Genomic DNA, 72089 nt, shown 5'->3' with positions numbered 1-72089 from the left:
GTTATCTTTTCTAGATGTGCAAATTACCGTGGTCAAAAACGTTTTAATGACTGAGAATTTCAGAAAAAAGACTGCCACAAATAGTCTGCTTGAAGCTCACAGCCATCACCCAGTCCACCTTAAGAAGGGAATTCCCAAAGGACAATTCTTGCGTCTGCGCAGAAACTGTTCATCATTAACGAAGTATGATGAACATGCTGCACTGATGGAAGAAAGATTTAAAATAAGAGGTTACTCTAAGAGAGCACTTTCTCATATAAGGAAATCTGTTAAGAAATTAGACAGGAATCAACTTTTATTTCCTAAAGATAAAAAGAAAGATGGAAAAATAAGATTAATAACAAAGTTTAACTGTCATTGGGGGAGTGTCAGGAATATACTTCAGAAGAATTGGAGTATCCTGTTAAATTATGACAATGTTGCAAAAGAAGTAGGTGATTTCCCAAGCCTTACGGCTAGAAGGGCACCTAATCTGAAAGACAAGCTTGTTAAAAGTAAATTTGTTTCACCACAGAAGAATTGGCTAACTAGTCAAAAAATAGTTGGTAATTTTCCATGTAAGAGGTGTGTTGCATGCAGATTCATGCATCAGACAAAAGTGTTTTCAGTAAGCCCAGATAAAATCTTCAAAATGAGATATTTCTTTAATTGCAATACTGAAGGTGTTGTTTATTTACTGTCTTGTTCTTGCCCTTATTTTTATGTCGGTAAAACTAAAAGAGTTCTGAAAGAAAGAATATTAGAACATCGCGACGACATAAAAAATAAGGTCCAAAGCAGTAGCGTTGCTAAGCACTTTGAAATCTTTCACAACAGTATTCCAGACAGTATGAGAGTCATGGGTATAGACAAAGGCATCACCAGTGGAAGAGGGGGTAATAATGACAATACCCTGTTACAGAAAGAATGCAGGTGGATATTTGACCTATCTACCACTGGTCCAGGCGGAATGAATGAAAAATTGGATATGGCAAGCTATTTGCAATGATTTAATTGCGTAGAGCTTGTAGTGTCCAATACATATAAGTTCTGTTTCCTCCAATTATGGTGATTTTTAGAGTTGTCCCAAGAAAGTCCATCCTTTATTTGCAACAATTAAACTAACACAATTGCGAGTTAATTTGTGAATTTGTATATGATGTTTATAGTTTTAAACTTTCACCTTTACCTATGGGCGGTACTATTTGTGCTACCGTATAAAGTAAGTGCATTGCAAGTCCGTGAAACATGCCCTGAGGAAGCCCCGTCTATCTCTCTATGACGAGGGGGTGAAACGCGCGTCGGCTATTGGCTGACCGGACCCATGTGATCTACCATGCTGAAGGAGCTAGCGTCTGAGTAAGCTGTTTTCGATAAGCGGCAAGTTTGAAAGCTGAATGCCCAGCTGTGGATCAAAGGAGGCTCTATGCTCTGGGAAAACTATCCGTTATAAGACGGCAAGCAAGGAAGCCTGTGAGGCGCTCTTCAAGAAAAAAGGAGTAGAGAAAGAAATAAAAGATTTTTCTCATCCATCGAAAGTATGAAGATCCAGGCACAGATTGCTTGAAGAGATTGTCAATCTAACAGGAAAAGGTGCAGTCGACAGAGGGGTACAGTATATTAAACATAAGTATCCTCCTGTACCTTTTCCGCTACATAATTTGCTGTCTTTGCTTTCAAGTTAAATTTTGGCTACAATTCTCTTTGCTTCATTGACGGCCTAAGCCTCCCAGCTGTGTAGTGTCGATATCCCAACTTGGTTTGGTGAACTTTCCAACATATTGACACACCACCACGCTTGGCTTTAATTGCATGCATGCTTTTACACTGCAGTAACAACAGCTTTCCCAACCTGGTTTGGTGAATTTACTAACTTACTGATACAACTCTACGCTTGGCTCCTATATGCATGCACGATTTTACCTTGCAGTAACAACAGCTCTGAGCAAGGAATTTCAGCTTCAAACAAATAGAGCAATATTTAAGGATAAAAGCTGTCATTCCATTTTTAGCAGCTTTTTTTCTGATACTCTAATGCTAGCTCCTATTGCAATGTGAAACATAATAGTGGCTTTTCAGTTGTGTTGTACAATATTGGTCTATGTTAAACTATAATTGAATATATAGACATATGTTAGTGCAATATTATCATGTATGCACGTTATTAATTTGTACGTCTAAACTTTTTGCTGAATACCACGTTTAGCTAGAAAGGATATATATAAGTCTGGTTTCACTGACCTAAACTTAATAAGACTTGATGACTCATTTAAGTCTCAATATATTTAGCCTTTACTAACTATACAGGTTCACATTAGTAGAGGTGTGGTTGAAATTGGGACCGGTCCTGTTATGTTCTAGGAGTAATTCTAGAAGATATGGAATCAATTTTTATATTCACTGTACTGTATTTAGTGTGTTGATTATTATATTCTACAAGTCAAGTTCGTAGTCTTTTGGGTATATCTGACACGTAATAAACCCACAAGTTTGATACTATATCATGAGAGCGTTGCGTCATTTATTATTAAAAGAGTGCTGAAATCCCAGTCTTTGTTAAAGTGATATTATTTTATGTCACTTTGTCTTCTCATAAATTATAAGTGATATATATATATATATACACACAGTATATATTATATATATATTATATATTATATATTATATATTAGATATATATATATATATATTATATATATTATATATATATATATATATATATATATATATATATATATATATATATATATATATATATATATATATATTATATATATATTATATATATATTATATATATATATATATATATATATATATATATATATATATATATATATATATATATATATATATATATATATATATATATATATATATATATATATATATATATATATATATATATATAATATATATATATACACTTTTTTTTAAGCCCCCCCTTATCTGTCCGGTATTTTTGTTGCAAACATCTGGCAACCCTAAGAATATGTTAAACTTTTTTTTTAAAAATGACAGATAATAGAATGTGAATATAAAATTAAACTACACTGTCACTTTAATCTAACAAGTTCACCCTACACATTTCTTTAAAGTGACATAACCAAAGTTGTTATGTAGACTTTATACTGCATAGCCTCGTCATTAACATTTTATGATTTGAACATCTCTAAATCACACAACCAAAAATTAGATGGCTGTATCTAACTCCGCTTTAACTTTTGTAGGATACAAGACTTTAACACTCATTATCTGCTTGAGCTGTGTTGATATTTAAAAAAAAAAAAGTGCAACTGTATTATATTTAATATCAGGCATGTGCGTGTAAAATAGATACTTTAACAACCAGTCATGGACATATATATATGATGTATTTAAATAAATAAAATAATATATAGTATGTAAAGATATTTATAAAAAAAAAAATCTATCTATGCTCTAACATGTATTGTTTGTTTTGATATTAAAGCCAGGTTCAGACTGGATATCTATCTATCTATCTATCTATCTATCTAGATGTGTACAGTTCCTTCTCATTCTTAGGTATTGGCCAACAGGTATATTATTAATCCAATTGCTTTTGTGGGCACTTTTGGCATTAATAAAACAATTTTTTGCAGTGGGTTTTCTAAAATTAGTGACAGACACTTTATTGGAGCTGTCAACGTACAGGGTGAGGTCTAGAAAGTCTATTCTCTCCTTTGACCAACTTCCAGTAAACTTTAAATTAAAAGTGTTCAAATTAATATACTGGTCAAATTCCTGTATTAGCTCACAAGGACCTTTCCATAAAATAATAATGTCCTCAATGTATCGATAGTAATGAATTATATTCCCCATATATAGATGGTCATTCCATATATATGCTTTTTCAAAATTGTGCATATATAAATCAGCATAGGATGGGGCGAATGTCGTCCCCATCGCAGTGCCTTGGGTTTGAAGATAAAATGTATCCTCGAGTACAAAATAATTGTGTTTGAGTATGAATCTAATACTTTCACTTAAAAAATGTATATGTTCCTGTGGAATAGACCGTCCCTGCAATTCATTTTTAACAGACTCTACTCCAGCAATATGAGGAAAACTGGTGTAGAGTGCAGAGACATCGAAAGTGACCCACCAATAGTCATTTCCCCACTCTATCCTTTAAAAATGTTTGATTAAGTCAGAAGTATCTTTGAGATAGGATTTGGTCTTGGTTACTATGGGCTGTAAATAGAAATTGATGTATTGGGAAAGGTTATCACATAAGGACCCTATACCCGATACAATAGGTCTGCCTGGTGGGTTAATAGGGTCCTTATGGATTTTGAGGAGGTGGTAAAAAATAGAAATATTACGAATTTGTTTATATAGGAAGAAAAATTCATCCCTATTGAGTACCTCTTCATTCTTAATTTTAATGAGGAGTTGGTGCAGCTGTCTAGTAAAATTAAACGTTGGATCTCTATCTAAAATTTTATATGTATTAGAATCATTAAGTAAATTTGAGGCTTCTTTTGAATAGTCTGTCCTGTATTGTAAAATGATTCCACCGCGTTTATTGGCTGACCTGATGATTATATCTCTATTGTCAGATTTTTTTTAAGAGATAATCTTTCAGGTTTACTGAGGATATCATTATATTTGTTCAATGCACAGCTTTTGGCAGAAAATACTGAGTTCAGATCTTTTAATACAAGTTTGGAAAATATAGGGATATGTTCACCTTGTGATCCTACCGGATAAAAATTGGACTTTTTCATCAAGTGAGAATGAAAAATTTCGGGTTCAGTATCATAAGATGATAGGTCCATTAAATCAGATCCACATATCTCGATATTATTATGACTTATAGGGCTATTTTCCCTTAATAGATTTTTTAAAATTTTAAGTGTATCCAAATCATTATATTCAATGTGTTCTGGAATATACGGTTTTCTAAACTCAGAATTTTTAAGATAATATGGCTTTAATGTAAGTTTTCTGATATATTTATGGACATCCAGATAGGCTTCAAATTTATTAGATAATTTTTTGGGAGCATAATTCGTTCCTTTGCTCAATAACTTAATGTCAGAATTTTCCAAAGGGATACATGCCAAATTAAAAATATCAGTCTTGGCTTTTTCTAGATCCTTTCTCTTCTGTCTTGATGTCTGTACTCGTCTCCCTGCTCTTGTTCCTCTTCTATTTCTAGAGTTCTTTTTTGTTGTCTTTGCCTTGGTAGTTTTGGTGTTAAAGGCATGTTTTCTCTGAAATGTTCGTATGTGTGTGGGTGTTGATATGGTATGTTTCGATCCTGGCGAACCCTTAAAAAATCTCCATGTCTATTTCCTGATTCTTTAGGTTTTGCTCCCTGTGTCTCCCAATCATGATATTCTTGATTATCATTATTTAGAATATCAAATCTATTGTATGATGTGAAGTTTTCTTTTTTATTTCCATTAAAAATGTAGTTATCGTTGTTACAATGATGACTAACATTTCTGGGGGCCTCATTTTTATGTCTCCAGTTATTACTATTATTTCTATTGTTACTGTGATTCCAATGTTGAATATTTCCAGTTATCATGAGAATAATTGTTGGTGTGTTGAACAGGAATATGTTTATAATCCTGATTTATATTTTGGCGATTACTATTTTGGGGCATTGCTACTCTATTATGGGACCTAGGTGTTCTGGTTGGTGTGTTAATAAGTGATAAATTCTTAATAGTATGAGTACAGAAATGGTGAGGAGGTGCTCTATCTAAATTCTTACAGAAAAAATGTAAGTCCGTTTAACCTCTGATGTATGACTTTGTCAATTCTAATGTGCTTCAAAGTATCCCTTTATCTGCTATCTGTGGCATTTATCCCTTTTAGAAAATCTAAAATCTAATAATGTCTAAACTAAATAAATGTAAACTAATTGTATGCCATATGATGGATCATTGGGCAACCCCCCCCCCCCCCCCAGTCTCGGTCCATACATTGTATACACTCACCATGTGAACTTTTCTTTTTATGGTTTTCGAAGTCAGCACAGTTGAAAGACAATGCCAAAGACATGATCACATAGGTAGTCTTCTCTTTCAGTCTGGTATTCTTCAATTTCAGTCTATAGATTAAGTCAATCTCCCTAATGGAAAATAAAGTATAAATCAAATCTCTAATAAAATGATACATAGTTCTGCATCCCTCCCCTAACACTACCTATTTCCTAAAATGTTTATAACAATAGCTTACTAAGCATATGTAGCCTCTTGTGTTATGTTATAACAATACAATGTGAAGCAGAGTCACATACATTGTCCATACTTAACCTCTGATGTATGACTTTGTCAATTCTAATGTGCTTTAGAGCATCCCTTTATCTGCTATCTGTGGCATTTATCCCTTTCAGAATATCTAAAATCTAATAATGTCTAAACTAAATACTACATGTAAACTAATTGTATTGCATATCATTGGGCAAAATCCCCCCCATACAATGTGTATACCATCTGATGTTGTCTTTAAAAACCAGGTGACAAAGTCATTACAGGAGCCAATGCCAGAATTATATGATGTATAAATTAACTATGATAATAAAATATATTTTAGATTTTGCTATAATCATTTCTTGAACAATCCTAACATGTTCGCACAATTCTACTTCGCCATGCTCCTATATAACATATAGTATTTACCCTCTGAAGTGGCGGTTGATGATGTTGGCTCTGACATTGACCTCCTCATCCCGGAATGGCCCCTCTAGAACTGGGTCGTCCTCCTTATCTTGGAGGAGGTCTTGGGCGCCTGGATGGCCTGCAGCATCCCAGCCAGCAGGCTATACCGATCTTCCCACCTTACCAGGGCTGTATTGGAGGGCTCTTTCACACCTGTCTAGGCATCTCATACGCATTTTGAGATGTCCAAACATCCGCTCCTCTACAGCCCTAGTTCGCTTGTGCGCACGATTGTAGCGCACCTGGGCCTCGTCTGTGGGGTTATGCAATGGCGTAATGAGCCAAGGCCAGCTCATGTAACCCGAATCAACTATAAATAATGAACATTACAAAATGTCAATATTACAAATATCTTAAAAATTATTATATGAAAATACATTTAAATAAATAAAATGATACAATGCATTTGTGTATACAAAAATCGCCTAAACTAGACATTTGCTGAAAGAGACAAAAAATGGTTAAAGCCCATCCTATATCTGCACATTTAAGCTATGACCTGCTACATATCTGTTTGTTTCTAAAACTAGACATTTGCTGAAAGAGACAAATAAATGGTTAAAGCGCATCCTATATCTGCACATTTAAGCTTTGACCTGCTACATATCTGTTTGTTTCTAAAACTAGACATTTGCTGAAAGAGACAAATAAATGGTTAAAGCGCATCCTATATCTGCACATTAAGCTATGACCTGCTACATATGCATTTTTCGCTAAAACTAGACATTTGCTGAAAGAGACAAATAAATGGTTAAAGCGCATCCTATATCTGCATATTTAAGCTATGACCTGCTACATATCTGTTTTTCGCTCAAACTAGACATTTGCTGAAAGAGACAAATAAATGGTTAAATCGCCTCTTATATCTGCACATTTAAGCTATGACCTGCTACATATGCATTTTTCGCTAAAACTAGACATTTGCTGAAAGAGACAAATAAATGGTTAAAGCGTATCCTATAGCTGCACATTTTGCACATTACACAAACACAACTGTTTGCGAACATTACAGTGGCAATTGTCTAACTTCTTAACCATGCTGTGCACAAGTACTCACCAATAATCCACCCATGGGGAAACTGTTTGCCCTCAAACTGCCGACACAGTGACTACTGCCTGAGGATATGGGCATCATGTCTAGCCCCCACGAAATTCGCACACACCTGCATTATCCTCAACCGTGCGTCGACTTGCAAACAAACTGTACGTTCAAACTAAGTGTATGAGATTTCGGTAGGGGAAATCTTCTGCTGGAGCACGCAGTGCAATGTGGGTGCAATCTATTGCTCTGAAAACATTGGGCATTTCAGCTATTGCATAGAATTCACTCTTGAGTTGCCTCCAATCATCCTCATTTTGAGGGAATCCTATGAAACGCTTACAAACTCGTAGCATGGCGTTCAGAAACCTTTCAAAAACCACAGAAAAGGTACACTGGGACAACCCATGCATGTACCCCTCTCCCGATTGAAATCTTCCGGAGGCCAGGACATGTATGCAGCATAGCATCTTGGTCATGCCAGGGAATGCAGTCCGCATACGTTTGCGTGGCTCCAGGTAAGGTTTAAGTACATCGTAAAGGCTCATGAGCTGCTGTTGATTGAGCCTATACTTGTCAAAAACCTCAAAGTCGCTCATGTTCTCCAAGGTGAGCCTCACCATGTGAACATGAGGACCTCTAATCAGACGTTCCCCACGCCTCTCTTGGAGACGCCGAGCCTGCCTAATTCTGTTGTACAAAACTTGTCCAACAGCACCTACACACTCTAACTGGGGTTATACATATTTGCAAACCCAAGCAGCACAAAGCCAAACAGCAGAGCAAACGCACAAGGAGTAACAAGGTATGCAAACACACAGAAGCGATTTGATACAATGTTGATCACAAGGGACGTTTTGGCCATGTTGTTTGGGGGATTTATAGTGCAAAATGTCCAATGGTAGCCTGTTTGTAATGATTGCTGATTGTATACACTTGATTGTATCTGAGCGGCGTGAATGATTTCAAAGTGGGTGTTTTTTGTGTTTGATGAAATTTTGTTTTTCCCCAATAAATCCTAATGTGAAAGTGTAAAATTAACATATACAGTGCATCTTCGTAATGTTTGTTCATATGCGTAACAAATACTTAGTAAACGCGATGTGATAGTATAAACCACACGTCCATGCTAACATGATTGAAAGTGCATACTTGTGTATAAAGTGTGCATAGACATGGCATAGCATCAGACTGATCAATGTTGCTGTAATATTGTTGCAAAACGACAAAGTAACGGTTGACATTGATAATATTCTATTTATAAGTGATTGGTGAGATCTCAATATTTTACGTGTCCCTTTGAAATCACAATAATAATGAAGATCTTCCAACCTCTCGTCTACGTATATGTAATATTGTAATATTGAGTGAGAAACTGATGAAAGGGGCGGTACAGATGCTAGAATCTCTATGGTTGAAGCTTAGAATTATGTCATCATATTAGCAACATGAATGTCTAGTTTGCAAATCTTTGTTCTGTTGTTGTAGTTTGCAACATTCTTAGGCCTAGATTTAGAGTTCGGCGGTAGCCGTCAAAACCAGCGTTAGAGGCTCCTAACGCTGGTTTTGGCCGCCCGCTGGTATTTGGAGTCAGTGATTAAAGGGTCTAACGCTCACTTTACAGCCGCGACTTTTCCATACCGCAGATCCCCCTACGCCATTTGCGTAGCCTATCTTTTCAATGGGATCTTTCTAACGCTGGTATTTAGAGTCGTTTCTGCAGTGAGCGTTAGAGCTCTAACGACAAGATTCCAGCCGCCTGAAAATAGCAGGAGTTAAGAGCTTTCTGGCTAACGCCGGTTTATAAAGCTCTTAACTACTGTACCCTAAAGTACACTAACACCCATAAACTACCTATGTACCCCTAAACCGAGGTCCCCCCACATCGCCGCCACTCGATTAAAAATTTTAACCCCTAATCTTCCGACCGCCACCTACGTTATCCCTATGTACCCCTAATCTGCTACCCCTAACACCGCCGACCCCTATATTATATTTATTATCCCCTAATCTGCCCCCCTCAACGTCGCCGACACCTGCCTACACTTATTAACCCCTAATCTGCCGAGCGGACCGCACCGCTACTATAATAAAGTTATTAACCCCTAACCCGCCTCACTAACCCTATCATAAATAGTATTAACCCCTAATCTGCCCTCCCTAACATCGCCGACACCTAACTTCAATTATTAACCCCTAATCTTCCGATCGGAGCTCACCGCTATTCTAATAAATGTATTAACCCCTAAAGCTAAGTCTAACCCTAACACTAACACCCCCCTAACTTAAATATAATTTTAATCTAACGAAATAAATTAACTCTTATTAAATAAATTAATCCTATTTAAAGCTAAATACTTACCTGTAAAATAAATCCTAATATAGCTACAATATAAATTATAATTATATTATAGCTATTTTAGGATTAATATTTATTTTACAGGCAACTTGGTATTTATTTTAACTAGGTACAATAGCTATTAAATAGTTAAGAACTATTTAATAGTTACCTAGTTAAAATAATAACAAATTTACCTGTAAAATAAATCCTAACCTAAGATATAATTAAACCTAACACTACCCTATCAATAAAATAATTAAATAAACTACCTACAATTACCTACAATTAACCTAACACTACACTATCAATAAATTAAATAAACACAATTGCTACAAATAAATACAATTAAATAAACTAGCTAAAGTACAAAAAATAAAAAAGAACTAAGTTACAGAAAATAAAAAAATATTTACAAACATAAGAAAAATATTACAACAATTTTAAACTAATTACACCTACTCTAAGCCCCCTAATAAAATAACAAAGCCCCCCAAAATAATAAATTCCCTACCCTATTCTAAATTAAAAAAGTTACAAGCTCTTTTACCTTACCAGCCCTGAACAGGGCCCTTTGCGGGGCATGCCCCAAGAAGTTCAGCTCTTTTGCCTGTTAAAAAAAACATACAATACCCCCCCCCCAACATTACAACCCACCACCCACATACCCCTAATCTAACCCAAACCCCCCTTAAATAAACCTAACACTAATCCCCTGAAGATCTTCCTACCTTGTCTTCACCATCCAGGTATCACCGATCCGTCCTGGCTCCAAGATCTTCATCCAACCCAAGCGGGGGTTGGCGATCCATAATCCGGTGCTGAAGAGGTCCAGAAGAGGCTCCAAAGTCTTCATCCTATCCGGCAAGAAGAGGACATCCGGACCGGCAAACATCTTCTCCAAGCCGCATCTTCTATCTTCTTCCATCCGGTGCGGAGCGGGTCCATCTTGAAGCAGGCGACGCGGATCCATCCTCTTCTTCCGATGTCTCCCGACTAATGACGGTTCCTTTAAGGGACGTCATCCAAGATGGCGTCCCTCGAATTCCGATTGGCTGATAGGATTCTATCAGCCAATCGGAATTAAGGTAGGAATTTTCTGATTGGCTGATGGAATCAGCCAATCAGAATCTAGTTCAATCCGATTGGCCGATCCAATCAGCCAATCAGATTGAGCTCGCATTCTATTGGCTGATCGGAACAGCCAATAGAATGCGAGCTCAATCTGATTGGCTGATTGGATCAGCCAATCGGATTGAACTTGATTCTGATTGGCTGATTCCATCAGCCAATCAGAAAATTCCTACCTTAATTCCGATTGGCTGATAGAATCCTATCAGCCAATCGGAATTCGAGGGACGCCATCTTGGATGACGTCCCTTAAAGGAACCGTCATTCGTCGGGAGACATCGGAAGAAGAGGATGGATCCGCGTCGCCTGCTTCAAGATGGACCCGCTCCGCACCGGATGGAAGAAGATCGAAGATGCCGCTTGGAGAAGATGTTTGCCGGTCCGGATGTCCTCTTCTTGCCGGATAGGAGGAAGACTTTGGACCCTCTTCTGGACTTCTTCAGTGGATGTCTAGCCCCCGCTTGGGTTGGATGAAGATATCGGAGCCAGGACGGATCGGTGAACCTGGTATGGTGAAGACAAGGTAGGAAGATCTTCAGGGGCTTAGTGTTAGGTTTATTTAAGGGTGGTTTGGGTTAGATTAGGGGTATGTGGGTGGTGGGTTGTAATGTTGGGGGGGGGTATTGTATGTTTTCTTTTACAGGCAAAAGAGCTGAACTTCTTGGGGCATGCCCCGCAAAGGGCCCTGTTCAGGGCTGGTAAGGTAAAAGAGCTTGTAACTTTTTAAATTTAGAATAGGGTAGGGAATTATTTATTTTGGGGGGCTTTGTTATTTTATTAGGGGGCTTAGAGTAGGTGTAATTAGTTTAAAATTGTTGTAATATTTTTCTTATGTTTGTAAATATTTTTTTATTTTCTGTAACTTAGTTCTTTTTTATTTTTTGTACTTTAGCTAGTTTATTTAATTGTATTTATTTGTAGCAATTGTATTTAATTTATTTATTGATAGTGTAGTGTTAGGTTAATTGTAGGTAATTGTAGGTAGTTTATTTAATTATTTTATTGATAGGGTAGTGTTAGGTTTAATTATATCTTAGGTTAGGATTTATTTTACAGGTAATTTTGTATTTATTTTAACTAGGTAACTATTAAATAGGTATTAACTATTTAATAGCTATTGTACCTGGTTAAAATAAATACCAAGTTGCCTGTAAAATAAATATTAATCCTAAAATAGCTAAAATATAATTATAATTTATATTGTAGCTATATTAGGGTTTATTTTACAGGTAAGTATTTAGCTTTAAATAGGATTAATTTATTTAATAAGAGTTAATTTATTTCGTTATATGTAAATTATATTTAAGTTAGGGGGGTGTTAGTGTTAGGGTTAGACTTAGCTTTAGGGGTTAATACATTTATTAGAATAGCGGTGAGCTCCGATCGGAAGATTAGGGGTTAATAATTGAAGGTAGGTGTCGGCGATGTTAGGGAGGGCAGATTAGGGGTTAATACTATTTATGATAGGGTTAGTGAGACGGATTAGGGGTTAATAACTTTATTATAGTAGCGCTCAGGTCCGCTCGGCAGATTAGGGGTTAATAAGTGTAGGCAGGTGTCGGCAACGTTGTGGGGGGCAGATTAGGGGTTAATAAATATAACATAGGGGTCGGCGATGTTAGGGCAGCAGATTAGGGGTACATAGGGATAACGTAGGTTACGGCGGTTTACGGAGCGGAAGATTAGGGGTTAAAACTGTAATGCAGGGGTCAGCGATAGCGGGGGCGGCAGATTAGGGGTTAATAAGTGTAAGGTTAGGGGTGTTTAGACTTGGGGTTCATGTTAGGGTGTTAGGTGCAGACGTAGGAAGTGTTTCCCCATAGGAAACAATGGGGCTGCGTTAGGAGCTGAACGCTGCTTTTTTGCAGGTGTTAGGTTTTTTTTCAGCTCAAACAGTCCCATTGTTTCCTATGGGAGAATCGTGCACGAGCACGTTTTTGAGGCTGGCCGCGTCCGTAAGCAACTCTGGTATCGAGAGTTGCATTTGCGGTAAAAATGCCCTACGCTCCTTTTTTGGAGCCTAACGCAGCATTTGTTTGAACTCTCGATACCAGAGTTAAATTTATGGTGCGGCCAGAAAAAAGCCCGCGGAGCGTTAACAGCCCTTTTACCGCCGAACTCCAAATCTAGGCCTTATTGTGTGATGATTAAAAAGATAAATGTGTGTTTTGTTGTTGTGTGATGTGTGTTATGTACATATATGTTTGTATTGTGATTCTCTCCCACATCTGTTCATTTATTGTTGTTCCTTCCAAAAAAGCGACAACTATAATATTTTCAAAGATATCTTATTATTTTACGGAATTCCTTATGTTATATTATGAGTAAATTGTGATGTTAAAGGAAAACTAAAGCCATAATTTCTCTTTCATGATTCAGAGAGAGAATCCAATGTTAACCAACCTTCCAATGTACTTGTATGATGAAAATGTGTTCATTGTTTCTATATCGTTTGTTGAATAAATAGCAATGCACATGTGTGAGGCAATGACAAAAGGCATCTATGTGCAGCCATCAATCATCATCTGGTGAGCCTATCTAGATATGCTGTTCATCAAAGCACATGAAGAGAATAAATAAAAAGCTATAATAGACATAAATGAGACAAGTGTTTAAAATTGCCTACTGTTTCTGAATAATGAAATCTTAAAAAGTATTTTTTATGTCCGTTTAAATATGAGTTAATTCTTGAAACAGATTTTGTATTGGTGATGATAGAATTGATCGTGATTTATAGTTGATGCATGTAATGTAATTTCCCAAAAGATTTTGATATTGTAGTGATGTTCACGCAAGTAAAACACATAACTCCAGTGTCAAATAGTCTATTTCTTGATCTATTTGTCATTGCGGGACCAACGCAAGAATGAATAAATTAGCGCCACAGTTATAACGCTGCCATTACAAGTTTTCAAAGATAAAAATATCTCTTGCATTACGGAAAGAGGCCGGTCGCGTGCACAAGCATGTATTCCCCATAGAAGTCAATGGAGGCTAGAAATTGCATGAAAAAAAACTTCCAACACTTCTGTTGAGCGTAAAGGGAGTGGTGTCATGTCAATCTGAGAAAAAGTACAGAAATCTTAATAATTTCATATTTTAAAAATGTTTTTGTGTACGTAATGTGCTGTATATTGTTTGTATGTATCGATTTCTGTATGTATGTGATGATATTTGTACGTAGATGTAGCTAAATGAGAGTAAGTTCATGTATGTCTATTTAAGTCAATGTAAAATTATTTTTTGTGCATATTTTTTCTAACACCCGAGATCTCGTATCTTTTAGCCTTTATATTTTTTTTTCCAAAATTAAAAAAAAAAAATTGTAGAGTGTTTGTATGAGTGTAAGTGTACTTTGTATAATATTTTTGAAGTGATTTGTGAATGTTTTCGGTAACGATCTATGAATAACTACTGGTCTGGGAAAGCGTTATGGATTTGAGCGTAGATGGTGATTTTTGTGGCACTACAGAAACTTGTAATGACAGCATTAGGGGAAATGATGTGTTATGGCCCATAACGCTGCTATTTGAGTCATAACGCAAAACTCGGAATATAGGTGAATGTGTGCTCCTACTTTTTTGTTGCAGAAATTATTCAGATAGAGCATACAATTTTAAACAACTTTCCAATTTATTTCTATGATTTAATCTTTTGTTGAAGGAACAGCAATACTCTTTCTAAACATATGACAGTTTAGTTATGACTGTACTGTTCCTTGAAATGCCCCAATACATTATATTGTACATTGTATCAATTGGGAAATGCTTGTAACATTGATTGTAATGGAGCTGATTTTGCTTCTTGCAGCTGTGGAATGGGTACAAATCTTTAAGAATTCTGCAATTGTGATGTTGCGGAAAGTTTTTGTTCAGTAAGCTATTAGTTTCAGGAACCGGTTTAATTAAACCTAGGACAAGGTATTACCTTAGAATTTAATTTGATATATGGATAGAGGTCTCTCCCTGAGCTATTTTCCCAATTACTCAATTGCCTGTCTATAACCGTCTTGCAAAGATCCTGTTAAGAGAAGTTAACTGTACCTATAACAGGATAGGGCCGCCAGGCGCTGTGTGCCCATAGTGACTGCTCTCCTGCACACATGGTAATTACACCTATGACTCTGATGTTGGATATTTCAGTTTTTGGTCCCATACATTGTAGTGTGTTTCTGTCATCTGCAGGGGCATAACTAGACCTCACTGAGGACCCAGGGCAAAGGCAGTGACGGGGCCCCTCATTTCTATAGCGTCCTTTCTGGCTATTACCAGAGGCTGAACCTGCAGCCACATAGGAGAAGGGGGAGTTGCTTCTCCATGACAGTGAGTCCTTCTTCCCGATTTGTTAGTTTTCACTAGAGAATATGAACTTGTACAGCCTTCCTATGCAAACAAGGGGGCAGCATTTTCTGTACAACAATATTGTGACATCCATCTTGTAAACACATATGCTCGGAAGATGGGGAGGCACACAGGATGCCCATAATGAGGCAGGTGGAGCCCAGACCCTCCTGCCACAATGTCACTAATGTTTACAGAGCTTTATGGGTCCCCTAGATGCATGGGCCTAATCACAATTGAGACTTCTGAGACCCCTTTCACCAGTCTTTTATCTAATTCCATGTATTATGCTATAGTATTATATTGTATGGAAGTTATGTACCTAATTTTTTATTTTTACATGTAACTAGATTTTGAAACCACTGTGTTCATGTGTGTGTACAAATACAGTAATCCTGTAATATGGTGGAGATAAAAGCATAAGATTAAAATCGTCTGTGTCATAAAATTAAGAGCCATATAATTATTGCATAGAAAATAAGCAAATATAGGCAAGTATCCCTACTTACTTTCCCCCAAAAGTAATCTGTATACATTGTTATCAGTGCACCAGGGCATCTCCTTGGATTGCACAGGAAGTGTTAAACATTGTATATCTAATTTGCATATCTTACCCAGAGTTGGTAACAATGTATACAGAGCACATATGAGGAAAAGCAAGCAGGGATACTTGCCTAGAATTGCTAATTTTCTATACAGTAATTCTATGGCTTTTATATATACATTATAGATTGACTTAATGGTGGATCTTATCTCTTTGCTCAGGTTTTTCTATTTCCTCTGTCTCTCTCTCTTTTTTTTTTTTCTTTTTTTTTTAAAAAGCATCAGAAATCACAAAGGGCAGAAGAAATATGATACACTGCTAGAGTCTGACAAATAACAAATTATAACCCGGTGCAGCCTGACTAAACTCTGCACTGCTAGGCTATTCAAGACAAATGTCGATAGAATGAATTAGATATGAGATTATTTGCATTGCATTGTTTTATTTTTTATGTATTAATGATTGTTGCTTATTCAACACCTGCATAATATTGCATCAATATTCTGTCAATGACACACAAGCTAGATGCATTTACATACATACCTGTGTCCCTTATTCTGTGGACAGAATCTCTTTTTTCATTTGGCTCTATTCCAATATGTAAAAAAAAATATTATCCAGAAGAGAACACTATCTGCACTTCATGATGGATGAATCTAACAGTCTTTTTCTAAAGCCGTGGCTTGTTTCTTGTGGAATATCTTCTTTTAATCGTTTTACTCTTTGCACATTGTAAGTTCTTGCTTTGTTTTTATTGTATTCTTTGTTAAAAAGAATACCTAGGTAGGTAGCGTGAGCATGTCTAAAGCACTATAGGGAAGCAGTTTGTGAAAATTCTGCTGCCATATAGTGTTCTTGCAATGTAACATTCTTGCAAAACTGCTGCCATATAGTGCTCCAAACTTGCACACGCTCCAGTCTACCTGCTTTTCAGCAAACAATACAGAGAGAACAATGCAAATTTAATCATGAAAATAAATTGGATTTTTTCTTAATTTTAAGCTCTATTTGGATAACAAAAGAAACTAATTTGGCTTTCATGTCCCTTTAATGAAAAGTTACAGAATATTACTCATATCACATTTCAAGTATAAGAAGCATACACTCATCATAATGTCTATTATTGATTGCAAAAAAAAAAAAGGAAAATAATTTTTTTTTAATGTTAAAGGGACACTGAACCCAATTTTTTTCTTTTGTGATTCAGATAGAGCATGCAATTTTAAGCAACTTTCTAATTTACTTCTATTATCAATTTTTCTTTGTACTCTTGATATCTTTATTTGAAAAAGAAGGCATCTAAGCTTTTTTTTATTCAGAACTCTGGACAGCACTTTTTCATTGGTGGATGAATTTATCCACCAATCAGCAAGGACAACCCAGGTTGTTCACCAAAAATGGGCCGGCATCTAAACTTACATTCTTGCATTTCAAATAAAGATACCAAGAGAATGAAGAAAATTTAATAATAGGAGTGAATTAGAAAGTTGCTTAAAATGTCATGCTCTATCTGAATCCAGAAAGAAAAAATATGGGTTCAGTGTCCCTTTAATAAAGATAAAAACAAATAACATGAAATTGCTAATTACACACAAGTCATACATTAGTAGTAGGCTTGGCTATGGGGAAGTAGGCGGCCACTCATGGGCTCGGTACTGGATTGATTTTTGTGAAAGATCACAACACTAAGTTCTGTGCAAATCCTGATCTTAGTGTAGTGATCTTTTACAAGCATAAATACGGCACGGAAAATAGCCAAAGTCCATAGGGCATGAGCAATAGGCGGCATTACACAAGCAGTTGCTTATGCAATTATACATTATATTGCTGCCCTCTTTCAGCAATCCTGTGTGTACAGGTTCACAGAAGCGAACTCTGTCCATCCGGGCTTTGTTAAATGAGGCCCTATGTGCGCAACTCTGGTTGAGACATGTTATTGTTTCCGGGGGGTTTTTATTATTGTTTTTAATATTATTTATATCAAAAAAGTTTTTAAAAATAGTTCTGGTCAGCTTTTTTGAGACACATACTTATGGGTTAATTCAAACAGATATTTATTTTATTTTGTATATATTTAACTATTTTATTGATATGCTTTTTTTAAATCAAAAATACACATTTTGACAAGTCATAAAAAGCAAGTGAGATGACAGTTAATGGGTTCATGCAACAAAGCAGAAAATAGCACAAATGATTATATTTAAATTAATTTCATTTTAAAAAGGTGAGCTTCAATCGATTTGGTCTTGCTGAATAAGGGGCAGCGGATTTCATGAATAGTGAGCAGGGAGTTGAAATGATTGATGCTATGGGCGGCCTGTCTAGACTTTGACTAAACAAGCAGCTTATTATTTTGAAAGCAGACAAAGATAAAATATAACATAGAGATAAAACTAAAAGATAAATAAGCAGACACAATAATTTATTTAAAAAGTAATTCTTGGTTGAAATTTTATTTTTCTCAAATCTCACAATATCAAAAAAATAAATATATATTTAAGGGATCTCTACATTTTTCAGATATTCAACTTGTTTCTAGCTCTTACGCAAGTTAGCCTAAATCACCTGAATTAATTGCTTTGATCTTTTTTTTTATTCCATTCCACTGGTGGACTTATTTTATTTTCTAGTCTGCTATTAAACATTACACCTGCCTTGTCTAATATATTTCAATATTCTGCACAAATATAGCAGCCACATATTAAATGAGAAAACGTGTGGAGGTGGTGAGATTCTTATATATGTAGTTAAATGTGGAACATTCTCAGCAGATACTGTCTGGGTTACGTAGAACTAGATAACCAACATAAACTAACCAACAGGAAAACTAGAAAAAAATGCATTATTAAACTGCTTTCTGTACTTTTACATATTAATTAGAAACACGTGTTTAATTGAATATGGTATATTTTAAATTTATTATTATTTATTGGTATTGAGCCTTTTAAATTTGGGTTGCTACAATATTATAGAAATAGGAACCAGCATACTTCAGATTGTACAATTAATACATGACCCTTTAAGTGTATGCTGATAAAATAAATATTTATTCTACTTCAATTTATTCTCTGTTCATATTGCTGACAATTATCTTTTATTTCCAAGATGCAACAGAATGTAATTTCTAGAGCAGAACCCTTATTATGTCTATGTCACTATTTTAGAATCTTATATAATATGTGTGTTTTATAAATAATTGTTGCTCTCATGAGAGGCTATAAAATTATTAATGTTTTTTGCGGTTATTGAAATTCACTTAGTTTGACAAGTGTAAAGCTAGTCTTATTGAACCCTGTCTCAGTTAATGTACTTCTTGATTTGTGTTTTGAAAAGGATTATGGGGAAAAAATCAATTTGTTGGTCATCATCCTTAAATGCTAATCTGCAGCACATATGAATTATATATGAATTATATTAAATTTTTTAGTTGCTTCCCAATGAACAAAAAAGTTTCCTGGTAGGGGTCTATGTTGTAAAAGTCGATTATTGATCCAACTTTTTGCGTGATTGTGTCATAAGAACAGAGCTTGATATACTTCCTAATTAAACTCTAAATTAATTAGTTGCTTTTTGGTCCTTTTTAATGACTTGCAGCTTTTTTGCCTGCCTGATATGAACTCATAAGTCATGGATTTCAAGTCTTGTAGTTGTCATCACCTGGCTCTAGTTAAAACCTAATTAATAGCAAATCTAAGATTTAAATATACCTGAGACTTATTATAATTAGCTTTTCAAGCCCTATATATAGCAACCTGGCAGGTGGGGTGTATGCAATTTGAAATACCTGACAAGCTTCAAATTCAGCTGGATGTGACAAGTCAGTTATTACTGGATAACTGATTTCCTATACCTCTATCACATCAGGGTTTTTTTAGACCATAAAACATACTTTCTTTCCTAAGATATGGTGAGTCCACGGCTTGAGTAATTACTGTTGGGAATATCACTCCTGGCCAGCAGGAGGCGGCAAAGAGCACCACAGTTAAACTGCTAAGTATCACACCCTTACCCACAACCCCCAGTCATTCTCTTTGCCTTCGGTGCATGGAGGAGGTGAAGTTTAGGTGTCTGAAGAAAAATTTTGATTTAATCGACAAGCAAGTGTTGGGGTAAAGCCATATTCCCCTTGCAGTCGGGTAGTGGTGGCTTTAACTCTTTGAGTGCTAATGACGGCTCAGAGCCATTGCAAATTTTCTCAGTCAGGTGCTGATGACGGTTTAGAGCCGTTGCTAGTACTCACCCACCTTGAGGGCAATCTGGGGGCTCCCATCAACTCCCACCGCAGCGATCAGGCCTGTATAGTGACAGGCATCACCAGGGCTTCACTTTTTGTGCAGTGACATCACGTCACCGCATAACTTTATTGAAAAATTACAATGGACAGTATAGGGAAATGGGGGCATGCTGCTTAGAAGTCTGTATCTCAGGCATATAAGCGGCTACAGACGCCCAAGACCACCATTGGAAAGGTAATCGCCTAACCTTTCCAATGTTATAAGTCTTGGGATCTGGAAAGAAAAACAAGTTAAAAAAATATATATTTTAAAAAAAAAATCCTCAAATCCAGCTTAGCACCCAGGTGGAAAATTGCTTAGCACTTAAAAGGTTAAAGCAGTTAGATACTTGTAAAGAGGTACTTACTGCATTTTCCTAACAATTGCTGCCCTAGTTTAGAAAGCCAGAGTTGGCTACTCTGTTCTTTGTTTTTTTCAAAGGTCTCTGTGAGGAACTGTGTCTTCTCATACCTTGTAACCGTCTATGTCTACATGTCGGACAGTGGAGCAGATAAGTGTTTTTCTTCCAGTTGGGGAGACTATGCACTTAAGAAAATTAAAAGATGCTGCTTTTATATTGGGACATAGATAATCCTGTTGTATGGGTTACACTGGGTCATGAAGCAGGCACTGTAGCATGTGTAAGACTAAGATTTAAACTCTTAAAAAAAAGAAAGGGTAAAATGTTTTTAATAGGCTTTATCTTCTGACACATATTTACTTGATAAAACAATACAAGTTTAAACTGAAAGTAAGGCTGAATTTTCTATTTCAGCATCTTTTTCATTTCTCCTTTGCTTTAAAATAAAACCATGCAACATTTTAAACTGTCCGGTTTGAAAAAATGGATATTTCTGGTACTCAGTATACCAGGAAGCTATTTTTAGTGCCCCTCTGTGTCGCAGCAGTAATTTGAGCTCGGCAGTTGCGGTCACATGACCGGCTTTACTTCATAACGTTTCTGAGGGAAAAGTTGTTTTTCGCCATTTCTGGGTGATCCGGTCTTAATTGGTAGCGGTAAGGAACCTCAGTAATTGAGGTGAGGGGTTGCCTGAGGGGTATTTTGGTTTATTTGATGCTTATTAATTTTTTTTTTTTTCTTTACTTTTCTCACATAATTTTAGCTGGGCATCGATCCTAATTTTGGATAAAATTTAAAGTGTATTTTTTCCTTGGCTTATTTTAATTGAATATTAAAATCTTTGAAACTTATCTGTACAAGTTTATTTACTGTTACACAACATGGCTGATATGGAGCAAGAGCCTGCTCTCATGAATTCATGCTTATTATGTTTAGATGCACAAATTGCAGCTCCTATGCAATTTTGTTCTTCATGTGTCAAGAAAACCTTGCAAAATAAAGGTACCATTTTAGAGCCTATTGTCTCTCAGGATGATGCTGTTAAAATAATACCTGAGCTTTCTCCTGCTACGTCCCAAGCCTCAATGGCATCACATGAAGTGCCCTGCGTTTCCTCCATAACTCCTAGTAGAGTTTATTTAAAAGCAGAAATTGCTGCCCAGGTATCTTCAGCGGTATCTGCGACATTAGCGGCCATTCCCAGATTACAGGGAAAATGCAAGAGGAAATCTAGAAATTCAGAAAGTAAGGTGCCTGTCCTCAGTTCTGCTTCCCAAGTTACCCTTTCTCATAAGTTTGATGAGGAAAATACATCAGGACTTTCTGAGGGTGAAATCTCAGATTCGGACAGTATAATTCCTTCTTCTGAGACTGAGGTGATATCCTTCAGATTTAAGCTTGAATAATTGTAAAAGGAGGTTTTAGCTACTTTAGATTACTCCAATACCCCTGTCATTGTCACACCTAAGAAATCTAGTAAACTTAATAGTTTCTTTGATGAACCTTCCACTGTGCCGGACTGTGCTAGGGAGATTATCTCACAGGAATGGGAGAAACCAGGGGTGTCTTTTTCCCCATCTCCCATTTTTTTTTTCAAAAATACTTTTTATTGAGGTAAAGTCACATATAAAACAGTATATTTACATAAGAGAATCATGGCAACATGCCCATATGACATACATCGAAAAAGCAAACATAAATGACCAGTATAACAGACATGTCTTTAGAATTATGTAGATTCCTTGAGTTCCATCCAAAGAGGATGTTGCTTAGCCATGAGTTATACCTCTTTTTACATAACTTCATGTTCAACAGACAGCGAGTAATACATGCATCAGAGCTTCCTACTGTAAGCCCATAATCTAACAGTGGTGCTTAATACCTGAGGACTTATCCCTGTCAATGATCAATTCAGAGATCATAGTTTTAGCTAAAGTAACATAGACCAAAAGATATTAACTAAGAGTTTGCTTATGCCTTGCCTGGGACAGGACCCCTCCTCTAGCTTTGGCTAATACAGGGTGTAATGCTATAGGCTTATAGGTTGTCCAAACCCAGGCAAGTTATACCTTGTTCAACAGTCAAAGAGTAAACGTTCAGCCGGGCGACAGGGCGTCTAAGAGTAAAGAGAAGAATAAGGTAGTGAGGAAGGAAGAGAGAAAAAAAAAAAAAAAGGGGAAGAGGAGGGGGGAACCTGAGCCCCAGCCGCGGGTGACTATCTCCTGCTATGCTCCCTTTGGTCTCCGCTCTCGAGGGCTATTACATTCTAAATATCTTTCTATTTATTTTCCCCCAATTTCCCAAAGTGCCCAAATTTGTCCATGTAAGCCTACTTTGCCCACGGATCTCAAAGAGAATTCTTCCATAGAACGGATGTATTCAATGATATCTCGTATCATGTTAAGTGTGACCTGTGTTTTTCCCAACCAGCATCTTGCAATTGCTAATTTCGTGGCTAAAAGGATAACTACACACAGCATCTTCGCAGGCTGGGCCAGTTTCCCCAATCCCAAATGGAATAGGGCAGTGTCAGGTGTCAGTCTGCGCAGTAAACCTAAGTGATCTAACAGTGCCGCTACCTGGTCCCAGATTCCCCTGACTCCCGTACAGCTCCACCAAATATGGAAATGAGAACCTCTTTGGCCACACCCCCTCCAACATCTGTCTGAAGTCTGTAAGAACATCTTATTTAGGCTGACTGGTACTCTATGCCAGCGTAGGACCAATTTTATGTAAAGCTCATACAATGTGACGCAGTGAATTGCTGCTCTAGTACATTGAACTGCCTGCTGCCACTCCAACTCCTCATGCTCCCTCCTCATATCCCTCTCCCATTCCATGATGCGGAAAGTTTTTGTAAATCCTTCGGAATCCAATAGGAGTTGATAGTGTATTGTCAAAGCCTTACGGAGAGGCTTGCTCGTGAGCCACCTTTTTTCCCATTGGGTCAATTCTCTGGGTTTCCCCTTCTGGAACGTCCAGGATATCATCAATGACATAAGCCTGAAATATTCGAAGTGAAACTTTTTGGGGATATCTATGTCCGACAAGTCCAGAGCCTGGATCGCCAAACCCCGAGGCGTATAGAGATCCCTAACATGCTTGATACCCCAACCAGACCACATCTGCTCGTGTGACTCCGGCAGACAGGATAGCAGAGCCCTAATTGAATGCACTGGGGATGGGTGAGGTGCAACTCCAGTCAAACCGCGAAGTTCCCTCCAAATTTTAACGCCTGCTTTAATGATAGGATTCTCAACCCCCACAAGTGCATCTGTATGTTGAGGGACCCATATAAGGTCTTCTAGCAACAGGCCCGAGGGGAGCACAGCCTGCTCAAGCTGTCCCCACCTGGTATCCTCAGACGGGGCCCCCCACGCCATCACGTGGGAAAGCATGGCCGCCTTATAGTATTTACCTATGTTGGGTGCCGCCAACCCCCCATGGAGAACAGGCCGTTGCAGTTGTTGCATGGCTATCCACGAAGGTTTGCCCTGCCAGAGAAACCTGTTTATAATTGCTTGGAAGCGACTGAGAATATATTGCGGGACTGCCAGCGGTATACACCTAAAGAGGTACGTGACCTTAGGTAGAAGTGACATCTTTACCGACTGTATTCTCCCAATCCATGATATCTCGTATCTAGCCCATTTTGCAGTAAGAGAATCAAATTCTTTTAGCAGAGGGTCGTAATTTGCCCCGAATTACTGTCTTCGGGTCTGGGGAGAGGATAACCCCTAGGTGTTTTAATTCGGTTGTAGACCAAGTAAATGGATAAGTCTCTTTGAGCCACAAAAGTTGCTCCGCAGGAAGGTTTATCACCAACGCCTCTGTCTTAGTATAGTTGAGTCTATAGTATGATATCTCACCAAATGTCCGTAAACATTCGAAAACTACCGGCAGTGAGGTCTCGGGTTCTGTGATGAACAGGGTGAGGTCATCTGCAAAAAGCGCGAGTTTCTGCATAGTATCATGAATCAACATTCCCTGTATTCCATTAGTCTGTTTAATCATGGCCGCCAGAGGCTCAATGGTCAGTACAAAGAGCAGTGGGGACAACGGGCACCCCTGCCTGGTCCCATTTCTGATCTCAAAGGGATCGGAGCAGAACCCCTTTCCTCTGATTCTGGCTGAAGGGCCCGAGTACAGCGCCATGATGGCACTAATTAGGCGAGCCGGGAGCCTAAAGGCCCTCAAAACTTCCTCCATATACTCCCACCGCACCCTGTCAAAGGCTTTTTCTGCATCCAGTGACAGGGCGACAAGTGGGAGCCCCAGAGACTTGGATTCAGCAAAGATGTCCAAGAGGTGGCGTGTGTTGTCTGAACCCTGATGACCCCGGACGAACCCCACCTGATCCAGATGGATCAAAGAGGGGAGTATTTTGGCTAGCCTATTGGCCAGGATTTTCGAGTAGAGTTTTATATCCACATTTATCAGGGATATAGGTCGGTAACTTTCACATCTGCTCGGGTCTTTACCTGGTTTTGGGATGGTCACAATTTCCGCCTCCAAGTACTCTCTGGAAAAACACCCAGCCTGGAAGGCTGCATTAAAGACAGACACCAGGATGGGACTAACTTCCACCGAAAGTTTCTTATAGAAGATATATGAAAAGCCATCCGGTCCCAGGGCCTTGTGCAGTTTTAACCCTTTTATGGCCTGGGTCACCTCAGAGATAGTAATAAGAGCTGATAAAGACTCCTCAGCTTCCTTCGGGACCTTGGGCAGGTTGAGGGTGTGTAGAAAGCTCACTATATCCTCCCTAGGGAGAGTTGGCCTCCACTCCGAAGAGGATATCTGATAAAGCCTGCTGTAATACTCCACAAAGGCTTCGCCTATGGCCCTAGGAGAATAACACCTCCCTTCCTCTGCCTGAATATAAGAGATTCTGTTCGCCATTGTTTTTTGGCGAAGCTTATTCGCGAGCATGCGGTCAGCCTTATTTCCACTATGGTAGAATTTCAGCTTCAAATACCTAAGAGTTCTTTGCGTTTGCTCTAGCTCCAATTTTTGGATTTGTGCCTTAATTTCTTGCCACTTAGTAACATCTAAGGGGGAGGCACTGGTCTCGGCTCTCTTCCTGAGTGCTCCCAGCTTGCAGTATAGCTGTGCCAGGGACTCATTTTTCTGTTTTCTCTGTTGCGATTCCTTTTTTATAAGGAGTCCCCTCATATAGGCTTTTAGTGCCAACCAGACTATGGGTACTGGAGTCTCCCCTGTGTTGTTGATCTTCAGAAATTCTTTGGTTTCTCTGGACCATTCGGGTATGGAAATATCTTGGAATAGGTGGTCAGGCATGCGCCATCTCCTCTCGGTCACCCCCCGCATCCAGGGTAACCACCACCGCATCATGGTCGGACCATGTGCATGGCATTATAACTGATCTTTGCACCCTCCTCAGTGCCCAAGGATCACAGAAGAAGTAGTCCAGCCTGGAGAAAGATGAGTGGGGAGCTGAGTAATAGGTGTGATCACAGGAGTCAGGATGGAGAGCCCTCCAGACATCATGGAGATCATTTTGAGCAGACAGTTCCCTAAATTTTTGAGAAGTATAATCTCTATTCCTATCCCCGGTCAGTTTGATGTTCCCCCTCCTGTCCTTCTCGGGGTCCCAGATCATATTAAAATCCCCAGCTAATAGTATGTGGCCCTGTTTCACTTTATCTACTTTCCGGAGGAGTTTCTTAAGGAAGCTAGCTTGATTGGTGTTGGGTACATATATAGCCACCAGCGTATACAGAATACAGTTGAGACGGCATACACAGATTACATACCTCCCTGCCACATCACATTCAGTGTATATAGGGTCATACGCCACTTGGTCCCCTATCAGTATCGTCACACCCCTTGCCTTCTTGTAGAATGTGGATGTAATACTAACTGGGTAGTGTATTGATTTAAATCTGGCGGCTATATCCTCCGTCCAGTGAGTCTCCTGGAGGAGAGCTATATCAATGTGGTGACTTTTCAGAAATTTAATTAGTAAGCTCCGTTTAGTCGGAGAGTTCAGGCCTCTGGTGTTTAAAGTGCATAGTTTCATGTCTCGCAGCTGTGAGGGGGACCCTGAAGCAGGGGGGAAAGAAAAAAAAAAAAAGGGGGGGGGAGATAGAGGGAAGAGAGAGGGATAAGAGTTATAGAAAAAGGGTTTTCGTAATAATGATCTAACCCGTTCAGATGCCCCGCCGCCCCGGAATGGCAGAGAGCTCTCTACTCCGCCAGGCGTATGCGGAGGGTCAAGTGTCCCCTATCCGCAAATGAATCCTAGGTTTCGTGGGTTGGGGAGCAGTGAGGTGAAATAGTATGGTATGTAGTGGAGTGAGAGCGGTGGGATGGAGGGGGCAGGGACAAGAATAGATGGGATGGGGTGATGATGGTAGGGCAGGGGGGTGGAAGACGGGATGGGATGGGACGTGGGATGGAAGGCGAAGAATGGGAGACGTAAGTCGGGAAACAAAGGGTGGACAGATGTAGGATGAGAGATGTGGGATGAAAGGAAACAAGAGGGAAGGGTACAAGGTAAGAGGAAAGGGGATGAGAAGTAAGGTGGGAGGTGTGAGATGGACGCCTTAGGATGAGAGGTGAAGGATGAGAAGTGGAAGGTGGAAGCTGAAAAAATGGAAGATGGAAGATGAAGGATGGAAGATGAAAGATGAGAGATGAGAGGTGAAAGATGAAAAGAGGGGGCGGAGCCAGCAACAGACCCACAGACCCCCCCAAACCTGTAATTAGATCATTAATAACAACAAGATAACATCAACAAGCGTTTAAATAAATGTATGGAAAACAGTTACCAAACATAGCCTCTATAGGCCTTAAAAAAATAGAATAAAAAGAAATAAATAGCAACTTTTGAATCCCTTTTGACAGAGTAAACATCATTATTTATGAACCAGTAAAGTATTCAGTGATGCTAATGACATTCAACTACTGTGCGTCTACTTGAAATCTTTGCATAAGCGAGACCTACTGTTGTGTCTCACATTGAACACAGAGTGATTAAGCATAAGCAGACCTTACATCAGGGCTTGAAAAGGTTGAAAAGAAAGTGAAAATGGTTTTAGGACCTAAGGTATATTCAAAAACTCCTAGACCCCTCTTGGGAGTGCAGGTAGTTTAATTGAGATAGGATTCCACCTGAGGAATGAAAAGTAAGTCAGGTCTAGATATGTAGAAAGTCATTCACAAGATTATAGGCTTCCCGGGTTCCATTCCTGGGCATTTACTCTCAGATCTGGGCTCCTTCTGCGTAGGCGTGCTGGTAGATTCTGATCTATAGGAGGCCTCCCCGGGGAGGCCGATGGAGACCTATCTTGCTGTGGCAACTGCCACGTCCGAATGAGCTCCTGCCCCTGTTGGGGAGTCAGGATGATATGCTGGGTTCCATCTTTAGTAACTATGAGCTTAGTTGGGAAGCCCCATCTATATCGGATTTGGTTACTCCTTAGGACTCTGGTGACCTCCGCAAAACTTCTCTGTTGAGCCAAGGTGTAGGAGGACAGATCAGGGAACAGAGAGACCTCTCTAAATTGCCCATTGAGCTGCGGGGAGCGCAACATTGCTCTCATCAATTTGTCCTTGTATGAGTAATAATGTAAACGGGCTATAGTGTCTCTAGGTTTACCAGGAGGCAGGTTTCTGGGTCTCGCCGTACGATGGATTCGGTCAATCCTGTTTATATCTCCAGCAGCGGGCCCAAGAATTGACTGAAAAAGGCAATGAGCATAGTCTTCCAAGTCTTGCGGGAGTACCGACTCCGGGATACCCCTGAGTCTCACATTATTTCGCCTGGATCTATCCTCCAGGTCTGCCACTTTCGCCTCCAAGGAGGACACTTGATCTGTCAGGCTTTGCGTTTGGCTCACCCAGTTAGCGTGGTCCACCATAAGATCTTCCTGTTTCCTTTCAAGGGTATCAGTTCTTTCACTGATGGATGAAATATCACGTCTCAGGTCCTCAAACGATCTCTCCAGCTTATCAAACCGTCTAGTGAGGGTCTGGTTCTGGTTTTCGAACATGCGCTGGATGGATTCCAGCGGCAAGATCGGGGCGTCCCCCTTGTATCTGCCTGGGGTGTTGGAGGTGGAGAGCCTGCTCTCAATGTGTTCATCTGGCATATCTGAAGCCCCATCTCCCATTTTTAAGAAAATGTTTACTGTCAAGGACTCCATTAAAGACCCTTGGTATACTGTACCCAAAGTTGAAGGGGCCATGTCCACTCTGGTTAAGAGAACCACTATTTCTATTGATGATAGCTGCTCTTTTAAGGATCCGATGGACAAGAAGATAGAGGCTTATTTGAAAAAGATTTATGTTCATCAAGGTCTCCAAAGGCAACCTGCGGTGTGTATTGCCACCATGATTAGTGCAGCATCTTATTGGTTCGATGCCTTGTCTGATTCTCTTCAAGTAGAGACTTCTTTGGATGAAATTCAAGATAGGATTAAAGCTCTTAAGTTGGCCAATTCCTTTATTGCAGATGCCATTTAACAGGTTGTTAGACTAGGAGCTAAAACTTCCAGTTTTGCTGTCCTAGCCCACAGGGCATTATGGTTGAAATCCTAGTCTGCGGACATTTCCTCTAAAGTCAAGCTTCTGACAAATCCTTATAAGGGCAAAACCTTGTTTGGATCAGGTTTGGCAGAAATTATCTCTGATATTACAGGTGGAAGATGGTATGTTCTACCTCAAGATAAGAAGAATAGGCCTAAAGAACATCAGAGTAATTTTCGTTCCTTTCATAACTTCAGAGGAAAGCCTTCCCCTTCTTCTTCCAAGCAGGAACAATCCAAGTCTTCTTGGAAACCCAATCAGTCTTGGAACAAGGGGAAACAATCAAAGAAACCTGCAGCTGATTCCAAATCAGCATGAAGGGTTTGCCCCTGATCCGAGATTAGATCAGGTGGGGGGCAGACTTTTTCAGTTCTCTCAAGCCTGGATATGAGATGTCCCAGATCCCTGGACTGTGGACATAGTATCCCAGGGTTACAATTTGGAATTCAAGACTTTTCCTCCCTGAGGCAGATTCCTTCTCTCAAGATTATCTTCAGACCAGATAAAGAGAGAGGCATTCTTGAAATGTATACAACATCTTTCCTCCCTAGGAGTGATAGTTCCAGTTCCAGTGCAGGAACAGGGTCTCGGGTTCTACTCCAACCTATTTGTGGTTCCCAACAAAAGGGGGACCTTTCCATCCCATTCTAGACTTGAAGTGTCTAAATAAGTTTCTCAAAGTTCCATCCTTCAAGATGGAGACTATGCACTCCATTCTTCCTTTAGTACAAGAGGGTCAGTTCATGACAACCATAGACCTAAAGGATGCGTATCTTCATGTTCCTATTCACAGGGACCATCACAGGTTCCTGAGATTTGCCTTTCTGGACAAACATTTCCAGTTCATGGCCCTCTCATTTTGTCTAGCCACAGCTCCCAGAATGTTTTCAAATGTTTTCAAAGGTTCTTTTGGCAGTGATCCATTCTCGTGGAATTGCTGTGGCACCCTACCTGGATGACATATTGGTTCAGGTGCCATCTTTTCAACAAACAAAATCTCACATTGAGATGTTGTTGTCTTTTCTTCTTTCCCACGGATGGAATGTGAATCTGGAAAAAAAGCTCCCTTTCCCCTGCTACAAGAGTAGGGAGCATAATAGATTCTCTATTGATACAGATTTTTTCTGACAGAGGTCAGGAAAAACAAAATCAATTCCTCTTGCCTCTCTCTTCCGGCTACTCGTCATCCTTCAAGGGCTCAATGTATGGAGGTAATCGATCTGATGGTGACTTCCATGGACATCATTCCTTTTGCTAGATTCCATTTGTGCATGCTCAGACAATGGAATGGTGACCATGCAGATCTATCTCAGATAAAAGAGTTATACCAGGCGTCAAGGGATTCTCTTCCGTGGTGGATTTCTCAGGAACATCTGTCTCAGGGCACATGCTTTCGGAGACCTTCCTGTGTGATTGTGACCACGGACGCCAGCCTGCTGGGCTGGGGAGCAGTCTTGAACTTGTTAAAATTTCAGGGCCTTTGGACTCGGGAGGAGTCTGCTCTTCCCATCAACATCTTGAAGTTGAAGGTGCTTTCCAATGCTCTATTGGCTTGGCCTCAGTTGTCCTCAGCCAAGTTTATCAGGTTCCAGTCAGACAACATAACCTCTGTGGCTTACATCAATCACCAGGGAGGAACTTGGAGTTCCTTAGCCATGAAGGAGGTTACTCGGATTCTTCAGTGGGCAGAGACCCACAATTGCTGTCTATCTGCCATCCACATTCCAGGAGTAGACAACTGGGAAGCGGATTTTCTGAGCAGACAGACTTTTCCTCCCGAGGAGTGGGAACTCCATCCGGAGGTGTTTTCCATCTTAGTCCTCAAATGGGGGGTGCCAGAGTTAGATCTGATGGCATCTCATCAGAACGCCAAGCTTCCAAGGTACGGTTCAAGGTCAAGAGATCTGCAGGCCATTCTGATAGATACTCTGAGGGTTCCCTGGGTTTTGAGGTTGGCATACCTGTTTCCTCCATTTGCTCTCCTTCCACGAGTCATTGCTTGTATCAAACAGGAGAGGGTGTCAGTGATTCTAATAGCCCCTGCGTGGCCTTGCAGGATCTGGTTTGCAGACCTAGTGGAGATGTCATCTCTCCCACCTTGGAGACTACCTCTGAGGAAGGACATCCTGATTTAGGGTCCCTTCCTTCATCCAAATCTTGTTTCTCTGAAGCTGACTGCTTGGAGATTGAACACTTAATTCTGTCTAAGAGTGGTTTTTCTAAGTCGGTCATTGAAACCATGATTCAAGCTTGCAAGCCTGTTACTAGAATGATTTACCATAAGATATGGCATAAATATCTATATTGGTGTGAATCCAAGGGCTTCTCTTGGAGTAGAATTAGAGTTCCTAGAATTTTATCTTTTTTTAGGAAGGCCTGGAGAAGAGATTGTCAGTCAGTACCCTGAATGGTCAGATTTCTGCTTTATCAGTTTTACTACATAAATGTTTGTTGGATGTGCCCGATATGCAATCATTTTGTCAGGCCTTGGTCAAAATCAGGCCTGTCTTTAAGTCTGTTGCTCCTCTTTGGAGCCTTAGCTTTGTTCTTAATGTTTTACAGCTGGCTCCATTTAAGCCGTTGCATTCCATAGACATTAAGTTGTTATCTTGGAAGGTTTTGTTTCTTGTTGCTATCTCTTCTGTTTGAAGAATCTCGGAACTCTCAGCTCTGCAGTGTGATTCCCCTTATCATATTTTTCATGCTGATAAGGCTTCCTTTCTAAGGTTGTTTCTAATAGAAATATCAATCAGGAAATTGTTCCCTTTCTGTGTCCTAATCCTTCTTCTTCCAAAGAATGTTTGTTACACAATTTGGATGTTGTACGTGCGCTTAAATTCTACTTACAGGCGACTAAGGATTTTTGCCAGTCCTCTGCCCTCTTTGTTTGTTTCTCTGGGAAACGTGAAGGTCAGAAAACTACTGCTACTACTCTTTCTTTTTGGTTTCGAAGTATAATTTGCTTGGCTTATGAGACTGCTGGACAGCAGCCTCCTGAGAGAATTACGGCTCATTCCACACGAGCTGTTTCCTCTTCTTGATCTTTCAAAAATGAAGCTTCTGTTGAACAAATTTGCAAGGCTGCAACTTGGTCTTCTCTTCATTCTTTTTCCAAAGGTTCTTCAAGCGGTGGTGCCTCCCTATTTATCCGTGTCCTGTAGCTTGGGTATTGGTTCCCAACAGTAATTACTCAAGCCATGAACTCACCATATCTTAGGAAAGAAAAACAAAATTTATGCTTACCTGATAAATTTATTTATTTTCGGATATGGTGAGTCCACTGCCCCACCCTTTATTTTAAGACAGTTGATCTTTTGACTATAACCTCAGGCACCGCTACACCTTGTGTTACTCCTTTTTCTCAATTTCCCAAAGTTAAAATAATTACAAAATTACCTGTAAAATAAATCCTAACCTAAGTTACAATTAAACCTAACACTACACTATCAATAAATTAATTAAATAAATTAACTACAATTACATACAATTAAATAAACTAATTTCCGATCAGCCAATTAAATGCGAGCTCAATTTGATTGGCTGATTGGATCAGCCAATCCGATTGAACTTGAATCTGATTGGCTGAGTCAATCAGCCAATCAGATTTTTCCTACCTTAATTCTGATTGGCTGATAGAATCCTATCAGCCAATCGGAATTCGAGGGACGCCATCTTGGATGACATCACTTAAAGGAACCTTCATTCGTCGGGTAGTCGTCATTGAAGAAGGATGTTCCGCGCCGGAGGTCTTGAAGATGGAGCCGCTCCTCGACGGATGGATGAAGATAGAAGATGCAGCTTGGATGAAGATGTCTGCCGGTCCGCATGTCTTCTTTTGGTCCATCGGTGCCCGGCTGGGTGAACACGGCTCAAGGTAGGGAGATCTTCAGGGGGGTAGTGTTAGGTTTATTTAAGGGGGGGTTGGGTTAGAGTAGGAGTATGTGGGTGGTGGGTTGGTTGTAATGTTGGGGGGTGGTATTGTGGTTTTTTTTACAGGCAAAAGAGCTGATTTCTTGGGGGCATGCCCCGCAAAAAAGCCCTTTAAAGGGCTGGTAAGGTAATAGAGCTGTTAACTCTTTTAATTTAGATTAGGGTAGGGAATTCTTTTTATTTTGGGGGGCTTTGTTATTTTATTAGGGGGCTTAGAGTAGGTGTAATTAGCTTAAAATTGTATTCTTTTTTTATTTTTTGTATTTAGTGTTTGTTTGTTTTTTGTAATTTAGTTTAGTTTATTTAATTGTATGTAATTGTAGTTAATTTATTTAATTAATTTATTGATAGTGTAGTGTTAGGTTTAATTGTAACTTAGGTTAGGATTTATTTTACAGGTAATTTGGTAATTATTTTAACTAGGTAGCTTTTAAATAGTTATTAACTATTTAATAGCTATTGGATCTAGTTAAAATAAATACAAAGTTGCCTGTAAAATAAATATAAATCCTAAAATAGCTACAATATAATTATTCGTTATATTGTAGCTATATTAGGGTTTATTTTACAGGTAAGTATTTAGCTTTAAATAGGAATACTTTATTTAATAAGAGTTCATTTATTTCGTTAGAATAAAATTATATTTAACTTAGGGGGGGTGTTAGGGTTAGGGTTAGACTTAGCTTTAGGGGTTAATACATTTATTATAGTAGCGGCGAGGTCCGGTCGGCAGATTGGGGGTTAATACTTGGTTAGGCGGTGGCGATGTTAGGGAGGGCAGATTAGGGGTTAATACTATTTATTATAGGGTTTGCGAGGCGGGAGTGCGGCGGTTTAGGGGTTAATACATTTATTAGAGTGGCGGCTAGGTCCGGTCGGCAGATTAGGGGTTAATAAGTGTAGGTAAGGTAGGGGGGCAGATTAGGGGTTAATAAATATTATGTAGGTGTCGGCGATGTTAGGGGCAGCAGATTAGGGGTACATAGGGATAATGTAGGTGGCGGCGGTGTCCGGTCGGCAGATTAGGGGTTAATAGTGTAATGCAGGGGTCAGTGATAGCGGGGGCGGCATATTAGGGGTTAATAAGTGTAAGGTTAGGGGTGTTTAGACTCGGGGTTCATGTTAGGGTGTTAGGTGCAGACTTAGAAAGTGTTTCCCCATAGGAAACAATGGGGCTGCGTTAGGAGCTTAACGCTGCTTTTTTGCAGGTGTTAGGTTTTTTTTCTGCCCAAACTGCCCTATTGTTTCCTATGGGGGAATCGTGCACGAACACGTTTTTCCAGCTAGCCGCTACCGTAAGCAACGCTGGTATTGAGAGTTGAAGTGGCGGTAAATATGCCTGTAAGCTCCCTTTTTGGAGCCTAACGCATCCCTTCAGAGAACTCTAAATACCAGTGTTGTTTAGAAGCAGCGCTAGAAAAAAAACACGCGTAGCTAACGCACCCCTTTGGCCGCAAAACTCTAAATCTAGGTGTTAGATTCCAGTATTTATGTTGCTTCAAATGTATCCACAACTGGTGTATATCTCAAGTGGCAATCATAATACACCATACCGCTAACCTTATAAGTTGATCAATCTGCAAGAATATATCCATTTATGGCTACATGGTTAGCGTTTCTATTTAAAGATACAGTACCCGCAATAAGCATTTAGCTTTAATGTAGCACCTTAATGGTATATTCTAATCTTGTTCAATCAGGATATGTATTGTGATATAATAAGGTGTATATACACCTTATTTTATCACATATACAGTTTCTCATTCAACTTGAAGTGCATTTAATTAAATTATATTAATCCAAACCTCTCTTCATTGGATGGGGTATATACAGTACTATATCCCATTATAGTGCCACTATATCCTATCAGAGTTCCAACACCATAGTGATCTGATCAAGTTATAATATAGGTTCAGATCCATTTGTAATTAACTTTTCACCAATACTCTGTGTACTAAATATATCTTATAATTCTTTAAAACACGATTTATGTCCTAGAAGTTGATAGATCCATTTGCCACACACTAGGTGCAACACGTACATTTTTGCTGTTTTAACATGGACATGTATAGTCACCTATAGGTGATTCTCTATACATCACAGTGCATTTATCATAGATACAGTATATACCAGAGTTACAAATTTATGGTCATTACACACCCCCTTATCCAAATCTATAATGTTGTATCCTTTGGATCTTTGAACCTGCAGCATAATTACAGACTCCTATATATATATGCTGTAGACCTTTTGTCTAGCAGACACTTAGTTAGTTATATCTATGACTCTTATCACATTGATGCAATCTGTTTTATATAAGTGTTTTCACCCATTTTAATAAATGTACTAATAAAAATTATTGTTTTTATTGTTTTTATTCTACATATTCACATAAAGATATGAGTGCGTGAAAGTGTATCCTGTCTAGCTTTCTGCTGGAATTGTTATGTAATACTTACCTTTGATACAAAGCACCTATTTACATTTGCATACTTGTCATATTAACATTATGTTAATATTTATGTATTATAAGTAACTCTTCAACCTACACATGAGTAGTGCCCTTGTTCCCTTTCTTACACATTGCTAAAGATGTGTTTGTATGTATACACATAAATATATATGTACACACATATATATATATATATATATATATATATATATATATATATATATATATATATAGTGCATTAGAGCCCTTTGCCATTAAGTAGATGAAAACATGATAAAACATATTTATGCAATTATGTAATAAAGATTTTAACTATGTATTTACTGTAAATATTTTACATTTGCTAATGTGAATATGCTATGTTGTTAGTTTTTTTTTCTCTATTGATTTCTTTGGGGGAATACATGCACGAGTCGGGTTACCGCTTGTACGTTTTTTGTTGTTGCTTGTAATATAGACGCAACCCGACTATCGCAAAAAGATTAATTCTATTGGAGTTTTTGCAATCAAGAAAAAAAAAAAATACAGCTCCACTAGCTAGCCCTATATGTTTTACAATATATATATTTTTTTTTCAATGTTATGGATTTTTGTAAAATGTTCTCCATATTTTTTTTTCTATTTTAATAAAGCTATTATTTGTTGATCTGCTATGCTTTGCTGTGCAATTTTCATAAAGGGGGATTAACCAGTTCTCTGTTGTGTGCTAGAGAATTTTTTTTTTTTTTTTCTAGTTAAACCATAATAGAATATTTGTGAATAAAAAAAAAAGAATGTTTTAAATATTCATATTTATTTGACACTGACAGGAAGTGCATATATAGATTTTCACAGCACTGTAACATGCCCGCAAGTATGTTTTGTTTTTTTCTCTGCACTTTAAAATAAAAAAATTTTAAAAACCTGCAATATAGTCTAAAATTCTCTTTTCAGATGCAACATAGAGAAAATTGACTTTAATGTTCATTTAGACTATGATTTGGGATAGACCAGCAAATGTGTACATTTTATTTTAAAAGTATAGTCCAATAAAATCAACTATATATCTGGCTAATATCTAATTAAATGAAAGGTGCATAGCAGACACACTAGAGGTTACAATATGCAGCTAGACAGGTGGAGATATCTCTAGCACGGTTCTTACATTAAATAATCGGGATGGCATTGTCACAGAGGCATACAATGTGATTTTAAGCATAATAGGAGAAGTTGACAGGAGCAGAGATTTCTCTAGCTATAGGCAAGAATACATACCATATTCAGCATATCCATGCACTTATTGTCATTTCTTATTGTTCCCGTTTGACATGGAATGATCCAGCCTATGATACGAAGAACATCCTCAGGAGAATAAACGCCAAAATACTGAGAGGATTAGCGAGCCAAAGGACTTCTTTTCGAGGCTGTAGAAATAATCTGTGAAACAGATAAGAAGAGCTGCTTCTTTGCAATTTATTTTTATGGGGTTGACATCTAAAAAAAAGGGAATAATACATTTAAGATTCATTTTGCAGAAAACTCTTTAAAAACCACTATAAGCTTTTTGGACTTTGCTGACATGATTATTTTCTTATGAATATATTTGTAACTTTTAAAATTGGGTTTTATAGTATATATCAGAAGGCTATAGCATAAGGATTGCATGATACTCAATACACATGGCTCTAGCATTCATTGTGATTTGCAACCTCTGTATCACTGAAACATAACTCATTTTGTCTATTTAAAAGAAACGAAAAAAAGGAAATCAACCACATAAATCCAAAATTACATTTATAATAATGACAATTTTTTCTTTGACGTCTCTAAAAATATGATTCATTTTTGCTAAAATAAAAAAGATCATCTTTTGATTATAGTTTTTGTTTTCATCCATTTAAAATATCACTGCCCACAAAGTACAGGAGTTGTCCTTTCAGCCAGTGAACAATCAGTCCCTAAGGATGCAGTGCCTCCTTCAATTCAGCATTATTAAAGTTTTATGTAGTCATGTTTCTTGTTTAACGAGCAAACCATGTGTGTGTGGGAGGGGGGGGGGGGGTTATCTCTGTTTTTTTGTTGCATATTAATCTTATTTTTATCAGCGTTACTGACTTATAACACATTGGCACCAATATCTGAAAGCATTGCCACACAACTTTTTCTAAAAATATATAAATAACTAAATAAATAATAAAACAAAAATCAACAACAAAACAGACAGCTCCAGTATAATTTGGATTACACTTACTACATTTTTCTAGTATGTTTTCGCAATCTTATATATAAAAAGACCTCATTACTAACTTTTTTTTTATATCTTTTTATTGAAATTTGAAAATATACATAACACCAAAATAATAAGGTTACAAGGCAGGTAAGAATTAATGTAGTGAGATGGCATACTTTGTATAGCACGAGTAAATCATTTATGCAGGATTCTAGTGTCATTTATCTTAGATAGTACAGAAAACCAAACAAATTCAGGACATATCGGAGTTGTTTATATAAAACCATAGAATGTAGTCCTTTTGCAACTTCACTTAAGTTTGCCTTGGCTGTTTCCCAAAGTACTGAATAGCTACTCTAAGACTATCCCCGTTAAAAATATAGATATTTGAGAGTAGTATTCCTGTAAATTATATGACTTATTAAAATATAGGCAAGAGATACATGGTAGTAGTATTATGTTGGAGCATACAAGGGGGAAGGGAATAGTGTCATGGAATTATCATAGAACATCTACAATAGTAGATTGGGGAGGTACGGCTATAGGATATATTTTCCTTTGTTTACTTCAGTAAACTTCTATGGGGGGGAGGGTTTCAGTTTTTGTATTATATAGCTTAGAAGTGGCGCTTTGCATATAAACAGCTTATATACACATGTAAACACTCAAATAACTATAAATGTGTATTGTACTCCTGCAGTACTATTAGGCATTAGACCATCTCCGAGGGAGGTTATGCTAGTATTGCATATGATAACAACTAGACTATTACAGTGGTCAAACCTACTTGAAGTATATAATGTAGTAGGTCTGACAACCCCACCATGTGAAATACATGAATACATGCTAAACATAGACTCCTGCTGGTAACCTTCTTAATAGTAACCATACCAGTAGAGATAAAGATGTATATACTCTCATCTCTCAGGGCAAAGAACATATGATATCGAAATAATCTGGACTTCAAAACATAGGTAAAGTCAAGTAGTTAGTTTATAAAGTAATATGTAGGTGGAGCAGTCTTGTATAATTTAGGTCTGTCATTAGGGTGTGGGACCAGCAACCCCGGAAAGAGGATAAAAATTTCTCTTCTCTAGAAAATTTTAGCATGTGACTCTAATGTTATAAGTCCCTTATAACTAGCATTATCTAGATGCAAATGGAGTCTAGAATCGTATGTTATACAGCTATGAGTTGTATGGAAGTTTAGAATAAATATGTATTTCAACTCCCTTAATTTCAGGATAAAATAGATACAGATACTTACATACTCATATACATATATAAATATATATATATATATATATATATATATATATATATATATATATATATATATATATATATATATATACATACATACACATACCAAACATTCATCTACCGGTTAATGGTTATAAATCTAGGGTAGCTAAAAAACATACTAATGCCCCTTAGTAGTTGTCATCAAGTGTTAGCTGTGATCCCCTGGATGTCACAGTCATATAAAGACTGATAATAGATGATAGCATAGAGCACCTGAACAAACATAAAAATGAAACAGTACAAATAATAAAAGTTACACCTTTATGGGAGAACCCCCCATGTGGTGAATGAGAAGGTTATTATTTACGTTCGTTATGTGTAGGACAGAGATTGCATATGATCTATAAAACTTGTGGAATCATGCTCCTGTGTATATAAAAAAAATGTGATTAAGATGTGTAGAGAACAACTATTAAAAAAGCTGCAATAGTTTAGATGTATGTAGTTCTATAATAAGGAGACCTGCTGTTGTCCCCTACCGGAGATAAATTTAAGACTGAGTAATTGAATTGGTAAATAAATCCATCCTCATAGTAGGAGCTAACAAACAAATTTATATAACTTCTCAAACAATAGGATTTGCCATGCTTAACAGAACTAATATATAGTAATAACATTTAAGCTTAATTAACAAGGTAAGCTCAGTGAGAGCACTTCCTACTAGGAACACAAAGAAACAGGTTAAACATACATAAATAAAAGTATGAAGCAGATGTAACACAGAATCTCATGTTATGCACTCATCGTGTTATATATACAGCTAATGTAGGATGGTAAGCTATACAGTCCCCTTTAAATGTCTCAAAGACCTCTGGAAATCTGGCATTTCAGACCTCAGAGCCGTAATTTAAGATTCCAGTTAGTGGATAGAGTTCTCATGATCCCTAGATAGGCAGCTGTGGGGGTAGATTTGAGTGATCTTTTCTAGATAGGGTGCATTATCCTACCCTACGCCGGTTCTCCAGGGCATGGCGTCCCTCCAACTATCTCTGCAGCCACCGATGGTGTAGATCTGGAAGCGGTATGGGCAGGTCTTCCCTGAATCAGCCAACATCCTGAAGTTGAAGAAGACATCATGTTGCTGAGTTCCGCTCGATATACCGGTAAGGGGGTGATCCAGTAGCCCAGACCCCATACTCAACTCACTCACTGATGTAATAGTAGCCGCTATAAGATTATCTCTCTGCTCCTGTAAAGAGCATAAGTCACGTTTGTGGGATGCGGTTATATTGTCCATAGTGCTAATAACACAAGACAGAGGGAAATCCCCGGAATTGTGGTAGTTGACTGTGGTGACTATTAAGTCTGATGCTTTTGGAGAAAAGCACATGTGTCCATCTCCAATTACTGTCTCCAATGTAGTAATATCGGAATTCTTGTCCCCAAGATCAGTATCGTGTAGTGCGTATCTTTTGCATCAGCGATTTCTCAAACTCTAAAAAGAGGGCATGCAGTATTGAAGGTATATCCTCCATAATGGAGGTTATTATTGTAAAACAGGAGGGTCCTCAATTATTTCTGCTTTTCCTAGCGATCGATCTGGGGGATTATTCCTAGGTTTTGAAAGCCGCAAGTCTCAGCTAATGGTAACCTCAGCCCATTCATGGCATATTTTGTGAGCAACCACGTGGCCTTACTAGATATAAACAAAAGTTCTTTCTGTGGTAACCCTTGATTAACCAAAAAAATTAGTAATGGTAAAGCAGTCCACAGCTCCGTGTATAAATTCAAATTCAAATTAGAGAAGCGACACAAAGTGCACTGTTAAGCATATGTCCCCCAGACACTATTTGAGCCAGAATACCGCACAACACTTGTAGCATATGATACTTCAATGCCAAACTTATATTGGACTCACCCACACTTGACCGGTAACTACCTCTGACGAGTATCCACTCAGCACGGAAATAGAGCCAACCAGGTGCTCTAAATACTCGTCCTCTGGTCCCCGATGTGGCCAAAACTTTTCAGCCGCCACCAGTCACGTCCTGCTCCTGCAGCGACTACAGCTATGCGGCTCTTCGTTTAGCCGGTTCCGGGTTGCCTCTGTGGGACTAACGAACAGGTCCGTAGACAAATGGAAATCAAAGTGCGGGGTAACGTGAGAGGCGGTGATCCAATCCAGTGCTGTGCTCGTTCTATAGCTCAACTGTTATCGCTCAAATATGTGGAGCTCCATAGAGATTATTTATGTTGATCCGCCAATGGTAGCCTTGTATACTCGTGGATAGAGGGTACCTTAAAGGATTCCTTGTAATCCTAGTTGCACGTATAATAGAAAAAGAGAAAGAGCGGTCCCAAAATCCATATATGTATAAAAAAACGGCTTTATTTCTCCAATTTAAAATTAACATGGTACACACAATAAAAATGTTGGGTTTTACGCGTTTCAGCTGGTGCCGTACTCATAAACCTGATTAGACACGGGTAAGTGCCTTCTTAAAAAGGATACAACCTTAATGGCTATTGGTTGGTGTGGAACACACCCCTATTAACCATTTGGATACAAATTGTGCACAAACGATTACACTAGTTAAAGCATTGATTTGATCAAATAAGTTAAAAAAAACACAAAATTACATTTATAATAGCAAAGGTAAATTTCAGGTAAGAGAGAAACAAACAATTTCTTGGATGTTCTTGATAAAAGTTACTACATTACCAAGCATAATAAAATATATAGTATATCATTTGAACAAACCAGGTTACAAACTATACACTTTTATAAACCAGTATTAATTTTAGATAAACATTTGCTAAATTAGTAATCTCTTTACCAAACAAGCTTGAAAACAATAATAATACATTTTGTAAAATGAATGCTACAAAATAGTTTGTAGTTGTAACTATAACAATGAACAATAATATTTTAAACTGAAATTCACCTATTAGAAATACTATTAGTGTGTAGATGAACAGTAGATTTATATGAAGGATTGAGACTATTACAATTAGTCTAAAGTTGACTCATTAATGACTATGGAACTGAAATATATGCAAGGAGATACACAGGATGCTTGTACAGTTGATGTTTATAAATGTGAATATGAAGCTAGAAGCCAGACAAGGGTGTACCGGATCACGAACCCACTATTTCCAATGGTTGATAATATCAAACTCGGAATTAAATCCCTGAGGAGTATTAAGCTTCATGAGGGCATGCAGTATTGATGGTATATCCTCCATAATGGAGGTTATTATTGTAAAACAGGAGGGTCCTCAATTATTTCTGCTTTTCCTAGCGATCGATCTGGGGGATTATTCCTAGGTTTTGAAAGCCACAAGTCTCAGCTAATGGTAACCTCAGCCCATTCATGGCATATTTTGTGAGCAACCACGTGGCCTTACTAGATAGCATAGGTCAGGAACATAGGCATACTTATCACTCCAGAGATCTCTAAAAGTACCAGTAATGAGAGGCTTCATATGTGGAGTTTAATTATAAGCTTGAGTAGTGTAGGAGCATAAAAAATCCTCTGAAATCCAGTTTTGGAGCAGGGGCTCCTGCAATGCATGTCTTTCTGCAATGGTAGTTGGCTCCGCCCCCTCCCCACTACTAACTTTTAATACATTAAGGACATAAAAACCCAACATATTTATGTAAACCAATGTAGGCACACAGTGTACTGCAATTTCTGAGAACTTTTATTTTCTTGTGTTCAATGAGTCAACTCTGTGTTTACTCTCACTGATATTGTACTTGAAAAACTGTTAATAAAAATGATTTACACAAAAAAAAAAAACCCAACATATTATTACAACACATGTTGAGATCCAAGAGCCCAATTATGTAAGCTCTCGGCATTGGCCATATTATCTGAGGCATCTTGTCGGTACTGGGAGGTTTCTTTAAAGAATTTTAGAAAGGCAAATTTTACCTTGAGAGCTGTTTATTTCTCTTTACAGGGTTTTGGATGTGAAGGAGATTCGCAAACATTACAATATGTGATTTCTATACCCATGCCGGCAAGTTTTTGATTATCAGGCTCAAAGTGGGTTAATAATGCTGCTTTAAAGGGACATAAAACCCCAAAATTTTCTTTCATTATTCAGATAGAGAATACAATTTTAAAAAAGTTTCCAATTTACTTCTATTATCAAATTTACTTCATTCTCATGTTATTCTTTGTTGAAGAGATACCTAGGTAGGTAGCATGCACATGCCTGAAGCACCACATGACAGGAAATAGTGCTGCCATCTAGTGTTCTTGCTAATGTACAACATTGCTGCAAAACTTCTGCCATAAAGTGCTGAAAAAAACTTCTGAGCTTACATCTCTGCTTTTCAACAAAGGATAACAAGAAAATTAAGAACATTTGATACAAGAAGTAAATTGGAAAGTTAATTAAAATTGTGTGCTCTGTCTGAATCATGAAAGAATATTTTTGGGTTTAATGCCCCTTTTTAACTTGTTTTTGAACATTGTGTTCAGTAATTTTAAAACTATTCCGGGTACTGATTTTAGAGAATACTTATTTGTTGATTGGTGATGGTAACTTTGCTCCTTTACACTATATTAATTGACAGGCAGGCTAGTGCATTATCTACATCCATGTAAGCTTTGAGATGGGCGCTGGGCTTGTGCACAAGTTACTACACTATTAGTTAAAATGGCTAAATAGAATTTATTTTCTTTAAAAACACTTACAATTTGTACAGCAACAGCTTACAATTAACTTGTATGTTCATTTAATTTAAATAGTTTTTTGTTAAACCTTTTTATAGGAAATATTTTCTTTGTGTTTAATTATTGTTTTGTTTATCTTAGAAATGTTAAAATAATGTTTGCTGCTCACCTAATTAGATAATAAAATTAGATTAACCAATGGAGTCCAGAACACAACATATTGTCATCCTCCGTACCGAGTGAGGTTCAATAACATTTTACCCTGAGGGGAAGTGGCTTTGCTGTTTGTTCTAGATGAGCATGTGAGCCTTTAATTGAAAGGGGAGAATTCCCTCTTTCAAATTAAACTTCACTTGTCCCCCACAAGAACAAGGATGATCCCTATTAAAAATAGGGATCACTTAGTGATAGGATATTTTTAGACCCCCTATCTTTCTTTCTGCTTAAATTAGAGGAGTATAAGACACTTTGGCCAATATTTGTCAAGACCTGATCCGACAGTGCGGATCAGGTCCGACAGACCTAGCTGAATACAGCGAGCAATACGCTCGCCGTATTCAGCATTGCAACGCCGCCCCCTTCAGACTCACAACCAATGGGCTGCCAGCAGGGGGTGTCAATCAACCCGATCGTACTTGATCGGGTTGATTTCCGGCGATGTCTGTCCGCCTGCTCAGAGCAGGCGGACAGGTTATGGAGCAGCGGTCTTTATGACCGCTGCTTCATATCTGCTGTTTCTGGTGAGCCTGCAGGCTCGCCAGAAACATGGGGCATCAAGCTCCATTCGGAGCTTGATAAATATGCCCCTTTGTGTGAAAGACCAAATTGGCCTCTTTTAAATAAGAGTTCACATTCACCTGGCAGCAAACACTATCCTCAATTTTTTGAGTTGCTGATGCTACCACTCATATATCTAAGTTTTATTGAACTGATAAATAGGAATCAAAATAAATTGGAGAACTGGGCAAACATAACACTAGATGATATATTGGGAAATATTTATGTAGGATGATTTTTCATGCAACTTTATGTTTGGTGTTTTTTTTTATTATTTCTGGGTTAGGAGCATGAATAAATAGTAAAAATGGGTTTAGCCACCCATTGGGGAATTTAGAATCTTATGTTGCAATATGGTGGAACAATTATGGCCTAGCTTTCAAGTGAAGCACAAAAACATAATGAGTAAGTTGTGTTACCATCACTAGAATGCAATTCTTACCACTTACAATTAAATTTCAATTTATTTTTCCTCGATTGAGTAATAGTCAAGTGCACGCTAACATCTGCATGTTGGATAAGTTGGTTCCATTAATTTCCTCACGCTGGATTTATAAACCAGTGTAATACAAATCAACTCAAGTAGTAGAGTTCTTTATTTAGTTCTGGGCTATACTAATTCAATTTAGTTTAAGCATAAAAAACTTCACACATACAGATAAACACATACATATACTGTACATACACCCATACACCTTTGACCCTTTCCCAGTTCCACCCCATGTCATATACCCTATCTCTTTCATTCTTCCACAAAAAACTATTTTAATTGTTAAACCGTTGTTTCCTAAGTATTAATTTTACATATAACTTAAATTCTTTAAATCCTTAAAGGGACAGTAAACCTTAAAATTAATGTTATATAATTCTGCACATAGTGCAGAATTATATAACATTATATTAGCCAACCATTATTTAACATAATATTGCCTTTTTATTTTTAGCAAAAAACTCTGTTTTACAGACCCGCTCTCTGGGCTCTGCTGAGCGGGTCTGTTTTTTTTTCCTCAGCGCATCGGGCCAGCTGTATAGTCACAGCCCGGTCCGACCACGCCATAAGACTAAGTGCAGCTCGCTCCCGCTCTGACAGTGTATTTTTGCTAAAAATAAAAAGGCAATATTATGTTAAATAATGGTTGGCTAATATAATGTTATATAATTCTTCACTATGTGCAGAATTATATAACATTAATTTTAAGGTTTACTTACCCTTTAACTTCCATAAGCCTAGATTTAGAGTTTGGCGTTAGCCGTCAAAAGCAGCGTTATGGGGTCCTAATGCTGCTTTTTACCGCCCGCTGGTATTTAGAGTCAGCCAGGAAAGGGTCTACCGCTCACTTTTATTCCGTGACTCGAGGCTACCGCAGATCCCCTTACTTCAATTGCGTATCCTATCTTTTCAATGGGATTTGCCTAACGCTTGTATTTCGAGTCTTGGAAGAAGTGAGCGGTAGACCCTCTACCGACAAGACTCCTACCACCAAAAAAAGTCAGTAGTTAAGAGCTTTATGGGCTAACGCCGGAACATAAAGCTCTTAACTACTGTGCTATAAAGTACACTAAAACCCATAAACTACCTATGTACCCCTAAACCGAGGCCCCCCACATCGCAAACCCTCTAATAAAAATTTTTAACCCCTCATCTGCCGACCGGACACCGCCGCCACCTACATTATACTGCTGCCCCTAGCATCGCCGACACCTACATTATATTTATTACCCCCTAATCTGCCCCCCCCCAACATCGGCGCCACCTACCTACACTTATTAACCCCTAATCTGCCGACCGGACCTCGCCGCCACTATAATAAATGTATTAACCCCTAAACCGCCGCACTCCTGCCTCACAAACATTATAATAAATTGTATTAACCCCTAATCTGCCGTCCCTAACATCGTTGCGACCTACCTACAATTATTGACCCCTTATCTCCCGCCCGCCCGCCCGCAACGTCGCAGCTACTATAATAAAGTTATTAACCCCTAAACCTAAGTCTAACCCTAACCCTAATTGGAACAGCCAATAGAATGCAAGCTCAATTTCTAAACTTCAATCTGACTGGCTGATTGAATCAGCCAATCAGATTTTTCCTACCTTAATTCCAATTGGCTGATAGAATCCTATCAGCCAATCGGAATTGAAGGGACGCCATCTTGGATGAGGTCACTTAAAGGTACCGTCATTGTGTAAGAAGACTCCGGATGAAGAGGATGGCTCCGTGTCGGCTCCTTGGAAGATGGCTCCGCTCCGGATGGATGAAGATTGAAGACGCTGCCTGGATGAAGACTTCTACCGGATGAAGGACCTCTTCTGCGCACCTTGGATGAAGATTTCGTCCCGGTTGGGTGAAGACGACTCAAGGTAGGGAGATCTTCAGGGGGTTAGTGTTAGGTTTTTTTAAGGGGGGTTTGGGTGGGTTAGAGTAAGGGTATGTGGGTGGTGGGTTTTAATGTTGGGGGGGTTGTATTTTTTTTAACAGGTAAAAGAGCTGATTACTTTGGGGCAATGCCCCGCAAAAAAGGGCTGGTAAAAGAGCTGATTACTTTTGTAATTTAGAATAGGGCGGCGATGTCCGGAGCGGCAGATTAGGGGTTAAAAATTTTATTTTAGTGTTTGCAATGCAGGAGGGCCTCGGTTTAGGGGTTAATAGGTAGTTTATGGGTGTTAGTGTACTGTTTAGCACTTTAGTTATGAGTTTTATGTTACGGCTTTGCTACATAAAACCCATAACTACTGACTTTCAGTTTACGGTACGGATCTTGACGGTATAGGCTGTACCGCTCACTTTTTGGCTGGACAGGAAAACTCGTAATACCGGCACTGTGGAAGTCCCATTGAAAAAGGACTTTTTAAAAGCTGCGGTAGTTACGTTGCGTTACGTCCAAAAAAAGTGTGCGGTACCTGCAAGACTCGTAATACCAGCGGTAGTGAAAAAGAGCCATAACGCTGCTTTTTCACTCATAACGCAAAACTCGTAATCTAGCCGTAACAGTGTTAAAATAACTCTTTTTAGGGGTTTATATAGGTTCACACTAAATCAAGTTAATTTTACACTTTCAAGGGTGTTAATTTTTCAACACTAAGTGTTATAATTACACTCTGAGCGTTAATATTTAATACCGTTATAGTGTTTTTCTTTCCCGGAAAAATGGATTTACACTAATAGTGTTAAAATTACACTATAAGTGTTAAAAGTTTAACACTAATGGAGTTAATTTCAACTCAATTTTTACACTGTAAACATTGTTAATTCAACACTTGAATAGTGTTATAAAAACACTCTCAGAGGCCGAATTATTATATGTCTGTTGGACCTGATCCGACAGTGCGGATCAGGTCCGACAGACATAGCTGAATGCGGAGAGCAATACGCTCTCCGTATTCAGCATTGCACCAGCAGCTCACAAGATCTGCTGGTGCAACGCCGCCCCCTGAAAACTCGAGGCCGCCAGCAGGGAGGTGTCAATCAACCCGATCGTACTTGATCCGGTTGTATTGTGGCGATTCCTGTCCGCCTCATCAGAGCAGGCGGACAGGATTATGGAGCAGCGGTCTTTGTGACCGCTGCTTCATAACTGCTGTTTCTGGCGAGTCTGAAGACTCACCAGAAACACGGGCCCACAAGCTCCTTACAGAGCTTGATAAATGGGCCCCTCAGTGTTTAAATTTACCACCATTAGTGTGTTTTTTTTTTTCACGGAAAATTCCGTATACACAAAATAAGTGTTGAAATTACACTATGTGCGTTACAAGCTTAACACTTTGCGCAATTGCGGTATCACCACTGTGCTCACCCGTGATACCGCAGTTGTACACTGTGCCACAGACAGACTTTTAGCGCAATGAGGAAATGTTGGTGCGCTGAGGGCTCAAGGATAACCGACGCCCCATGTGATGCGCCGGCTTTATTGACAGGTGCACAGGACAAAAATGTATCAATGCTGCCATGATAGGGAACATTAAACACAATTAAAATGTTTTATATATATTTTTATTATCATTTACACTTTGAATTGGGAAGTCACAGTGTAAATGATATTAAAAATATATATTTCATTTTCACCACCCACCCCAAGAGGCAAATATATATTTTAAAATAAAGAAAAGGAAAAATAGTTCTAATATCGGAAATTGGATCAACTCCTCACAAGTGTTGTTATATTCAACTCGCTGTAATAACACTGACTCTGACCACTGATTTACACCGCAAGTGTTGATGTGATTAAAATTAACACCAGATTCAACAATTTTTAATGTTGCTGTGTACAAGCTCCACGAGCATGCTAATAACCACACTACACTATCCATTAGCTGTATAGGGTATGCTAAAAACGTTTCGGCTGCATTAAGATGCTTTGGTAAACATTTTTAACCATTCACTTGTGATACCAGATTAATTATAATTATTAATTGTTATAGAACAATAAAGACATAAAATCCAACAATTTAGTGTGTTAGGAAGGTAAATTGATGCATTGGGGTATATTTATCATAGTGCGAGCGGACATGATACAATGTAGCGTATCATGTCCGCTGCACAACGATAAATGCCAACAGCATACGTTGTCTGCATTTATCATTGCACCAGCAGTTCTTGTGAACTGCTGGTGCAATGCCGCCAACTGCAGATTCGCTGCCAATCGGCCACTAGCAGGGGGTGTCAATCAACCCAATCGTTTTCGATCAGGTTGATTTCTGTCCGCGGCCTCAGAGCAGGCGGACAAGTTATGGAGTAGCGGTCTTTAGACCGCTGCTTCATAACTTCCTTTTCCGGCGAGCCTGAAGGCTTGCGCGGAAACAGAGGCATCAAGCTCCAGATAAAGTTTGATAAATCGGCCCCTTAATGTCAAACCAAAAAATGTGCTTTTTAGTTTGCTATGTACACCATAAAAAAAATTGCACATATATGTAATATTCTTTTGCATCTCATATAGCAGCATTTCCCATATTTTGGTATTTCTGCAAACGAAAACTATTTTCTAAAATTGCTTGGTCTGCAGAAAAAAAACTAAGTATAAATGCAGGTGAAAATGTAGAGGATAAAACAAATTAAAACAACTCTAGCACAGGGTGTGAAAAGGCTCAGTACTCAATAGGTTATTTAACAGAAGGTGTACAAATAGATAGATAAGAACATGAAAAAGTTGTCAAATTTCATTATTATTATTATTATAAGAGATTAGACCAATTTATTTTCATTTTTGGTTTCTGCAAAAATCAACCCTGCAGTTTCTGAATTATGTGTAGAAAGTATGTAGAAGCCTCTATAAGACCTATAATGTGAATAATATACTTTGATTTGTGTGGGTGTGCATGTATGAAGGAACTGCCATTCAGCAAGTTCCATTGTAAAACAAAATTTAAGCAGATGAAAGTGACATGCATTAATCAATCTGTCACATTATGATAGACATTGAGACAATGAAAATATATCTGCAATTTTAATTTTTTATTTTACTACCAGTTCTGTACTGTTGCAGTTTTCATTAAAGGAAAGGTTAACCATATACTGGAACCTAGCTTAAAAATACAACAGATTGTGAAGTGCTGTACATTTGATGAAGGTATGAATTGGTATAACGTTATAGATTAATAGCCTTCTTTTGTCCTGCAATGATTTTCACATGTGCATCTGTATTTCTCATTAAATAATATATAATGATGATTTAACATCTTCACAATAAACTTAATTTACTCATTCTCACATGGGGAGAGGTTAAAATTCAAAAATAATTTCCATACTGATTAAAAATATGTCATAAAAACTACTGATCAAACACACATTTCTTTTCGAAGATAACCAAAGCTTTCCAGCCCATAAATGAAAGGAATGTTAACGAGAGTCCTAATTGTGAAGTCAGTTATTACTTGCCTTTGACAATGAGCAAAGCATTAAACTATTGGAGTACCACGGATGTTGCAAGAGGGATTACATCTTACTATCAATATATTGTTCGCTCAAGCAGGACTGAACATCATCATGTCCTAGATACTTACAAAAGCACTTTTACAGATCGCCAATAAGATGGTCATAGGGTGTGACAAGGACCATTATTTTCATCCAGATCATTATTGCCCCTTGTGGAAAACAGCAGTAGGATATCCTACTCATTATTATGTGATTCCTGAAATTCTTTGCATATTTTAGACTGTAATTGAATATTGTTTTTTTTTAGCTAACATGTAATTCACACACGAATGTAGTAGCAATCAGAATGTAAGATAATCCATTATATGATAAATCAATCTAAGTTCCCATCAATTTGAATAGTGTATGCAAATATGTTACTTAAATTACTTATGTTAAAGAAACATGGAAGTCAAAATTAAAACATTCATGATTTGCATTGAGGATTATATTTTAAAATAACTTTTCAATTTACTTCTGCTATCACATTTAGTTTTTTGGTATCCTTTGTTAAAACTTGACTCCTTTCTATGAGAGAATATTGAAGTTAGCTGCAGGTTCCTTAAGCACTATAGAAATATATAATTTGAAGGTAGATAATAACAAGGCAGGATTGGCCTACCAGGACACCAGGGGATTTGCCGGTTGGCCGGAGCAGTTGATGCGGACCAGCTACCATTTCCCAGACAAGTATTTCCTTGTAAGTTTTCTAGACCATATACCATTTTAGTAGCCCTCCTTTGTATGGTTTCTATTGACTTATCACACTGTTTTAATTGTTTTCTACAGATCACACTATGGATACTTATTTTCACACTGTGAAATTAAATCATGTATTTTCTTTTTAATTGCAAACTAATATAATTAAATTATTGAAAACAAAATCGAGGGAAGGAAAATCTCTGCAATCATCTTGAGAAAAATTGGGTGTATGCATTCTATGGACACAACGGAAAGTAGAGCTGCATTTTATTCCCAGCCCTAACCTGGATAAAAAGCAAAAAGGCCCATGAAGTCTACCCATTTTACATGTTACTTATTTCTTAGGACAGTCTTATGCATGTCCCAGGCATTTTTTAATTCCTTAACCACCTCTATTGAAAGCTTATTCCTTGAATCCAACCCCATTCTGTAAAAAACTGCTTCCTCACATTTGTGCCAAATCTGTTACTCACTAATTTAAGATTGTGACCCCTCCTTTTGGTATTTTTTTTTTATTTTTTTGTGGAAAATGCTTACAGCTTCCACTTTATTAAGTCCCTTCATATATTTGAAAGCTTCTATCATCTCACCTTTTTCCTTTTTTACTCTAAACTAAAGATATTTAGTTATGGCAGCAATATTTGCAGTAATGTTTGTATAAATGTTATACTATACATATAGGGCCAGATTACGTCTGGAGCGGTATTTAACTCTCCCGTTTGCACTCTAACTCTAAGCTTTTTGCACTCATCAGGTAGAGCTCGTATTACAAGTGGAAAGTAAAACGTTTTTGCTCATGTACCAACCCGATGCATGCAAAAAACAAAAGTTAGAATATCGCAAATGCGTTAACGTATTCCCCCATAGAAGTCAATGGAGCAAAAATAGTGGAAAAAAATACTACTCGAGCGCAAACCCGATCGCTCATTCTCAAGTGCGCTAACCCGTCATTAAAATAATAATAATTTACATTTCAATGTCCTTCACTTAGCAAAATATATTTTATTTATTCATAAATACATATTTCTACATATATCTCAAGTTTTTTTGGTACAATATATATCTATACCTATATATACTGTGTGTGTGTGTGTGTATGTGTGTGTATATATATATATATATATATATATAGTTATATATAGGTATAGATATGTATGTATGTATGTATGTATGTATGTATATATATATATATATATATATATATATATATATATATATATATATATATATATATATAGGAATATCTATTTACAAATACTTAGAACATATTCTGCTATGTCCAACATTGGAATGCAAAATATTTACAGTAAATACACAGTATAACACTTTATTAAATATGAATAGTGCACAAATATGCTTTTACATGTTTTCATCTACTTGACTGCAAAGTGCTCCATTGTGTTTATAACAGTATACGTATATATACGTATATATACACATACATATACATATTTAGATATTTATATGTATGTAACCATGTTAAAGCCCTTTGCCTACTTTTTTTTTCTCTAACACCTGAGACCTCATATCTTTGAGCCCTTATAACTTTTTTTGTGCAATATATTGTTTTGATTATTTTTATTAGATAGTGTTATCTTTTATCTGTTTTGTGACACTTTTTTGTCATGCGAAACAGTTAACCAGAGTTCAAAGGTTGCCTTAATCATTTTAGCGTAAATTGCGATTGTGCTTACACTTTCACATTTACTTTCAACTTGTAATACGAGTACTACGTCCAACACTTGCAAACAGCCGCAATAAACCCGATATTGTTTGTGCGAAACCGTTAGCGCGCAACTTGTAATCTGGCCCATACTGTTCTAAATACATGCATGTTCCTGTCATGTGCTGTCATATTCTGTGTTTGAATCATGAAAGTTTAATTTTGACTTTTTATGTAAGAATAAATCATTAGTCATTTATTAAATAAAGTATAAAATAAACACTTATACATCAGTTTAATAGAAAATCAGTGCATTTAGATGAATTCTGCTAAGTAATATTACAGTCATACAATACAATAAACACTTTGAGATAGATTACAAGTTGAGTACGGTATGAAGCGTAAGCATTGCTGGAGCACAGTCCATACCACTTGCATTTTTGTGCTGGTATTACAGTTTATTACACTTAATACGGTTAATATTTATCACACAAACAGTAGCAATAGTGCGTTCTACACTATTCAGGTCATTTAGCACAGATGCACAACATCCCTTAGACAATAGATTTCTATGAGGGCCCACACTAAATTCATGTCTGATAACAGTCAAGCATAAAGCCAATGGAGCACAAAAATTCCGCTTATGTAGCAGAGTTTTAGTAAAGATCGTTGCTATTTACCATTTATATTTTTAAATGCACAATAGCAAGTGATAACAGTTAATCCCTAATTTTCTAAAATGTTAAAGTGGTATTTTGGATTGCACCAGAGTTCAACCCTTAACTGACAACTTTTAATACGACTGCAAAGTGCATTGTGCACACTATTACCTATTGAAAGTATTTTGCGCACTATAGAAGTATCAGGTGGGTTAAAAATGTTTTAACTGACTTCAAAGCTTTTCCAATCAATAAGATGAACCACAGAGTTTTTGCATACACGGTACAGGAGCTGTTTTTAAACCCAAAATACATTTTAAAAGAATAAACTATTTTTTTATTTTTTATTCAGGGATTCTAAACTGAATTGGAATGGATTCCAATAAAAAAGTCCTGTTTTTACAATCTCCCAGGCTTCCTTATTTATCTGCTCTCGGTAGCAAATAGCACTAAAAAAATTAACCAGAGGTCAGACCCATTTGCCCCCAAAATAACACATGAGGTCCCTTTTTTAAAAAAAAACAAAAAAAAAACAATTAAAGTAGCATTTAAAAAACTATTAAAAAAAACTGCACTAAGCAGTTTAAGGAGCTAAAGTTGGTGGGTGTGGGTTGTTAGAAAAAAGAGGCACTATAAAGTGTCTTTATATTGTGGTCTGTGTTAACCCTGTAAATAAATATGTATATGCGTTTATATATATATATATATATATATATATATTTATGTGTTAATATGTGTATATACACATAATAACACATAAATATATATGTACAGTATATATTCATATATATTTAAATTTGCTGCTAATCACTGCGTGACTTACCCCCATCGTTGCAATAGGTTATCTTGCCATGTCTCATGGCATGAGAACGAGGCTCCCATTGGCATTGCACCTAACGTGTAATACAAGCGCACAAAAGCAATATTTTGCGCACCACTTGTAATCGAGCCCTTAATATTGTACTCTTGTACTCCTATTTAGTAAATAATTTTCATGTATCTGACAGTTTAATGCCTTTACTCCCACTGTGCCATAAAGGGACATTAATTCCAAAACGTTTCTTTCATAATTCAGATTCTGGCGCATATCTATCAAGCTCCATATGGAACTTGAAGCCCCGTGTTTCTGGCTAACCTGTTCAGACTCGCCAGAAACACAAGTTAGTCTTTAGACCGCTGCTCCATAACCTGTCCGCCTGCTCTGAGGAGGCGTACAGACATCGCCGCAATTCAACCCGATTGAATACGATCGGGTTGATTGACACCTCCCTGCCAGCGACCGGTTGGCCGCGAATCTGCAGGGGGCGGCGTTGCACCAGCAGTTCACAAGAGCTGCTGGTGCTATGCTGAATTCATTCAGCGAGGTCTGTCGGACATGATCCCAATGTCGGATCATGTCCGACAGGCTTTTCATAAATAGGCCCCATAGTATGCAATTTTAAACTACTTTCCAATTTACTTCTATTATCTAATTTACATTGTTCTCTTGGTACCCTTTACTGAAAAGCATACCTAGGTAGGCTCAGGTGCTAGTTTGTGAGTGGTAACTGTCCATATATGCCTCTTGTCATTTTCGTACCCAATATGCTCAACAAGCACTTAGCAATGCATTACACAGAGAACAAAACAAATTTGGTAATGGAAGTAAATTGGAAACTTGCTTAAAATTGTATGCTGTATCTGAATCATAAAAGAAAACAAATTGGGACTCATGTCTCTTTAAATGAGAAATAGAAAACACAGAGTTATTTTTTAATTCAACATTACAGAAAACAGTTGCATATAATGTACTGGTAGCAGAAAATTGCATACAAGTGGGTTTTATATAATCTTATTAAACAATCACACAGAAATACGTAAACTGATAAAAAAATACACATACATGTATTGTCAGGTTATGCAGAATCTAAATGCATGACTTGAAGGTCATGCTAGTAACCTGTCAGTATGTTGGAGTCAAGGTGCATAGGTGGTGTGGCAGGGTTTTTTAGAACTAAAACAGACCAAGGTCTCATCTCTGAGAGGTTACACCTTTCACTAATGCATGTTGTCAGAGCAAGGTAAGAGCCACAAAAAAATATTTTCTAGCCAATCAGTGCATCAAGGATCCTTTGCTAGATGTGTTAACCAGCTACACAATAATTTGTGCAGCTCTTACTTTTATGAAATAAAGGATTTTGGTCTCATGCTTTTATCTCCACCATAACTTGAATGAATAAGGTAAAAACAGATAACATAAGGCAGCAGTCCAGCAGACTGAAAATTGGTGACTGAAACAAGTCTTGATGATAAACAGGGACACTGTGTTACTGGATAAAGGCTGGTACACAGATAGGAACACCATGTGACTAGATCGAGACAGGATGACTGGAGCAAGGTTGGTAAAAAGACAGGGCTACCATGTCATTGTAGCAAAGATGGTATACCGACAGGGATACTGTGTGACTGGAATAAGGTTTGTACACAGACGGGGACCACATGTGACTGGAGCAAGGCTGGTAAAATGTATGACTGAGTAGAGGGTAGTACACAGACAGGGACATTGTGTGACTAGAGCAAGGCTGGTATAGAGAAAGGGACATATTACTGGAGCTAGGCTGGTACACATCCAAGCAGCTCACAGGATCTGGATAGTAGACTGCAAATATGTGGAATAAAAGGCTTATGGGCCATAAGCCTTTTATTCCACATATTTGCAGTCTAGTATCCAGTTATGGCTGGGTTGTAGAATAACCCACATATGGGTGACACTGCGAGCCCTCCCTAGTAGGAAACTGGAGCTGCAGGAACAACAGGGTGGCATCTGCAACATGGAAAACAAGCTGGACATCTGAAGTAGGGACAATGAACTAGGGGCCAAGAGCAGGAACAAAAGGCTGGGAGCATGTGGCAGGAAACTAGGTTTTGTTGTCTGCAGCAGGAACACAGGTTGGGAGCCTGTGGCAGGAACACACACTGGAGGTCTGCGGTATGAGCACATGCTGGAGCAGGGTCAGACAGGCCAGGTCAACAACAACAAAGCAAAACAAGCACCTAATTAGGATCCAAAAATAGCATCTATAACAGACAAAAGTAAGTAACAGGCTTGAAGAAGAGCTATAAGAATCAGTATGAGAATAAAAGTCCAAATAGCATGGTCAATAGAAGGTCAACAACAACAAAGCAATCAGGCAGAATTAGTAGATGGGACAATGGTCAAGGAAAGCAAAGGTCATAATCCTGAATAATAGCACAGCAAGCAGATACAGGATCAGAGACACAGATACTTAAAGACTTAAGGGCAAGAAGCAGCTTTATATAGCAAGTCAATAAGCCGTCTAACACACCTGAGCAAACAGGTGTTTAAGGCGATACCCAGTAGACATTAGGCACTTCACAGACAGTGGCCTCGCTTCCATTGAGTCGTTAAAAATGGAGCCGTAAGCTACCGAAGCGGACGACAGCTAAAAGTAATTTACGGCTCCATTTTAGTACCAGGTTTCCATTGAAAAGATTAGCGTGTTGCGCGCAGTCGCTCTTTTCGGCCGTACGTAAGTTTGCGTTGCCAACCGATGTCGGATTTGTCGAAAAGCGCGCCATAACAAGTGCATTGCCATGGTAACCCGACCTCTGTCTATAAGAATAACGGTTTGCGCCTGCGCTCTTTACCTGTGATCGCCTCTAGAGAGAAAGACACGGGAGCTAGTTGCGTTGGTAGGAGTTTTGGGTTTTTGAGAGTTGTTTGAGAGTTAGTGGAGAGTTTGATATTTGATTTTCATATATTCTTATTGTAGGCCTCATATAATATTAGGAACACACACACACATCCATACATTAGTTAATTAACACACATTAGTTTATACACACAAATACACACACACACACATACACACTTTTATTTGATACAAACACATTCACATTTTTTTTTTTCATTAACCCCCATATCCCCATCTTCCTTTATTACTCCTTTCATTAATCCCCTTATTCCACTTCCCATCCCCCCTTTGACTACCCTTCCCTTCCTCACTATATAACTTGTTTTTTTATATATATACATTTTTCCCATCCTATTTTTTTTTTTTTAGATCCCATATTTTTTGGTTCATTTGACTATATAGCTCACCCCTTTCTTCATTTGCATCCCTTATTATTTTTCTATAATTTTGTTCTAATCCTCCTTAGTTTTTCCTTTTTCATTTACATCCCTTTGTTTATTTTCACCCCCACAATTTTTTTTTTTGAGGGATATAGAATAGAGATAGTTAGGGTCTAGATAGGTTAGGTAGTTAGTTTTGGGGCTATTTAATTTAGGGTTTAGTTAGGTGAATTAGTGTAGTTAGGTAAGCTAGGGACTTTAGTGTTAGGTTAGAGTTAGGGAGGAAGGAGAAAGGGATGGATAGGCCTAGTGGAGTTGGGAAGGGGGTGGCTAGGGGGAGGGCAGTGGTGAGGGTGGATAGAGGGAGGGGGAGGGGGGAAGTAGGGAGTAGTATGGGCAGGAATAGGGGCCGAGGTTTGGGTGGAGGATTTGTCCTTCCTCAAACCCTGGCAGAGGAGGGAAGGAGAGAGGGTGGAAGAGGAATGGAGGTGGGAGGAGTGAGGAGGAGTCAGCCTCAGCTAGGCACAAAAAGAAAAGGGAAAGTGGGGCAGACTGTGGCAACTGGGGGTGGGGCTGGTGGTAGCCTGTCACAGCCTGCAGGGACAGAGGAGGTAGAGAGGGCTGGTCCCCAGTCACAGGAGGGAGAGTCTGTGTCTGCTGGCCCTTCAGGTGTGAAGGGCAGGCTTAGAGAGGAGAGGTACTCTGAGGAGGAGAAGGAGGCTCTTGTTGAGGCATACTTGGAGAGGGCAGCTCAGCTGGAGAACCCTAACCTGAGGCCGGCTGTCCGGAATAAGCTGTGGGAGGAGATTCGAGTGGCAGTCAGCTGCTTAGGACGTAATCGTTCTACTGCCAGCATTAAACACCGCTATCATGACTGCAGGAGGGAAACCAAAGCTAAGCTGGCACAGCAGGCCAAATATGCACGTGGGACCGGTGGTGGTCCTAGCAAGAGAATACACCTAAGGTCATGGGAGGAGATGCTGTCCAATGTCATCTCGGATGAATCTGTTCACGGATGTAAGGGGACAATGGACACCTCTGTGCCACCTGAAGAGGTGTATGAAGGTGAATATTCAATATTAAATATAACCATATATGTGATGTATATATGTTGTATATCATAAATACCCATCTGTGTTTAGCTATGAATCTAAATATACATAGTTGTATTTAATATGTTCAGCAAGCACTCTGTATTGTATATCTGCTCCGACAAGCAAGAATATTGATAATATAATATCCAAGAATATTAAGCATTTCATATAAATCATGTGTCATTGTCCTTAAAGGGACACTGTACCCATATTTATTATTTTGTGAATCAGATGCAGCATGCAATTTTAATCAACTTTCTAATTTACTACTATAATCAATTTCTCTTCGTTCTCTTGCTATCTTTATATGAAAAAGAAGGCATCTAAGCTTTTTTCTAAGTTCAGAACTCTGGACAGCAGTTTTTGATTGGTGGATGCATTTATCCACCAATCAGCAAGGACAACCTAGGTTGTTCACCAAAAATGGGCCACCATCTAAACTTACATTATTGAATTTCAAATAAAGATACCAAGAGAATAAAGAACATTTGAAAATAGGAGTAAATCCGAAAGTTGATTAAAATTGCATGCTCTATCTGAAGCACAAAAGAAAATATTTGGGTACAGTGTCCCTTTAACAATGTTCCTTTAAGACACAGTCTATAAAGATTCCTCAGTTATGATCATATATGCTTGGATTTTATCCCAAACACACTATATGTGTGTGTGTTTGTGTGTGTGTGTGTGTGTATGTGTGTGTGTGTGTGTGTATGTGTATGTGTGTGTATATGTATGTGTGTGTGTGTGTGTATGTGTGTGTGTATGTGTATGTGTGTATGTGTGTGTGTATGTGTATGGGTGTGTGTGTGTATGTGTGTGTGTATGTGTATGTGTGTATGTGTGTGTGTATATGTGTGTGTGTATGTGTATGTGTGTATGTGTGTGTGTGTATGTGTATGGGTGGGTGTGTGTGTGTATGTGTGTGTATGTGTGTGTGTACATATATACACATAAATATGGAATATAATAGTCTGTATTGTTATGCTACAAAGTAATATATTCTATTAGATAGATAATGTAAACATACCGTATATTTATTTGTAGGTTCCGAACAGGAGGAGTATGAAGCTGCACCAACACCACAGCAGGATGTTCCTACATTCACTGAGGAGGATGAGGATATATATGGTGACACTACCTCCTATATCAGCCTCTTAGAAGATGATATGCAGCAGCCTAGGGCATATGAGGTGGAGGATGTATCATGCCCTTCTCCATCTACTTCGGAGACAACATTTCATGTTTTGGGTTCTGAACCACAGCAGACTCATCCTCCTCAACAATGGCAGTTCATGCATACTTCGCATCAACAAATGGCACAGCCCCCACAGCTGCACCCACCGCAGCAGATGATGCACCCCCCACAACATCCTCCTCAGCAGCAGATGATGCACCCACCACAACATCCTCCTCAGCAGCAGATGATGCACCCACCACAACATCCTCCTCAGCAACAGATGATGCACCCACCACGACATCATTATCCTCAGCAGCAGATGATGCACCCACCACAGCAGCATACAGATCTGCATCATCTGTACTATATGCCTCCCACTCCTATGGCACAACAGCAATCCACACCACCACCCACTGCACCCACCAATGTATTGCCAACAGTGCCATCACAGACAACCTCACAGTCACCAATACAGAGAGACAGCCCTGGAACCAGCCAATTATTAGTTCCTGAGACACCAAATGTACAACAGGGTCCGGCACAGTCCCAGCAGGATGATCTACTGAGGCTCATACATAGAGAGCTTAGGCTGTCCAGGCTCCAGCAGCAGCAGGATTTGAGAAGGATACAGAGCCAAATGGACATCCATAATGCCTCACTCGTCCGCCTGGCAGAGGCAGTGGAGAGGCTCGCGGATAGGCCCCAAACTCCATCCTCCCTTGCATCCTCTGTCATCTCCCTTCAGGACCCTGAATCCCGGTTATTAGCCTCACATTCAGCTGGTGGGCGTCGCACAAGACGCCACACTGCCCCCCTAAGTACCTCTCCTCCAAAGTCTAAATCCCGCCGCAAGAATTAATTAATATTCTTTTTTTTCAACCCAAGATATATCATATCTAATTTTTGCACTAAAGCACTTTTTTAAGTGCGATTTTCATCTCATAAATATGCATCCATTTTTCTAATCCAAATTTGAACATATATCTTAATATTATTCTAATAGCTGTTTATCTGCTAAAAATGAACAGCTTTATTCATTTTTATTTCACATGATGTCAATTAATATGCAGGTGTACATTGTTGATAAATTTATGTGTCCTTTTATTGAGGATATCATATTATGCCGTTTAAGAATACTTGGGGATACGTGTCTGAAATTTATACAGTATATGCTATCTAACATTAGTCAACGTGACATGTGTAAATGTTATGATTTATATTCCACAAGCATATGTTGTTTGCTCCTTCAGATGAAGCTAATAAGGGTTATACAGTTATAGAAGAGTTGAAAAGTAAATACTCCTTCCTGTTGATATGGCCAAATACCTTGCATTAATTCTTATAGTCCTATGTGGAATGTAATATCTGAAATATATACCTATCATGACTAATACCTATCATGACTAATGCACTCCTTTTTGTCAAGATTATTATTCAATATTTAATATAATATGATATTAAAGCACTGATGTATACACAACATATATGTGATTGCCATGATATAGAGGTGATTAATACATTTTAATTGACATCATATGAACAGACACAGACTCTCCCTGGGACCAATGCACAATGCACTTTTAAATTGTTTCAATAACTCCATGTTAAAGACAATACTTCATATCTCTTGAAGTATGTAATATTAAGCACTTATGTATTTTGGTTAATAGTCTAAATATTGCAAATGTATTATCTGCTTTAGCAGACATGACATTACATATATTTTATAAATATTAGTACTATGACACATAACTTTAATGTGTCATCGTTTTGTATTGAATAAATATGATTTTCACATTGAAAATTACATTTGAATGAGGGTAAATCTGTAATAATAAAACTCATCTTCATGATAAACAACTTATTTCCTTTGAATTATTTTTCTATGTGTATTGAGATTATATATAGCATCCCTGGGCAAAGGTTTCATTTTGAATAGGTAGATATTTTATTTATTTTTATAATATTTTATAATTTCTATATTTTTCTATAGTTTTCAAGTATGTCCTGGGTCCACAAAACATTGCATTGATACAATGGGTACAATAAAATAAAAAACAATAATAATACACGATATATGCACAAAAATTTAACATAGAACCGGTAGGAAATATATAATCAACAATGACAGGTGCATTCTGTTTTGAGATATGTAGAGAGGGATCTCTTAAAGGATATTAGGCATGGGGAAGGTTTAAAAGTGTGCGGGAGGTCGTTCCATAATTGTGGTGCTTGCATATATTTTTATATGCACATACATATTGATATTTCTATGACAACATGGGTGCAAATATTCCTATACATAGGACCAATAAATGTAGCATATATAATGTTATTTGTACATTGAAACACTCATAATTTTTTTGTGATTTGCAATTTCAATGAGAAACAGGCCTCAAAAAGCTCTTTTTTCCTCCTTTACACCTAGTTGAGCTGGGTGTAATATGTCTCAATGTATCGACAGCCTCAGACAGTGTATTAACGGTTAGCGCTTTCAATGGAAACCTGGTATAATTTATCGATTAACGGCTTCTATTACTTTCTATGGGACGCGAAAATCTTTTCGGCAGCCGAAGTCCGGAAGCCGATATTAAGGTATAACGCGCCATTGGAAACAGTCGTTAAACGCTATTGCTTTCGACAGCATATTTAACGGTTTGCGAGTGCACGCAAACTGAATTACGACTCAATGGAAGCGAGGCCAAAGTAGGCAAAACAGACAAACCTCTCTCATGGCTAATGCCTTGAGGAAACAGACTGGAAGCCAGGAGATCCAGGTTTAATTATCAACAGGAATAGGGAAGATCGGCTTTTACAAGCCTTCAGGGTACAATTTTGAAATAGATTAATCAACTATCCAATTTAAAACCACATTGTAGATAACTATAGATATCATGTGAATAACTTTAGCCTACAAAGGGCTAGATTATGAGTGTTGTGCTAACTGTTGCACAAGCGAAAAGGGGTTTATTGCGGGTGCTTGTGCACATATTACAAGTTGAATGTAAATGCGTTTGCTCCAGCCCAATTTAATTTAATGCATGTTGTGTTAGTGCGACTTCAGAGCCCTATTTAACTATTACACTTGAATAAAAAGTTGCACAACAAACATAAAAAATACATTTAAAAGTAGTTACACTCATAATAACACTTTCTAATAAAAATTATTGAAATAAAAAATTGCAATAATAAGTTATAAGGGCTCAAAGATATGAGGTCTGAGGCATGCAAAGAACTTTAACATAGAAGAGATGCATACATATACATGTCTAAATTTGTATATATATGTGTATATATATATATATATATATGTGTGTGTGTGTGTGTGTGTTTGAATGTGTGTACATATGTATTTATGTGTTTTACTGTACATATTTCACATTCCAATGTTCTTCAATTACAGGATAATGTTATTTTTATTCTTAAATACATATTTCTAGATGTGTGTATATACTTATACCTGCATATCTATTTCTATAGGTATAGATATGTATTTTACATGAACAGTATCAGACATATATAGAAATATATATTTCATAATAAAAAGTACATTTTTTTTCTATGCGAAGAACATAGGAATGTAAAATAGTATTTTTGTGCATAGTGTTTCTCGCTCCGTGGTTGGGTTAGCGCACATGAAAACTTTGTATTCTTAGGGCACGTTACTGAAACTTTACATATAAAATATTAACAAAAAATGTAAATTATTAAACATACTGTCAAATATTTGAAATAATCCATAGAATATATATATTTTACAGTATGTTTAATCAAGTTTAATATAATAATAATAATATAATAATATAAATTTTGTATGTAATATTTCAGTAACGTGTAGAAAAAAGGGCCTATATATATATATACACAAGTAAAGATTTATCCTTATAGGAATCAAGGTACTATTTCATCTTTTTGGATTGCATAAGAAGAGAGAGACGTTGTCCATGTGTTAGACCTGGTCTGCTCACTATATATCAGCTATATTTTTTTACACTCTAGAGACTTTTTATGCATTAGGTTGGCCAACCTTTGTTTTTTTAAAGATATCTGAAACATATTTGTGATAAGTATAATTTGTTTTTACTTGTTTTTCTTGTGTATATTAAGATAATCAATATTACATAAACATTTTTTATTATTAGCACTATAGCAGAGTCTTTATAATATTAGGATATTATAGGAACATATTATGCTATGTGAAGAACATTGGAATGTGAAATACTCATATTTTTATGTCGGGTTAGCGTACTTGAGAAAATGCGATCAGGTTTGCACGTGAGTAAGGAGTTAGGTTTTTTTTCATCTTTTTGCGTTCCATTGAAGTCTATGGGAGAATACAATAATGTGGTCGCAATATTGTACCTTCGACTTTTTGAGGCACGTCAGGTTTGTGTGCGAGGGTAAACTTTTACTTTCAACTTGTAATACACGCGGTATCCAACACACGCAAAAAGTTGAGTGCAGTTAGCAAGCGAGAGAAATAATTAGTGCTCCACTCGTAATCTAACCCAAAATTAGTTCAACTGTCTTGATATGGGGATCTGTTTTCTGGGTTTAAATATAATCCCCAAAAATAAATACTGGCAAATAAATCATTGTTTGTTGTTACCTTAGCAACTCTGTACAACAAGAAAGGGACACGAATTATAAGTAGGATCAACAGTTGGTGGCAGGTAGTAATGAAACTATTAAAACTATCCAAACCTGGATCAATGTTGTTAATTTATATTTACAAGGTTGCTAAAACATATTTTAAAATAATTCCATGGACAATTTTCTATATTTAAAAACATAAGCTTTGTGGTTAAAAAGACACAAATCATTTGAATTAATCTTTTACATTTATAGCATAATTTGAAGTAAAAAATGCAAATACAAATTTGATTAATCACATAATTTATCTCTAGGTTTAACTGATAGGCAGGGTAATAAAGAGGCAACCCAATGTATAATTATAATGGAAGCAGCTCTTCTATAATTAAAGAATTTGTCAAGATACTTGTGATTTAGCAAATGCAAAATGCCACTGACCTCATCCATCAGCCAGAACACCACAAGTTGTAAATATCTTATAAACCTGTCTTGTTCTAATGATACCTTTATGTATCACTTCTCTTTCTGACACATTGCTGCTTTTCCTTTATTCTCGTTCTATTTTATATAAGCAGATACTAATATGTACTTTGCCTTTAAATTCTTATGTAAATCATGTACTTCAAGCAAAAGTTTTGGATTGCATTTGACAAATATTCTCTTGGCATCCTTTGATGAAAATCATACCTAGATATGCACAGGAGCAGCACTGCATCTCTGGGAGCTAGCTGCTAATTGGTGGCTGCAAATGTATGCCTCTCGTCATTGGCTCTCTGAATGTGTTTAGCTAGCTCCCAGTAGTGCATTGCTGATCATTGAACAAAGGTTTCCAAAGAATAAAGCAAAGTTGACAATAGAAGTAAATTCAAAAGTTGTTTAAATTGTGTACTCTACCTGAATCATGAAAGAAAAGGTTTCATGTCCCTTATAGTAATATTAGGCCACAGCAAAACACACTTTTCCAACCAACCAATAAACATTATTAGATTTGAATGCCCACACTTTGGGGTAGCTTTAATAAGCAGAGGATGCTTAATAAGACCGCTGGCTCCTTAACTTGTCTGCTACATTTTAGGTGGCGGACTGCAATCATCCCGATCTAATCGGGATGATTGACACCCCCTGTTAGCGGCCGATTTGCAGCGAATGTGCAGGGGGCGACATTGCACAAGCATTTCACAAGAAATGCTTATGCAATGTTAAATGCTGACAGCGTATTCTGTCAGCATTTAGCAATGTCGGGCGCACATGTTCGCCCAGCATATGATAAATTGACCCCCAAATATCAGTCTATTAAAGCACTTGATACATAGCTTTCACATTTTGCACAGTTACATTAAAATTGTTATCAGCCTTGATAAATATTTCTTTGAATATCATTTAATCACAAAAAAAAATTCAGCTGTCTTCATAAAACAACAAATACACTATGGGCCCAATGTACAAAGCCAGTGCGTATAAAGTTCTCAACTTGAGAACTTGTCCGCCAGGCTTTAAATCAAATGTACAGTGTCTGGTGCCTGGATGTATCATTACATACTCACTTGAACATCTAATGCTGTCCCCTTCTCTTGCGTGAGAGAAGGACCTGTCAATCACCCGAAAGAACATGTTTGGGGTCATTTCTATCCTCCAACTTAGAGGTGTGGGAGATGTTAAGAAGCATTGGTCGACTGCTGCTCTTACATTGCAGAAAGCAGGATTAAATGAGCAAGCCAGGCTCCATGGCAGCATTCACTATGATTCACAAGTATGCTTGTTTTATTTTTATATTTGATAACATTCATGATATTTGTACTCTTTTTGACATATTAAAAGTTAAAACATATTCTACGCATCTCACAGGCCATTATGGAATGAGACTTAATAAACTCATCAGCTATATTGATCCATATACGGTTTGTGTACGGCTGATAGTTAATACAATACTATTGTGTCTTTGATTACTTATAGGTTATGAAGTAAGTCAAAAGATGGGATAGTGATAGTTAGAGTATTTCTTATATTGTACCGCGTATTTATAATAAGTGCACCCACCTACGCTAACATATATTTAGGGTGCATGTATTTCACAAAAACATGACAAAATTCACTACACATATTAACTTATGGTGTAGATATATAGATGACCTGTTCATCATATGGACAGGTAGTGAAGAACTCTTCAAAGAATTCATAACCATTCTGAATACTAATGTAATGAATTTAAAACTCACATAACATTTAAGCAAAGAAAAAGTTGAATTTCTGGATGTTATCATATTTAAAGATGCTGATAATGTACTAAAATCAGATCTGTATAGAAAAAACACAGCAACTAATTCCACCTTGCATTACAATAGCTGCCACACAACACAGACTAAACAAGCTATCCCCACTGGAGAATTTCTAAGATTGAGAAGAAACAGTACAGATTTTTCGACTTTTAATAAAAGAGCTAAAGAACTGACATCTCGCTTAAAGGAGAGAGGATACACCCGTGGGGTGATTAGGAGAGCATATCAGAGAGCACGCAGAACTAAGACAGATGATCTGCTAGTGCCAAAAAGGAAATCAGAGACTTCGTGTAATGAAGTCAGATTTGTAACCGGATTTAATGGTGAACACCAAACCATAACTAATATATTAAACAAACATTGTGATATACTCAAATCTGATAAAGACCTTCTACCGGTGATTGTAGATAGAATAAGTACGAGTTGGAGAAGAGCTCCAACTATCGGTAACAAACTTGTGAAAAGTCATTTCTTGAGAAGGAATGCCAGTACCAGGAATATATGTGGAACTTATACCTGCGGTGCATGTAGTTTTTGTTAATTTATACACAACAAACGTGAATTTATGACAATAACTGGCAATGTCAAAAGAATGTTGGGATTCGCAAATTGCAGAACGAAAAATTTTGTATATTGCCTTTTGTGCGTCTGTGGAAAAAGGTACTTAGGAATTACTACACGCGAACTACGCACAAGATTAGGGGAACATGTTAACAGCATCAAGAACTGTTTGAATGACAAAGAAAAGAATAAGAATCTTACCCCAGTGGCTAAACATTATCTGAAAAGACATGGAATCAAACCTGATTTGAAAGTATGCGTTCTACAGGTCATTAAACCTGGTATTAGAGGGGGCGATGTAGAAACGATGTTACTACAGGCGGAATGTAGGTGGATCTTTTGGCTAAACACGTTAGCACCAAATGGTCTGAACGAACAAGATGGATATAACTCTTTTCTATAATAACACACTATATCCCCCATTCATCTAACCATGAGGGGAGTCTGTGATATGGGAATCACTGTTATTTGACTTATGGGTATTAAATGAGAAATTATTATTACAGTTCTGATTCCTGCAACTGTGAGGAGGTTGGCGAAATATGAGTATCGTGATGATATCAATCTTAACAATAAATCTGTACTAACTAATTTATTGCTTATATAGCCTTTGATAAAACTGGCGTATACACCATATATATATAGAAACACTTTACTACTGACATTGCCCCCTATATTTTAATTTAATTTGTATGTCCTCTACTTTAACACACAATAGGATTAAATTATGACTCTCTCTATTGTTTGCCATATGATCACATCTGACTCGTGATTATTAGCCGCAATACTTTGCGGTATAATTTATTTGCAATGAGTCTGTTAGGATCAGTTTCTGTGACAAAAGATGTTTCCAACATATATGTCAGTATTTACCCATACATAAGAAGTCCATCTTATACCTCTTGATTCCGATGTCTGATCTACCTCTGTATATTTATAAATCCTGACTTAACCCCCAATTAACACTATAACATACTGTGTTGTGTTATATTTTGACCAGATCGTATGAAACCAACTTTCTTATAGAATCAGTCCTTTCAGACGAATTTATGGTAACGTGTATTAATTTTCTCACACTATGCAAAATAATGTCTGATGATTGAATTTATTTCATTCATTTAATTATTGAATTCTTCTCCTGCAATCCTCCTATAAACCGAGTAATCTTTGACAATATGACTGCACCTTATTCTCTCTTTCTCCTTTGTTGGAGATCGCAACTATGGTAACAAATTATTTATGCTTTTTCATCAACATTAACAGAATATGGATACCGGTTTCCTAAAACAATTATTAAACTATGATCAGTCTGATTGTATACACTTATGCTCATCTCCTTCCTCTCATATTATAAATTGAATTTTAGTTGATTGTATCTGTCATTCAATATTGCCGTGTTTCTCTGAGATTGTTAGAAACCGCCCCCAATTCTCTATACAACACACTGATGGAGCAGAACCGCTCCCACCGCATCATTGACACACCTCTGCTGAATAATGTGACATGCTACTGTCCAATAATGGGAGGTCGACTTTGATTGGCTCACACGGAGGTGTGAGAAATTTGTCACACATGATTGGCTACTTTTGATATATAGGCTATTTGACTACAAACAGTCCGGTTAGCCTTTGAGAAAGCCAAGTCAGGCGAAATGCCACTACGGCTGTGCTATCCACTAGTGTACACATGCTGTCTACACTCTTATAGACATTTCATTGCATTGTGGCTATTTGATATGGGCAGGCTAATACTGGTCTGACATTACACTAAACAGTATATTTGTTTGAGGTTAATCTTCTTATTATTGATAGTTTCTGTGTAATTCATGAACCTATGTTTGAGAAACCTCTGCCCAAACGCTCTACATATTCAGGTGCTTTTGCAACAGTGCTAATTGTTTGTGTATTCACGCTGCTTACACTCTTATTCAACATTATATTGTGTTATGGGTATTTGATTTGGACAGATTCATACCAGTCCAGCATTGCACTAGATAGTATAATTATCGTTTGAGGTCAATCCTCTTTTTTTAGATAGATTCCGTGCAATCCGCAAAAACCCTGTTTGGTATGTCTCTGCCCAAACTCGCAATACTCATTTACTTGGTCTTGTAACTATTGTATTTATGGGATATTATGTGGATAGACAGCCACCCTTTATGTGTGTATTTCTTTTAATCTAAGTATTATTCACTACTGGTATAGTAGTTTTTATTCTCATTCATTCAATAAATGTTAAGTTTTAATTACATTTACCTACACTGAGTAGCCACCTATGCCAAAAAAAAAAAAAAAAAAAATTTTTTTGCGAGTGCTCTATGTTCTGGTTGCCTTTCTCCTTCATTTTTTCTTATAGGTTATGAGCCTTGTTTGTCTATATAGGACCCTAAGGGGCATATTTATCAAGCTCTGTAACATAAAAGCCATAACTACTGACTTTCCGTTTACGGTATGGATCTTGAGGGTATAGGGTGTACCGCTCACTTTTTGGCCTCCCAGGCAGACTCATAATACTTGTGCAAAAGAAGTCCCATTGAAAAAAGGACTTTTGGAAAGCTGCGGTAGTTACGTTGCGTTACGGCCAAAAAAGTGTGCGGTACAGCTAAACCTGCAAGACTCGTAATACCAGCAGTAGTGAAAAAGAGCCTTAACGCTGTTTTTGCACTCATACTGCAAAACTCGTAATCTAGTCGTATGTTAACAAATGCCAATTTTTGATATCCTGAAGCTACTTTCTAACCCTGCCGGATAAGATGTTAGAGTCAGATTCTCTAAAGCTCTCTGGTCTTCTGAGATTTTATAAAATGTATCCTCAGTATTATGAGACCCCTCAGGGATTATTTTAAAAATAACTTGTACCTTGGGAACAGTGTATCTCATTAAGGTGAGTTTTTATAATATTCTTTATGTGAAGGATAGACACTTACTATAAAATACAGTGCACAGTAAATAAGGCAAGGATTTCACTCCATGTCGGCAAGTTTTTGACAATCGGGCCTTTATAGGGACAATCTAGTCAAAATAAAATTTTCATGATTCAAATAGGGCATGCAATTTTTTTGTGGTATTCTTTGTTGAAAGCTAAACCTAGGTAGGCTCATATGCTAATTTCTAAGCCTTTGAAGGCCGCCTCTTATCTCAGTGAGAGTAGGTTAATAACCATGTTCACTAATCAGCTGATTATCTCCCCTGTGCTCAATTTCAGATATCCTGAAAATCTGGCCTGTTGGGGAGGCCTGAGGACTGGTCTGAAAAACCACTGGTTTAGGGTAAGGTGAATATACTTTGTAGATTTTCTTTGTATGTGTTGGTGCTGGATCTTACATAAGTGGGTTACGGTATAAACAAAGTGTATTTTATCATTGGTTTTGCCACTGTAGCAATAATTATATTTGTGTTTGATATTGTACTCGTAAATTATTTGTGATTTTGATGTTAAATGTGATGTTAAAGACCTAGCACATGATTAGAGATGTCATACCATTTGTTTTTGAGCATGTACACTTGCAACATTATTGAAGCTTAAAGGGACAGTCTACACCAGAATTGTTATTGTTTAAAAAGATAGATAATCCCTTTATTACCCATTCCCTAGTTTTGCATAACCAACAAAGTTATATAAATATACTTTTTACCTCTGTGATTACCTTGTATCTAAGCCTCTGCAAACTGCCCCCTTATTTCAGTTCTTTTGACAGACATCCATTTTAGTCAATCAGAGCTGGCTCACTGGATTTCCAAGTGCATGAGCACAGTGTTATCTATATGACAAATGTGAACTAACACCCTCTAGTGGTGAAAAACTGTTAAAATGCTCTGAGAGAAGAGGCGGCCTTCAAGAGCTTAGAAATTTGCATATGAACCTTCTAGGTTTAGCTTTCAACAAAGAATACCAAGAGAACAAAGCAAAATTGGTGATAAAAGATAAAAGGTAAATTGGAAATATGTTTAAAATTACATTCTCTATCTGAATCATGAAAGTTTATTTTGGACTAGACTGTCCCTTTAAAGGAACACTGAACCCAATTTTTTTCTTTTGTGATTCAACTAGAGCATGCAATTTTAAGCAACTTTATAATTTACTCCTTTTATCAATTTTTCTTAGTTTTCTTGCTATTTTTATTTGAAAAAGGAGGCATCTAAGCTATTTTTTTGTTCAGATCCATGGTCAGCCCTTGTTTATTGGTGGGTGAATGTATCCATCAATCAGCAAGAACAACTGGGCCAGCATCTAAACTTACATTCTCTCCTTTCAAATAAAGATACCACGAGAATGAAGAAAATTTGATAATAGGAGTAAATTAGAAAGTTGCTTAAAATTGCATGCTCTAGTCTTGGAGTTCCGGAGGAGGAGCCCAGGTGTGTGGTCACGTGAAGCACCTGCTCTGACTACCTTCCCTGCAAGCCTGTTGGCGAGAATTCGGCGCCCAAACCCCTGGACCCCGGGCGGCTTGCAAACTAAACACTACCACTACTGGAACTCGGCTAGTGCCACACCAACGCACTAAGCTGCTTATGACAATTGTATGGACACATACCCTTCTTAAAATATCTGCATAAAGATTCATCTAACACCATCACTAAACTGCATTGCTGACTGTAAAGGAGAAAGGGAACAGAAGGGTGAATCTCGCCTAAACGGCTACACCCAGAGTGTTAATCTTCTAATACACCTATTCCTTAAGGGTGCTGGGTGAGAAAGACTGCACCAGCCTAGGAGTACCCCCTCAGCTGTACGGACAAGAGGCGAGGCCCACTGGATATCTATAAGCCTGCACGGACGGAGCCCCCCTGCACCTTAACCTTTTCTGACCTGTTGGGTAC

Source organism: Bombina bombina, chromosome 6, assembly GCF_027579735.1.
Source record: "Bombina bombina isolate aBomBom1 chromosome 6, aBomBom1.pri, whole genome shotgun sequence".
Classification (NCBI taxonomy): Eukaryota; Metazoa; Chordata; class Amphibia; order Anura; family Bombinatoridae; genus Bombina; species Bombina bombina.
This window is presented reverse-complemented; position numbering follows the sequence as displayed.